General features: G+C 42.0%; 1 protein-coding gene and 2 long non-coding RNA genes across 3 annotated transcripts; 1 reads left to right on the top strand and 2 right to left on the bottom strand.

The window, feature by feature from the left end:
* Window positions 1-5003: 5003 nt before the first annotated feature.
* On the bottom strand, window positions 5004-7991 carry LOC138915865 (uncharacterized). The gene is made up of 2 exons (XR_011422249.1): window positions 7703-7991; window positions 5004-6177 (listed from the first exon to the last, which is right to left on the bottom strand). It is a non-coding gene; the product is annotated as an uncharacterized lncRNA (long non-coding RNA).
* Window positions 7992-14105: 6114 nt separating this feature from the next.
* Window positions 14106-17441, bottom strand: TCF21 (transcription factor 21). The gene is made up of 2 exons (XM_001504370.7): window positions 16399-17441; window positions 14106-14651 (listed from the first exon to the last, which is right to left on the bottom strand). The coding sequence occupies exons 1-2, from the start codon at window positions 16846-16848 to the stop codon at window positions 14562-14564; spliced, it is 540 nt and encodes a 179-aa protein (XP_001504420.1). The 5' UTR covers window positions 16849-17441; the 3' UTR covers window positions 14106-14561.
* Window positions 14549-50619, top strand: LOC138915864 (uncharacterized). The gene is made up of 4 exons (XR_011422248.1): window positions 14549-14677; window positions 36947-37051; window positions 49640-49843; window positions 50484-50619. It is a non-coding gene; the product is annotated as an uncharacterized lncRNA (long non-coding RNA).
* Window positions 50620-54841: the final 4222 nt, after the last annotated feature.

Below are 54841 nucleotides of genomic sequence, written 5' to 3'. Positions count from 1 at the left end.
ACCGGGCAGACTAGCTCTGCTGCTTCCCATCATTATCCCAGGGCACCCATCCCCCCACCCCCGCATCCTCCATCAATCATCCCCTCAGCGCTCCCTTACAGCTTCTAAACGGAAGACCTGGGGATAGTGGTAGGGTAGGGAAAAGTCTTTGGAGTCGGATGCTGTTGGCTCATGTGGAAGCTCTGACTATTCTCCGTTGGCTTCCCAAGGAAAAAAGAAGGGGAATGCTTATTCAACCTCCACCATCAGAGAAATAAGTTCTTGACTAAAGTAGAGGAAGAGATAAGCCAGACCCCCTTCTCTTCACTCCAACCCAAGTCAGTGACTTGGTAGAAGATCCAAAGAGCAAGCCCATCATGGGTCCTTGGAGCCATGGGCCACAGCTAGCGCGGGAGATGAGATTGACATTAGACATGAGATTCAAGTTTTAAACTGGATAACACTGAATTTGTCTTTTAATAACAATGTTGGAAATGCTGTGGTACCTGCCCAAGATATCGCTAGGGATCTGCTCCGCATTAGGAAAAGGAGATTTGACATAGCACAGTAGTGGTAGAAAAATGAAAATTGGTCTATGTTTCTATCCCTGTGAAGTTAAAACTGCTAACCAACATATGACATGCATATGTATGTATATATGTATGTCTATGTATATATTTGTTAGTCTGTATGTGTATATTTTCTCTAAGCAAAGAAAACTGTTCTGCAGGCTCTGCACTCCATTATTAACAGTGGTCACACACTGGCATATATAAAGATGAAATTTATAATAACCAATATATTTTTAATTTGAGAAATAAAAATTTTCCTTTATAAACAATGGGTGAACACCCTGTGAGTTCCAGCCAGATGAGAAAATGCCCGTAAGTTTCATAAAGATGAAAAAGATGTCACCACTGGATGAGAATAAATCTTTCATCTTTGTACCTCACACATCCCAGTGCTCTGACCACCACCCCCCATCTTGATTAGCAAGCAGTGCTCTTTTGCCTAACGAATCCCTAGGAGGATGACCATGTGTAGGTCATTTTCAAAGTCTGAATCTCTGGAGGACGGGTTGTGGGGGCAGGAGCTGGGCTGAAGTGCCAGGGCCATCCTCTCAAGGCCATCAGGGCCACGGTCTCTGGCCCCCCTTGAGCCAGGGTTAGCGTCCCCTCCTTCCTGTTCGGTTGACAGCTATCGCTCTTGTGCTTGAACCAAGGTCAGCTTCTTTGGAGAGCTGACTCCCTCTTCTCCCATGGGTTGCTGCCGCCTCCCCTGATGACCTTGAGATAGTTTCCTGGTGTTTTTTTCACACTAACTGTAGGACATTTCCTCTTTTTGGTGACTCGCTCTTAAAAAGGGGGCTCTCACAGCACAGTGATTTGATCTCCTGGGAGACGGTCATTCCAGCCGTCAGAGGCTGGTTCAGAGGATGATGGGGCCCAGTTTCTCATTCTCCCTGGAGCAAATGCTCTTTTCCACAGCCACACCGCGCTGCGCAGTTGGGCCCACTCCACTCCGCTCTTTTCACTCAAGGTGGTGTTTTTCTTTCGGCCTTCACTGTCCTCCCTCCACTGCAGATTAATTTGGGGACCTGCAGGTTACCAGGTCTGTATAGCTCTCAACTCCAATTGTAAACAGAGTTCAAGTTATTGCTCACAGGCCTTCTGAGCTCCATGCAAACCAAGATCATCTGTTCTACCCGTCCCTCGATATTTCATGAGAGTAAAGTTAATTATGAAGCAAACGTGACCAGACCATATGGGGACCTCGAAGGGCTGGTGGTGCCTGACTCCTGCTGACCACAACTCAGTAGTTACACAACCCAAATGCTGCAGAGGGAAATAACTTGTCTTCCAGAGCAATCCTTGAACACTTGCGGGAGCAGAATCTTCTCTCTCTCTCTCTCTAAGCTGTATAAGTAAATTAGTAAAGCTACCAAGACCTGGTTTGAAAGTGACCTGGAAAAATATCAATGAGACATCTTTGACAAAGATTTAGAAAATAATATTCAGTGCTCACAAGGGTTCATTGTAATGTGCTTTCCTATACACTGCTAGTGAGAGTTTGAATGGGCAGACTTTCTGTGAAGCAATTCTGCAATATTTTTAGATTCTTCTAGGAATCTATCCTAAGGAGTAATCTGAGAGGTAATTAAAGATGTATAGATGAATAAGGATGTTCAATGCAGTATTACTTATTACAGGAAAAACTGGTAACAAATGTCCAAAAATAATTTATGGTTTATGCATTAAATGGAATTTTGCCCAATCTTTAAAAACAGTATATCCCCCCTAACATTGTATACTGTGGCAAAAACTTATGTCATATTATTAAGAGACAAAAAGGATATAAACTGTATCTATGACATTAACATAATTTTGTTATATTTATCAATCTGTCTCTCTGGAAGCAAATCTTTTCTTTTCAAATGCTTTGAAATGGGGGGCCTCCCAGTGGCGGAGTGGTTAAGTTCGTGCACTCTGCTTTAGCAGCCCAGGGTTTCGCCGGTTCGGATCCTGGGCATGGACATGGCACAGCTCATCAGGCCATGCAGAGGTGGCATCCACACGCCACAACCAGAGGCACTCACAACTAGAGTATACAACTATGTACTGGGGCTTTGGGGAGAATAAGAAGAAAATAAAAAAGAAGATTGGCAAGAGATGTTAGCTCAGGTGCCAATCTTTACAGAAAACAAAGCAAAACTAATGCTTTGAAATAACCATAGATTATTTTTATTATCAGAAAAAAATAATAGAATCTGTTTTAATTTGGCAGCAATCTGTTTTGGGAGTTCCTGGTTTGGGAGTTAAATCTTTTCCTGAGAGGCATACAGGATGAAATTTTTTTTTAGGGATGGAATGGAAAGGCAAAAATTCAGAAACAAGTTCACTCCCACTGCCAATACCTGCACAATTACGACAGTTTTCATTTTCTCGTATTCTCCTTCAGCCCTTGCCCAGCTGACCCAAAAGGGGTGATGACGTAAGTGAGTGGAGAAGAGAGAAACTCATTCATCTCAACCCCTCATTCTCTTTATAGCTCAGTGGTTAGACTTCCCTATGTGGCCAAGAGAAAAAACAGTTAAATGGAAAATTCAGTCCAAGCAGGAAATTGCTGGTGGGGCGTAAAATGAGAAGCAATTTGGCAATATGTGTGAAGAGCCGAAAATGGGTCATGCTCATTGGCCCAGAATGACCTTCTACTTCTGGAAGATGCAGACAAAAATCCAAGATGGGCGTCATGGCCTGAAGTGAAATAGTACAGAGCTAAAGGCAATCTAAATATCTGCAAATCAGGGGATGGTTACCTAGATGGTGGAGAGAGAAAAAAAATGTGATAAAATATTAAATTTACTGAAGGTGACAGTCTTCCAAGAGTCCCATGCCCTTGGGCCATCATTCTTATCTTTTCAGCCCCATTTTGCTTGTCCACTTGGTGGAGATGAGCCCCAGACCAGGGTCAGAACAGTAACTAAATAGACGTGAACACATCATTTGTTTTTGAATTTTCTCTAACTATTATATAACGTGTGGAAAAAGAAATTGTTCTAATGAGAGAGTCTTAGAAGAAATCTCATGCTTTTCTTAGTTCTGACCGTCAGGGCCAGCAGAGGTCCCAAAATTGGTCATGGTACCAACAATGTCTGGGACTTCCTACAACATCCAGCTCAGACTGGTTGGGCATTTATCCTGCCAAACACCAGCAGTTTGGCTCAAAAACCACAGGATGTTTTTCTAGAGTCATGACTTTTTTGTTTAATGCTGAAAAGAACTTTAGAAATCTTCTTGCTGGTGAAGAAATCAAGGCACAGAGAGATTAAATGATTAGCTCCGGGTCAGAGCAACGAAGTGGCAGCGCCCCCAAAGCTCAGGCCTGGCTACGAGCTTCTGAAAATATCACTTTTAAAAATGCTTATTCTAATAAATTAGAGTGTACCTGATATGAAATATTGAGAAAGATAGTATAAATTACATATAATTTGTGAACTGATTTATAAGATTCAAAAGAAAAGAAAAAGCAAAAGACAGGTTCTGGAGACAAAATGCTTTGGCAAGTTTGTAAGTTGCTTGAGGGGAAGGCCCTGAGACGGAGCAGAAGGCTTGGCAGGCAGGGGAGGAATCACAGAGCTCACTCTTACAGGGCATGGCTGACTCGGACGATCCATCAGTCATAGTTTTGGCATTGATGTCCCAGTAGTGAAGGTAGTTTCTGCTCATGCACCTATCATATCCTGAAATTTGTTTGCTTAGGACCAAGAGTACGTTTGCAAAATGGCGGCCTAGATCAGTGTGGCAGAATGAAGGCCTGCCTTAGAGCGCCCATCTCCAAATGACCTGAGATCCAATTTTAGCCTCAGGAAAATAAAAGCCTCCGGGACCACCCCCTTGGATGTGGAACAGGACTTCTTGAAATCACTTCTCCAGATATTTGCCCATGGCTGGGAGACTGGTTAGTCTGGGGTAGAGGCAGCTGGGGAGTGCTCCATGTTGTGCTATCTGTGAATGACAGGCTGGTCTGTCCATAACCTGGTGGTTAGAAGGTGACTGGGCAGCCAGCATGTCCTGGTAGCCCACTCTTCAGGAAAACGTCACAGCTGGTGCTTTTCAGAACACACGCTGCCTTGCTCTTCCAGGCTGCTGCAGAGAAGAGACCCTGTAACTACTGGAAAGGAAACCCCAAGCTGGAGGTCAGGAAGGCGTCATCTTATCTATTTCCAGTGTGTGAGACAGGGTCCTGCATACAGTGGACACCCAGCGACGAGGCATGGAATGAGCTACCGCATGTCATCATTCTACATTTTCTCGTATCTAAAATTGTGATGCATCTTAACACTGGTCTCTTTGTTTGAATTATCTATATTGTTGGTATTATCCATGTTGGGTTTAATCGCCATAAAAATCTCTTTAAGCAGATTATACTCTGATTCAACATCAGAAAAATGTTATTTTGTTTTATAAATAATAAATATAAATATTTTGTTATACACAGAAAGGAATGGAAATAGAGAAGCAATGTGTAGGAACAAAAGTATTTATCACTGGAGAAATATCCATAACTCTGTATTTTCTTATAAAGCAACATCCAAGTGCTTTACAGATGTAAGAAAAGAAGTAAACCACAGGTAGACGACCCTGTTTCACGTTGTTACTGAGACACACGCAACAGATGGCCTATCACAGGCGGTATTAGGTTCCTGTATCTGCCATAATAAATGAGCACAAACCTGGGGCCTTAGCATGACAGAAACTTATTCTGTCTTAGCTGGCGGCCAGCAGTTCGACATCAGTTGGACTGGGTGGAAGTCAAGGCGTCAGCATGGCCCACCCTCTCTGGAGGTTCTAGGGCGAAATCCACTCCTTGTCTCTTCCAGCCTCTGGGGGCTGCATCACTCCCATCTCTGCCTCTGTCTTCACCTCACCTTTTCCTCTTCTGTTTTTCAAATCTGCCTCCCCCTTTCTCTTATCAAGACTCTCGCATGGCATTTAGGGCTCACGCACATAATCCAGGAGGATCTCTCCATCTCAGCACCTTTAACTGAATCACATCCGCAAAGACCCTTTTTCCAAATAAGGTGACGTTTACAGTCTTCAGAGGTTAAGATCTCATATCCTTTGGGCCACCATGCAGCCCACTACACATGCCAAGCAATGCAACCAGAGTCAGAAAAACCTCCAAATTTCTAAGAATAGGTAAAAGAAAGTTTGGTGTGACTAATTTATGTTGGTATTTTCTTTATGCTCCTTCTGACAAAATCAAGAAAGGGTCAGCATTGAAACTTGCAGAACACATATCAGTGGCTTGGAATAAAATCACAGGGACAACAGAGGAGAACTCTTCTGCGGAATGTGCTTAATAACCCTGAGGACCAAATTGGGGGGTTTCACTAGATACTGTATTCTAAGTGGGAAATGATTCAGAAGGGCTAGTCTCTGAATATGAAAAAGTTTTAGGAAGACATAATATAGCAGATTAATTATAAAAGTGGCCCAAATCTCCATCCTTGTCTGCATCCATGCTCTATGCAGCGTGACGTTGCAGCTTCTCCCATCAAAAGGTAGTGCTCTGTGACTGGCATTAGCCCATGGAATACAGTCAAAGTGATGCTATGACAGTTCTCATCCTAGATCCAAGAAGTCTTGTGAGCTTCTGTTGCCTCCCCAGTCGCCCTGGGAACAAGTACAAGCTGGCCTAGTGGATGAAGAGAGACATGCGGCTCATTAACTCTCATTACCCCAGCCAACAGCCAGCCAGCCACCCACATGTGAGTGAGGCTATCATTGACTGGTTAGCCCTCAGACAAATTGCCATCCAACCACATATATATGAGCAAGTCCAGAGAGAACAGCAGAGCTCCGCCCAGATCAGAACCGCACAACTGACTTGTGAGCAATAACAAATGCTTTTTGTTTTAAGCCACCAGGTTCTGAGGTAGTTTATTATGTGACACAAACTAACGGATACATAATAGGCGGAAAATCACCAGATTTTAATGACAGACTGAATAAATATTTCTAAATAATTTAGACTCTGAATATGAAACAGTTTTTGGAATATTTAACTAACTTATTTTGCTTATAATATCCTTTTATGTGTCCTTAATGGTGATAGAGTATAAAAACGTATACTTATAAATGAGTCTAAAAGAGATGTTTAATAAATATAGAATAAAAATTCTAACTGTAGGGGCCGGCTCTGTAACAGAGTGGTTAGGCTTGCGTGCTCTGCTTCTGTGGCCTGTGGTTGGCCGGTTTGGATCCTGGGCCCGGACCTATGAACCTCTCAGCAAGCCATGCTGTAGCAGCATCCCACATACAAGAACTAGAATGACTTACAACTAGGATATACAATCAGGTCCTGGGGCTTTGGGGAGAAAAAAAAAGAGGAAGATTGGCAACAGATGTTAGCTCAGGGTCAATCTTCCTCACCAAGAAAAAAAAATTCTAACTGTAAAAATCATTATGACATGTTTTTATTGGAAGTCTTTCTTTCTATTTTAGGGTTATAACTGTCCTTAATTTCTTTTATCTTGAGGACTCTCTTATGTTCAAGGCAGGAGGAACCAATTTCAGTTTCAATGAGATACAATAATTCTGTACTGAGCTTTCTGTCACTTATCCACTGTATAATTTTTGGTGATTTACTTCTCTTCTCTGAGTTTCAGTTGCCCTATATGAAAAATGGAGATGATAATACCTCCTGGTCAGGGTTGTTTTGAAGATGAAATATGAGAGTGCATATGAATGTGCTCTGTGTAATGCAAATGGATGAAGAAAATTAAGAAGGCTGAATCTATGCAAGTTAGCATGACTTCTAAATATGCCCAATGATAATATTTTATTGGCTAAAAAGTGATGGTGATCTTCTCAATGAAATGTTTCTATTCCATAAAGTAGATCATTTTAGGTTATATGAGTACGTTTTCTGGCTGTTATTATCCCTACCCCATACCCGCATCATAGACACAACAAGACCTGTGAACATAACCTTTCCCCAAACACATGTTGCTCACCATTGGTGCAGCAGAATAACACTAGGCGGCCCATATGCAGACACCCCAGCCCTGATCACATTAGATGACATCCTTTGCAAACAGATTTAGGATTCTTGTCTCACCCAGAGCCTCCATCTCAAAAAAACTGCCCCCACGAGCAGCCAACCTGTTCACCCGTCCCCAGCTAACCACAGCTAAGGAGACAAGATGCATGCGACTGACCTGAAGAATTTAATCAGAGCCCATTAGAACATGTCTATAGTAGTTCCGATCTTGAGAATTCAAATTAAGAGATGCTGAGACTGAAATTTGGATAGTGGAGGCTGCAGTTGGTTCTTGTAGAACTGAGGCCATAGTCGCCAACCTAACGAAGCAACCCCGTAAGAAACAGAAAGTTCAGGAGGAGTGGAAAGTGAGCCAGCACAGAAAATCACACTGCAGAGGAGGAAATGCAGAAGACGGGCAGAGAAAGAAGAGCTATGGGCCCCGAGAGCCCCAGAGAGAGAGAGAGGGAGAGAGAGAGAGAGAGGGAGTTTCATTCCTGACTTTCGGTTTCCCAATACATTTTCCCAGTGTTTATTTTCTGCCTGGAGATGTCAGCCAGATTCCTTGGCCTATCTTTACAATGCCTCATTCCCCTTTTTATTTGAGCCAGTTCGAAGGGATTTTTGTTCCTTGTAACCAAATGACCCCTGCTGGTTTGAAAAATTCCCTTGGGTTTAGAGATGACTTGGATTTTTTTTTTTTTTAGTCCTTAGAGGGGGGAGAGAAAAAAATGCTTGTTAAGAAAAAAAAAAATTGGTGGAGGAAGGAGCTATTGAGTAGGTGATGGGTGCCTGAAAGTCAGAGATTCCGGGCAGCAGAAGATGGTGGTAAGCATATAAAGTGCAAAGGAAGAAAAAGAATTCTAGATCAGGGGCATTAGTGAACGAGCCCAGGAACCAACAGAGAAGTTTAGAGATGACTGGTCCCCAGTAACGGTAAGAACGCTCAAGGGAGACGAACATTGTTGTGAAAGACACAGCACTGTATATGGGCCCTTTCTTGGGCTTTAGTGCTAAGGAAAGAATCCATGTGTGGTGAGGACCAATGTTTCAGGTTAATTTCCCTTCAACAGCACTGATGGTGATTTTTTCATTATACATTTATTTTTATTATGGAATAAGCGTCTCTTACCAAATTCTAAAATTAAAATTAGACAATATATTTGAGCAAACCTGTGGTCCTGGCAATGCGACATGAACTTACCTAGAAGACACAGGCATCTCTGAGGAGCTTCTTATGAAGTCTTCAAGGACTTACCATGCTCCTGTCACTGTGCTAGGGGCTGAGGAAACCTAGGTGAAATGGCCAGACACCTGCCCCACCCTGGTGGAGCCAGCGAAGATAGATACAAACTAAGTAAACACACAAAGAAATCATAGAAAATAACACCTCTTATTGATCAGATGATAAGGGCTGAAATACAGAATTAGGAACAGGATCCACTGCGGACAAAGCCGTGAGGTCTCACTAAAGAAAGAAGAGACCTAATGATAACCGGTTTTAATCATACTCAAGATGACTTGAAGCGATTGCATTATCACAAGAATTTAATAACTGCTTACTATTGGCTAGATAACTATTGAGGGGAAATGCACATCATTCTTTCAGGCGCTTTGTGAGATAATGACCAGAAGAAGGGGAGAAGGGGGAAAGACAACCAAAATTAATTAATGCCTATCATGTATCAGACATTCCCACTTACATTAGCTTACCAAAACGGTCATTGCTATACCCGTTTTACAGATGGAAGAAGCAAGGTCCTGAACAGCGGAGTATCTTGTCCAAGGACTCAGTCAAAAGCTCTTTCCACTCTACCATCCACCAGTAGTAGATCTAACCTGCGTCTGCTAAAGGCAACAAATTATCTCCCCACCACCAACTGGATTAATCTTAAAATAAGGTCTTGTGAACATTTTATTCTTATAAAGTGTCTCCAATTATTTCCACTATTCAAAGCACCTTTTAAGTTGATGATTCCTACCTAAGGGCCATATAAATTCAAAACTGATAATGTCTTCTTCTGTTTCATCTGAGCGTCAGGGGTGGCAGGTCAAACATCCCCCCCCTGCCCCCGTACCCCGCCCCAGCTGATGCCATCTACTTCTGGCAAGTCAGCTTGCTTTATTCTTTCCTCGAGTATGCGCCTGAACTTCAACGTAGGAGGTTCAGTTTCAACTGAAACTCCGGCAACAGCCCCACTGTCAATTTCTTTGCTCCGACGCCCTCCGTCTTATCCACTTTCTTCCCCGCAGCTGCAGAGGGTTAATGATTCACTCGTGATCCGGCCTTCATGGAGGTGCCAGGCATAGTCTGGGTGCAAAGGATGAAGTGACGTGTCTCTCGAGGAGTCTGGTCTCAACCGGGCGACATTCTAAACGGTGCTCCCTCAGCCCTGCCCACCCCTTTCTCCTCCCTCTGCCCTGGGAGGGGATCTTGAAGCCGGGTCCTGGGAGTGGTTAATCCTTCCGTGAGCAGGCCGGAGGGTGGACCGGCGGAGGCGGCCAGAACTAAAGATCAAAGGCGCGTCGAGCCAAGACTCCTGGAGGAAGCCAGAGGGCCCTCCAGGACGCCGCTGGCACCGCGCTTTTCCAGGGGCAGAGCCAGCACTGGGAGAGGAGGATGCAAAGCTAGGAAAGGAAGTTGGGCTCGCCAACCGCGCGGGGCCGGCAACCCCCCTCCCGGGCCGCGCGGGGTCCTAACCCTGGAACCTTCGGCTGGCGGCGCGTCCACGCAGGGCCGGTGGGCAGCGGCCCCCGCTCCCGGCGGTGTCGGAAGTACCAGAGTACTAGGGTCCCCGGGAGGCTGTGTAGACTGGGCTCAGAACTCGGAGCCTCCCTCCTCCTCCCCTAAACTCCTCTCGGGTCTGGAAAAGCAGAAAAGCCGCGGAGGGGACGTTCCCACCCGGCCTCTCGGCTCGGGCCTCCCCTCCCGCGGGCCTCACCCGGCGACCACCCCTCGCCGCTGCCCCCCAGCCCCAGGCCGACTGCCTAGGAGGCCGACTGCCTAGGAGCCCGATGCACCGGGCCCCAGACCAGCGCGGAACCTTCGCTGGCCTGGCCTGGACTGGGGGACCCTCTGCGCAACGAGGAGCCGCAGGGGGCGCCAGTCCCGGACGCCCAGATCTTTCTACCACTTAGGGGTCGCAAGAGAGCCAACAGCAGCTGGGCTCTAATCCCCCCAGATCTTTAACTCATTACCTGATGAAGTCTGTCTGAGGGCAGAAGCGTGCGTACACCAGGGTCACCCAAATCTCTTGTTTTCTGAGGACAGTGGTTTGACGTCCAGGACTGGTATTTAAGCATTAAGAATACACTGCATGCCGCGTGGAGTGAACAGAAAAGTGGATGAAACTGGAGGCCAGAACATGCAGCCTCTTAAAAAAAAAAAAAATCAAGTATTTTCTTTCCCTCTGCATTAACTTCTTTTGTTTCTCTAATGAGACATCCCAAAACAGCGATTCTCAAAAGTGTGGTCCCTGGACCACACCAGCCGAGTCAGCATCGCTCGAGAACTTGTTAGAAAGGCAAATTCCGGGTTCCCACTCAAGACCTTTTGAATCTGGAACTCGGGTGGGTGGAGCCCACAAGCCTTCCAGGTGATTCTGATACACACTGATGAACCACCAGCTCAAAAGCCCCCTTGGGCAGTGTTTCCTACTTATTGCTGCATATAACCAGCGGCTACCAGACTCGGTTTACCACTGCTCTGTTTAGAAAGTGTCTCAGGTGTGATAGTGGGAAAACCTGCTAGAAACACAATGAATTGCTTGAAAATCATACAAGCAATCAGTGAGAGAGAGAGAGTGGGTGAGAGAGAGAGAGAAAGAGAGAGAGAGAGAGAGAGAGAGAGACGTTCCCAGCTACAGTCCAGTTTCAAGATCCATCTGCTCCTCCTGAGAACTCGCAGACACGCTTATTTGCAACACTTCATTCTCTTTCCAGGTTTCTACGACCTGCTTCCGTTGTTCTCCCGATTCTTCTTTTTTTCCCCCTGGTTCTTTCTGAAACATTTTCTAAGACAGTTTTCATAACCAAGAGGTCACAGACAGGACACTCCCCACCCCTCACCCCTATCTGGCTTGTGGCAAAGGGGGTCCTCCAGTCCTTCTGAGCCACTAGCCTCCTATTCAAATCGAGACACACCAAGGACCTGGCAAGCTGGTGGTGGCGCCCTGCTGGGGCAGACCGGGGGAGAGCAGCAGACACAGGGCAGTGGACCTGGCGGGCACGGGGTCCTGGTCTGGAGTAGGAGAAGGGCCCAGGGGGAAAGCGAGATGTTTAGACTGTGGATGTGCGTGTGGAGGAGTGGGGGCAGTCATGCTGTCACTTTCCTGGGGCTGGAGGTAGCCACAACCCAGTTATTCAGTGCTGTCTGTGAACAACCTTGGGGTGCAGCGTGTGGAGGCCCCAGGCTGAGGCCCCGGCAGGCGGGGCTTCCAGACACCCTGATACCAGCATAGCCCTTCATGGTGCTGGTCCCAGGCCCTGTCTTTGCTCTCTGAATGTTTCTGGATTCTAGATTTCCAGAAAATAGGCATGTTGGCAGAAAGCTCTGGACGAATTTGGAGAACATTGGGGAGGTGTAAAGGTGAGAAAAAGAGAGAGAGAAATTGTAATGTTCAACATTGCATTATGGAAGAGAGGTGTTTTGCTTCGTGCAATGAAAAGGCCAGCACCTGTACCTTACAAATATATACCCTTTTGAGCTTCCTGCATAGACTCTTCCCGTTTGGGTCTAGGCGGCTCACCAGCCGCCACTTAGTAAAAGTAACCGATCTTTGCACGGATCTTTTCCTTTACAAAGTGCGCAAATACCATCTCAGTTGAGCCCCACTAAAGCTTTGAGAGGCGAAAGAGGAAAAGCACGAGTTATGAGTGTTATATTATCATTATCACATTTATCCCCATTTTCGAAGATGAGAAAACTGAGGATCCAGGCCCTTTCAGGAAAAAGCTAGGCGTGGAACTAGGGCTTAAAGCCACACGAACCGTATTCATAGCCTCATGCTTAATTTAAGCAAAGGCTTCAAATTTTAAGTAGGAGGTGTGAGGAGTTTTAAAAAATCCTTTTGCAGTTTAGGGTCATCAGAATGAGCAAGCAGAAGTTTTTTTCTCTACGGGGCCTCCTGCGTCGAGTGCTCAGAATTCTGAGCATTTGGTCTGTAAAAACTTGAGTGGGAGCTCGAAAACTTGCTTAGCTTGAAATGCAGACGACTGAGTGGCGCTGGGATTCATCCCCGGCTTGAACTCAGCATGGGGGAGGCGAGGGCCCCGTTCCTCCAGTAGACGGAACGAACACGCGAATTTGGGGAAAGTGGAGGTGGCCAGAGCTTGAAATGCGCTCTTGAAGGTCAAATGTGGGGTGGGGGGTGGGGGTGTAGACTAATACCTTAAGAAGTTCCACGACGTGCGAATGAGAGGCACGTGGATGAGGAGTCACCGACGTTCCCAGCCCTTGGAGAGTGGAGAATCGCTCTTAGTACCCTGGTGACTATCACTGGCAGAGAACATCCCCGGGGCCACAGTGGTTCCCTCCTCGGGGCTAGCACCGCCGGCTCCTTCCCTGACAGCCAGGCGGAGGGCTCCACCCGCTAAGCCGCGTTCTGGTCGGAGGTAAGGGCGGGAGGGGGAGCGGGGAAGCTCTTACTCCAGGTACCAAACTGAGCCGAGAAAAAGAAAAAAAAAAAGTCGAAAGCAAGAGCAAAAGAAGCGGAAGTTTCAAGGCCCTCTGCGAGGAATAACAGTATAAATAACCGAAGACGTCTTGTAAACACTGCGGTCATAACCCCGAACATTAAACAGCCGCGGTGGCATCTGGCGCATCGGCCGCCGCGGGCTGCGCTGGGGCAGCGAGGGAACCCGGTCCCAGGCTCCTCGGCCTCGTCTCTCTGTTTATCTCAACTTAATCTTCCCCAACGAGTTGTTCCGTAGCCTGGAAGATGTTTAAATTAAAACCCAGTCCGCCGGAAGTCGTGGCGGGGAGCTGGGCTCACTGGCTGACGGTCGCTGAAAAGCAGGCGTGCGCGGTGTTAGAAGTAATTCATTAATTACTGATAAGAAATGTGTGATGCATGTCGCAGCACTTGGAAAATGGTAAAACGCATCGTAAAGGTTATGGAATTTACGTTTTTACAGCTCCCAGCATTTCTTCACTGATTTGCAATTTTGCGTTGTTTGGGTTCAGGTCCGCGCCTGGAAAATTCTAAAACATGGAGTTGACCTTCTTGCTCGTGTCAGCAATTATACTGTGCAATACATGAAAATCGGATTTTTCGTTTCTGGTGTGTTTTTCCCTTGAACTGTGTAACTGTTGATAACTTTGATCCTGCCCTTTCTTTGTTCACAGTCACCTTATTTCTGTCTTAAAAGTGACCTGTGAATCTGAGAGACTAGAGTTTCTTTTGGAGGTTTCAGCCCAAAATATGATCTGCACCCGCACATGAAAATCGCACTGAATCCTTTTCTATCTCTAGAAGTTTAGATTGCGGTTCAAAAGAACCACTTTTATTATCAAACTTCCCCATAGTTCCCCACTTTTCTACTCCAAATAAATTTTTTAAAAATCACACCAATGTCAGGGCTTTTAGTAATATAAAGAAAGATTTATTTTCGAAAGTAGCAAAACTTGTTTGAAAAAAATATATCTTTAAGTGAATTACTTTATAAATGTGACTGTCAAAGTCAGCTATTCTATGACCTACATTTTACAACATATTGTACAAAAGATACACATTGATAGGCTCTTATTATCTATTTATATATTTATAATTACATATTGCACTTGGACCAGCAAGGCTCGCAGAGTCATTCACGGTAGAAGTTAATAAAGTTAAATAGGTGGGAATCTGTAAGGACAGTTGATCTCCTCTGGTTTGGAAACGAATCTCCTCGTCGCAGTAAAGTGTTCTCGCGGGGTGGGACAGGGAGAGGAGCGTTGCGAGGGAGAAGCAGAGACAGAGAGCAGGGAGGGCAGCGCTCGCCTTCCCGAGGCCCGCTCCCCCCGGGAGCGCGCCTTTCCCAGACTCGCACCTCCAAGGTCAGGACGCCGTGGTTCCGCATAAGCGGCTCGCGGTCACCACTTCTTTCAGGTCGTTCTCGGGTTTCCCGGCCACCATAAAGGGCCACGTCTGCAGGAGAGAAGAGGGTGGAGGAGGTAAGCGGCCGCGGAGGAGGGGTGGGATGGGCTGGGAGCCTGAGACGGAAGGAGAGGGCGCAGTGGGGGCAGGCAGTGAGGCGCAGAGACCCGTTATCTCTGCAATTTCCTCGGCGTGCTGGCGCGCCCCGTGGCTGGATAAAGCAAACAGCAGCGTTGGCGCCAAATCACAGCTCCTCGGGGTGGTACAGCAAAGAGGGGGGCTCATACTGGGTTCGAAGTGAAACGCAAGAGAGGAGGCCTTTGGGAAGCCCAAAGTGGCTCGTGCTGTGGCACAGCCGGGAGGCAGATGTCACTGTGAGCAGGGCCAGGGAAGCCCAGATGGACCTCGCGCCTACTGGGCACCAGGTTCGAGGCGAAGCGTTCCCCTGGCCCCTATTCCGAGGTCGTGCTCAGGTTTCCTGGCCCTCTGGCTTTCATCCTCATCGATTTCCCTACCGCCAACTTTCATTTCCTCCATCACAAACGCGAGCCTGGACCACATTTTCTAAATTAACGACTGGCTCTTAAGAAAACAAAAATACTGCTAATAAAAGAATATACAGGCACATTTTATTTAGGAGCATCTTCCTACTGGACTGAGCAACCACAGATTTCTCTTCCCATCTCTGTGAGCTCACTTAAGTTTCTTGCTCAAAGATGAAGGCAGCAGCAATTGTAGATGAAGGCACTATTTTCATTTTAGTTCCAGATTTTAAAACGCTATTTACTTATCTCATTCGAAAAATAAACTTTTAATTGGAGGGAAAAATATTTTTTCAGGGCAAAATGTGGTTTCGCATTCTCTCTCCCCAGTTCCTGAAACTAACTCAGTGAGAAGACAGTTCAGCTCTTCAGACCTCTCACTAGTGTTGGGCGATAAGATGACTTTTAAGAGGAAAACCTCTCCTTCTTATCATACATAAACAGAGGTGCTAGTAAGTTGTCCTTGTTGTTTTTCTTTGGAGTCTGGAAGTTTTAAAATGTATTAAATGAAATTAATCAAATAAAAAGGAATTAGAATATATTCCTTAAACAGTACAGCGCATTTGAGAAAATATAGACTCAGTGAGCATTACTTCTTAAGACAAAAAGTAACATGTTAAATCTTGGATGAGAGTGATCTATTTTAATATAATTTATTACACTAATACTAGTGAGAATTTACTGAGTATGCTGACATTTGCTGGAACTTCTGGGGTTTAAAAATATTGATCCACCTATAGGAGAAGAGCAGTAGTTGGAGACATACATGACTGTTATGAGGAGCATGAATGTGTCCATATCCAATGGTCCTAAATACACTTTGGGAAGAAACAGAGTTGGGTGTTCTTATTCGTAAGATTTAGAAGGGAAATTTATTTTCTACTCTTCACCTAAAAGAGGAATAAAGGGATTAATAAAATGCCTTCTGGGCGCGCAGCATCTTGTCAGTGCTCCCTGTCAGCACCAGCCCCTCCACGCCGGCCCTGATGGCGCGGTGCGCGGACCCTCCTCTTGGCCCGCTCGATGCACTTGGAAACTCCTAATTGGGCTGCCACGTCAAACACTCGAATAAATCACCCTGCTCTGGGCCTGCAGGGCCGAGAGTGGGGGCCGTGTGGGGATCTCCTGCGAAGGTCCCCGGAGGCGCTGGCTGGCGGTGGCCGAGACGCGTGGGTCCCGGGGCCGGCGCGCACACTGGCACCGGGCGGGCGGGACCCGGGGCGCGGGGTGGGCGGGGGCCGCGCGGGGGAGCTTACCAGGTTGACCGGGTGAATGTACCCGTTCTCATACTTGTCGTTAGCCAGGATCTGCCTCAAGTGGGCGATGTAGCTAGACGCCAGCCTGAGCGTGTCCAGCTTGGAGAGCTTGGTGTCCGGGGGCACCCAGGGCAGGGTGGTCTTGAGCCTGGAGAAGGCCTTGCTCAGCACCCGCATCCGCGCCCGCTCGCGAGCGTTGGCCGCGTTGCGCTGGACCTGCTTGCCCTCCTGGCTGACCCCGCTCAAGGGGCTCTTCTTGGTGGGCGCCTTCCTCCTCTTGCCCAGGCCGCCGCGGCCCTTCTGCGGAGACCCGGTCTCGCAGTTGGAGCTCTCCTCGGTGCTCTCGTTGGAGGTCACAAACTCCTTGTTCGAGTCCATTTTCAGCCCGTCGCAGTCCAGCATCTCCACCTCTTGAAGGTCCTCCACGTCGCTGAGGGAGCCGGTGGACATTTTGGGGGAGAGGATGAGAGAGAGAGGAAAGGGGGGGAGGAGAAAGAGAAGAGAGAGAGAGACCCCAACGCCAATGGGCCCCCAAGTGTGGAGTGTGGAGCAGCCACCTCGCGTTGGGAGCTGAAGCCGGGGGTCTGGTTGGGTCGCACACCCCTTCCCCTTCGCAGCGTTGTGAGAAGGAACCGCGAGGGCGTCTGCGGGAGGGAAGGAACCCGGCGCTCTGTTTCCCCACCCCCGGAGTCGTGGCCGTAGAGGAGTGTGAGAGAGCGCTGAGGAATTCGGTGGACACTAGGAATTTATCTGGGGAATAGAGAGGCGGATCCTTGCAGCCCAGGGGAGGGGCCTGCCGGGCCCCAGCAGCGCTCTTAGACCCCTTTCACAGCGGAGGGAAACTCACGCACAGACCCTGATTTCCAACTTATAATGTAAATCAACTCATCGGCAACATTTGGAGACCCGTCACTTTCTTCTGCTTGGGCAAGGCCCCAGCCCCCCTGCCGGCCCATCTTCTACAGCCTACTTTCCCTCTTAAGAGATCATAGCTGGGCGTTGCTGAGAACTTTAGGAAAACGACCGGATTCTTTGCTCTTTCTGGGCCTTCCACCCACAAACCTCACAAGCCTCTCCCTGGCTCCCCACCCTCCCCAGAAAACACCAATTAAAGTCCAGGCAGGGATCTACTGTGCCTGCCAGCACCGTGAAAGACTCTATGGCTTTACCAAGACATCCTCACGCCTTAACCGGGGTCAGTTAAGAAAACTAGTGCTTATGCATCTTTAGGCTGATGGCAGAGAAAGTACCAAAAAACCCGTCTGCATCTGGTCACTTTAAAGATATCAAGGAACAGCCTGCGTGTACACAGACATGCTTGACCATTGCACACCACACGCACCCACACAGTTTAGTGCAAGTGGGGGGAATGAGAGAGTCACAGGTGTGTGTGGAAAGTATTTCCTTAGTTGATAATCTTTTCTTAATGAATTTAAAACTTTCTCCTAACTTTCTTTCTAGAAATGCACCTATTATTATCTTAAGAACCTGAGTTGCTCTCAGACTTCACCTTGCCTGGGGCTTCCTTGGCCTTCTACTTACATCCCCTGTGCTACAAGGGTTCCACAGGCCAAGCTGACATTACAGAGCACTGATCAGGATTATCCCTTTGGGGAACGTTCCTTTGCATCCCTAAGCCCAGCCTGGTCCATGTTTCCTGGAGAATAAGAAAATCTGGGGAGTGAGTGGAAGAGCAAAGAGAACCAGAGACCCAGGGGTTGACGGAATTGATGCCATGAAATTGGAGAGACTGAGTGCATGAATCTTTCTTACTCTTTCTTCTCCAGGTTGTTTTTCCTTGCAGTTAGGCAGTGAACACGAGGGGCTGGAGCAAAATGTAAGAGCGGCTTCTGAGCTTCTGGCTCGGCGTCTGCACCCCTCTCCTACATTAAGATATCATATCTCTAATCCTGGCTCAGCTGGGAATTCGCTAACCTCCAACGTTTTGTTTTGTTAGCAGGGTCCTGTTTGCTTTCTCCTATGCTGTAAACTAAACAGATTGTCAGCAAATCAGTCTTTATTAATGAATTAGTGAGACGCCCCCCACCATAATATCTTTGCCCAGGATCCAAAATTTGTTACTCACCAGTGCAGAGATTTATGAGCTCCTTCATTTCTGTTGTTTGCGCAGGTGGAGGTTTAAATGACCATATCCACCACCAAGATTTATTGCGAGAGTGATTGATGTTATAAACCAGGAAAAGGACTCTTCCCACAGCAGGGATGACAGAAATATCAAGTTGAAGTTGCCTTTGTCCTCGTGCACAAATGACCCAGTACTACAACACGGAAAGTATAATAATTTAATCTGAGATCTAAGACAGCGTTAAGAGAACACCCAGCAGGCCTGTTAAACGTTTCCCCAGTGATTCCCAAACTGGATTTCTGTGATTTGCCCTCCCTTTTCTCAGTCTTGGTAAGACATGAAAGTTAAAGTTATTTTTAGACTAAAAGAGCTATGTGAAAATGGCATTGGCCAATACTTTGTGAAACATGTGTGTGTATGTGTGTGTGTGTGTCTACTGAGATATCTGCCAGATAACTACAAATAACATTTATTTGGGCTCTGCAATGAGATAATAATTAAGAATCAGAGCTATGGCCTTACCACATACCAGGCCATTAAGCTGTAAAGATTTTGCTTCTTGGAGCCACCCTTTTTGAGGGGAGTGTGGGTCTGGCTCTCCGCTACACCTTAGTTGGTGGGCTGCTCAGGCTGTTTGGGGACAGTAACAATCATAGTAATATGTACCACTGAATAGATTTCTGCCATCTGTCTACTTTTTCAAGGTCTGAAAATTTAAAAATAGAAATTTCTGGAAGGGAGCAAAACTAGTTTTTGTGCCTACAAATTACTTTATTTCAGATAAGCCAGAATTCAGTCCACTTATCCTGCAGTGATACATTTAGGCTGGGAAGGGCTGGTGGGTTGATAACGAACTTTGGGGTCTTCATAAAAACTCTACAAGGTGAGAGAAGCTACCTGTTTGGGAGCAAGATATGAAGAAGGCTGTTATTCAGGTATCTGGATGTGAAGTCTTGAAGAAAGTAGATTAGTATAATCATACTGTTTTTCTCTTGACATTTTGTGTCTCTCCCTGCTCATAAATGCTAGGTACACATGGGTGGGGAAGTGACTTACTGTCGGATTCCACCGAAAAATCAGTGAAGCTGTAACTTAGACTGTGCCAAATTCTCCCAAAATATAAACTGTATTCTCTGAGAAAAGAAGCATTTTTGAGAAGCTGTGTTAACTCTTTCGATAACAAGAGAAGTAGTTTAAACCTTACTGTTTTGAAGAACTAAATGAAAACTGGTGGTTTGAAAGCATGAGTTAGTTACTAAAAGTTCTTACCTTACTTTTAAGAGAGAGTTTGTGCCCCAGAGACATCTGGTCAATTTGCCGCACACTTCTAACAATTTGTTTTGCAAGAAAGGCTATCTTTGAAAGATTTCAGTGCTAAGGAAAATTTATCTCCAAAAGTTGTAAAATGAAGATTAGGCGTGGAATGTGTCCTTGAACTTAAATCCCGGTTTATCAACTGATAAATTTTCAGGAAGTTCAAATTTGATTCAACTGCACTTGGATGGAATAATTTGCTTCCTTTTTTATGAGAAGGAAAACATCACAGGCTTCTTTTGAACTGACTTCATATGCCATCACATTCTCTTTCCCATAAACATAAAAATACGCCTTTCAATCCAAGTTTTAATCCTTGTCTGTACCCCCCACTATTTGGCAGAAGGCACACAGGCTGGCAACTTGGTGAAACAGCCAATTCTCTCTTTTTTCCTTTGCTCCTAATTAGCCCCTGCAGGTGTGTTATTGTCTTTGTTTGATGGCAGCTACCACCTCTTCAACAATGTGACCTTCTATGCAAATCGGTGCCTCTTTCTCCATTCGACACTCTCACGGTACCATTTGTTGGTGGTTGATTGCTTTCCATCTTCTGCTCATAAGCCCACTGAAACCTGACTCTGTTTTACTACATTTTAACTTATTTTGTAAAGCAAGCATCGTCTCCCCTTTCTTGTTCCAAACTGTAATGGCGCTGGCCTGTTGCGTTTTGGCAGCCGCAGTGACGATAGCACCAGTCAGTGAGACTGGCCATGTGGGTGTTGCTGGTCTCTGTACCTGTGTCATTTATGACCAGTAATCAGACGGCCCCTGCCAACCCCCAACTTCTCACATTTAATTCAATGAATTGTAGATCAGATGCCAGAACTCTAAGATGTAAAGCTGGCAAATAACAACAATTAAGTCCAAAGAAAGACTCATCATGGTTCTGTTGAGCCAAGAGGCAATCTCCCACCCCACGTGCTTGTGATGTAACTTTGAAGGCAGCCAAGGCTGTGCACACGAAGGACAGCTTTTACCTCGTGGACCAGAGGGCTGAAGGCAACTCAGGCAGATGGTGAGCGGCAAAAGCCTTACAAACCCAGTTTAATGTCCTCTTAAGTCTTCTAACGTGAGAATAATGTTATTAGACCTGCTCAATATTAGGAAAGAAGTGGCGGAAAACTGAGCAACTCTCCAGTCAGGCACCAGGTCAGAGTCTTTGCCTCCATCCTCCCGTTTTATACAGAGTCTCTCCTTTCTGTTGTCACTACTGAAGGAAGAGCTGCTGTATGAAATGAAAATCTTATCAGAAATGTGTGCCAGAGACTTTCTGCCCATAACGATGAAGTTTTAGAGAAACTTGCTTGAGTGAAGACTTTTCTGTATCTTAATGTAAAGACTGAGAGCAAAGCCCCCCAAATTTTCCTAAAAAGAATAAATCTTGTGGATTCTATGAAAGATACTTGTAAAGCACTTATATGTTAAATAATGGTTTACTGATGGCTATAAAACAGATGTGGGCCATCCTGCTGTCAGCCTCCTTGCTGTCAGGCTGGGAGAAGATGGCACCAGAATCCTTCTGGTGATCATCTCCTTGGGATATGTCCTCATGGCAGGTGCTCTCGGCCTTGAGGAGCCAAGAGTCGTGGAGTTTAGATCCTGGGACCAGCAGGAAAGTACTGAGAGTGTGAATCCTGACCTCGGGAACATGAAATATTTCCCGGTGATGTAGTATTTTGAATAGAGCCCCAAAGTCACACACTGTCAGAATTGGAAGGGGCTGAGAACCGAGGAGTCTCTAAACAGTCAAGAATTCTGTACAGGTCCACGCTGGTTGTCAGTGACAGTATTCCCACTTGAACCTGTGTCCTGATTTGCCGTGTAAAACTCCTTCCACTAAGCCAGATTGCTTGGAGTTGTTTTTTCTATGTGAATAGTAGGGAATGTGTGAGAAAATTTATACTCTGTTATCCCCTATTTAGTAAAAAGAATTTGTAACAATTGAACCTCGAATTATATAAAATGACACATTTGAGCCATCCTGGGGGATAGCGGCTGGAACCTGTCCAAGGGTGTTTAAGTAAGATAAGTTCCAGAGTGACTTTGTTAAACTGAGATCTAATCTCCACCATGGGGGCTTGATGGGCAGCCCAAGGGCCACTCATTTGATGAAGCCCTTCTTTCCATCTCCTCTGCTAAACTCTGGTTCAAGTCATCAAAATCTTTTACTCAGATGACTACAGAAGTCTCCTGCAGGATCTTTTTGTTTACATTCTTGCCCTTCTAAAATCCATTTCCAACAGAGTGGTCTTAGTCGTTCCTCTGCTTAAAATCCCTCAAGCTTCCCGCTGTGTTTAATATAAAATCTGAATTCCTTATCCTGGCTTGTATGCCTCTTTACTCTGCTTACCACCCTCCAACCACTCTGGCCATGCTGTGTCTCTCAAAGACACTGTATCATTGCTGACCCCAGGACCCTTGTCCTTGCTCTTCTCCCTGTTTGGATGGCCTTCTCTGGCTCTCTCTCTGTATGGTTGGTTCTTCATTTTTCAGGTCTAAGCTCAAGTGTTACCTTCCACATAAGAACTTCCCTGAGCATCCACTTAAAGATACCTCTGTCCCATAATCCTATTTATTTGTTAATAATAAATACTAGTAGCTAACGTATAGTAAGTGTTTACCACAAACCAGGCACTTTGGGGACTAAGTCCTTTAGTTCTCCTAACAATCTAATGAGGTAGGAACCTTACGGATGAGATAACTGAGACACAGAGAGATTAAAAGCCTTGTTTAATTCACAAAGTTCGTATCCGGTTGTCTACTGCTGTGGAATAGCCTACATTAGTGACATTATTTTTTCTCTTGGTTCTGTGGGTGGACTGCCCTCAGCCAGGTGGTTCTCACTCGGGTCTCTCATCTTGTTGCACCCAGAAGGCATCTGGAGCTGAAGTCACCTGAAGATTTGGTTAGGCTGTCTTCATTCACACACCCAGGGGCTCAGCTGGGATAGGTGGAACAGCTCGGGTCTGGTGGGGCATCTTTCTTCACATGGCCTCTCCAGGCGGCTTCCTCCGCCTGGCAGTCTCAGGTGGTTGGGCCTCTTCCGTGGGAGCTGGCCTCCTGCTGAGCGACCATTCTACGAGACCCAGGTGGAGCTGAAGGTCTTCTTGGGACTTAGCCTTGGGAGTCACGCAACATCACTGATCGAAAGTCAGTCATGGGGCCCGCCCCAATTCAACGGGAGGGACCTAGACAAGCGCGTGAATACCAGGAAGTATGGTTCAGAGTGGGAGCGCCATGCTTGGGGACAGGTTACTACAGTGGATAAATGGCAGGGTCAAGATTTGAATGTAGACAATCTGACTCTAGAGCCCTGACTTGAAACTACCAATATGTTCTGAAAGTATTTTGTTTAATTTGTTATCGTCCCTTGGCTCGCCCTCCTCCACCCTCACTGTAACGAGAGCTTCCAGGGCGCAGGCTCTTCGAGTGCTTTGCTCACTGTGCTGAGAGCCTAGAGCAGGGCTGACGTACACTACGCACTTAATAGACAATTGGCGAAGAACGAATGGATGTTCTAGACCACAGCCTGTGGAAGGTGCGCTGTGAACTGCAAGAGGTGCACATTGTTTAGAGTACTAACACAACACCGCACTAACACAACTAACGAACACAACTCCAAAATACAGTGGCTCAGACAAGCCCCAAGCCTGCTTCTCCCTCTTAGTTCTCTGCAGACCTGGGCAGGTGGTCCAGCTGATGGGTGTCTGCTGCGCAAACACTTGCAGAAACCCGGGTTCCTTCTGTCTTGTTGCTCTGCCATCCTCGGGGTAGGGGTGCCTTCGCGTGCAGAAGTGCAGTCCGCCTGCCCTCACCAGCTTTTAGGAACGGGAGAAGAGGGTTGAGGGCAAGCAGATTCCTTAAAATAACGGGACCTGAAGTTATACATATCACTTCCACTCCCATGCTATTGGCCTCTTTATCTGCCAGGAAAGTTTGGAAATGTTGTCTCTAAATATGCTGTGCCGAAACTTAGAGTTGAGGAATCCCTTAGTAAAAAGAAGGATAGCCAATTCCGTTTCTGCCAGTGTATTTGCAGCATAAAGGATAAAATTAGCCATGTACGGAGTAGAATATTTTGTTTGGTAGAAAGTTCAGGGGCTGGCTCCGTGGCATAGTGGTTAAGTTCATGCGCTCTGCGGCGGCGGCCCAGGGTTCGGATCCTGGGCACGGACGTGGCACCGCTCGTCAGGCCACGTTGAGGCAGGGTCCCACATCCCACAACTAGAAGGATGTGCAACCAAGATATACAGCTGTGTACGGGGGGATTTGGGGAGATAAAGCAGAAAAAAAAATTGGCAACAGTTGTTAGCCCAGGTGCCAATCTTTAAAAAAAAAAAAAACTTGAAAGTATGGATTTAGCATTAAAAAAAAAAAAGAAAATTCACTTTGTGTATAAACTAGCTTCATCACTTATATGCAGATCACAAGTTTGCTATGAAGTTTATACTTAGTTCAAATCAAATACCAGTGGGCTTCATTTCTTTTTTTTGGTGAGGAAGATTGACCCTAAGCTAACATCTGTTGCCAATCCTCCTCTTTTTCTTGAGGAAGATTGTCACTGAGCTAATATCTGTGCCAATCTTCCTCTATTTTATATGTGAGATGCTGCCACAGCATGGCTTGAGTGATATGCAGGTCTACCCCTGGGGATCCAAAACCTCAAACCCTAGGCTGCCAAAGCTGAGTCTGTCAGCTTAACCACTATGCCACTGGGCCAGCCAGGCTTCAGTTCTCATTTGGAGCTCAGAATTAGTTGAAACATATTTAACAACCTACCTCTGACTACATGTCTGAGAACACACACCTGTGTGAGCCATTCCAACTAAGGTTGTCACTAACTTAACACTCAGTAAAGTGGCTTTATGAAGTTACCGTTTTTGAGGATGGACCAGTAAAAATGTGCAGGTTGTTAAAGCTATTTATATTAGCAACTATTGGCCCTCCCTAAAGCCCTCGAGGCTGCTTGTTTAATTTCTATTGCTCTGATCATGCAACAGGTGTAAAGGGTTGGGAGTGAGTGGCAAGCTTCTTCCCCCCCCCCCCCCATTTTTTATTTTTTTTGACTTATTTTCAAGATTTGATAGTAGTTTACTGTCTGGGTCAGCTTGTGCTGCCACAGCAAAATATCATAGGCTGGGTAGCTTGAACAACAGACATTTATTTTCTTACAGTCTTGGAGGCTGGAAATCAAGATCAGGGTACCAGCACAGTTGCTTTCTGTGAGGACTCTCTTCCTGGCTTACAGATGGCCACCTTCTCACCGTGTCCTCACATGGCCTTCCCTCTGAGTATGTGGGGGTGGGGGGAGATCTCTTTTTCTCCTAAGTCCACCAATCCCATTGAACCCCACTCTTGTGACCTCATTTAACCTTAGTTACCTCCTAAAAGTTTTATCTGCAAATGGAGTCCCACTGGGGATTAGGGCTTCAGCATATGAATTTGGGGGAAGACAAAATCAGTCCATAGCATTTATCTTCAGAAATTATAACTGGAGAATGGTTTTTCTTATTTATTATTATTTCTAACTTTCCATGTACTCAGGATTAAGAGGAGATATGCCTAGGACTCTTCTGTCATTGGAGAGTGTACTGTATACCAATGTCATTATACCAATAACAATGACAACAACAAGTAGAACAAATCTTGGGTTCTGTTTGTCTTGGTTTCTTTTTTGAGGAATCATTAGGGTGAAGAGCTTTAAATTCAGATTCATGGTCTATGACGAGGAGGGTCATCTGATACTCATTCCTAAAATTCGCAGAGGGCAATCCTCCCAAAGAGAGGAAGACCATTCTTTAGTTAGAAGCTCTAAATCAACTCTAAGGAACCCATTAGTAGAAGAATTTAGGAATTCTTCGTCCAGTGCATTGGAGTGTTTCACTCAGCTCCCACACAGAAATAGACATGGGTTAGACCAATTCAGCAATAAAATTTGCCAAACATTTCTTGGGGGGTTACTCTATAGACAAAACAAACATTGATTGACTGCACTGGGCTCTTTCTAACTGGTCACTCTGACATATTTTAGATAAAGCCAGTATTATTTTCAGCGAGAATGTTCGGCAGATATTAAACTTCCTCTCACATGGATAAGTAAGCTCTTTTTTCTTTTAACCCAACTGCAAAACTGACCACAATGAGATAATCTTCCCAGGAAGGGTAGAGTATAACATTTCTCAAATGAATTTGGGCAGAAGGGTGAACTAAATATTGGATGAAAAATGTGATGCTCATAGCCGATTAAATGATAAAACATGAATGTTCTTCATAGAATTATGGTTTTTGTTCTTAAGCTTTTCTCTGAAGTTATTGTGACATAGTAGAACACTCTTGGGCTGTGAACCAAGGGACTGGGTCTGACTTTTGCTTATATAGCTGATTAGTTGTGTGGACTTGGACTAGTCCGTTATCTTCGCTGGGTCTCGGTGTCCTGTTTAACACGGTGACAGCAGGGATGGGTTCCTTAGTGTTTGGGGTGCGTTAACTGAGATGATATTTGTGGAGTGATCTAGTTGAGTGCTTAACCTGGAGTAAACACTTATAAATATCGGTTGTTGTGATGGTGGTTGTTGCTATGATTACTATCTCTAGGGCGCTTTTTGACAGTCGCCTTCTATTTTTTTTTCCATTTTCACTTTGGGCTGGGAGTGTGATTATGAAGACTATAAGACTTTCAACAACATCAAAGAAACACCTTCTCTAAAAACTAAGCCTTAAAAATGTGTGTGGGGGAGAGAGAGGAACAGTTTCAATAAAATCTAGAATTCTATTATTTTGGATGAAAAGCAGCTCATGGTCTCAGTCACAAAATTAGAAATCTGTTCAGCTTTGAGCTATAACTACTTTGGTCTTTCCCTTCACTGTCTGGGGATTTAACTGTTCGTTTCATTAGCAATCATTCTTTTTTTCCCCCAAATTAAATTTATGAAGTTCAGGTCATAGTGGAATAAAGATATCGCATGTTTTGCAAGAGCCTCCCAGTAGATCACTGATATCACCAAGCTTATTTGACCGTGGGGTAAAAATCACAACTTTCTTTACTGTGCAAGTAACCACACTTTTTAAAAGAGCTATCAACAAAGATTAAAATGCAGATACAACTTTTTTTTTTTTTTGAGTTGCTTATTTTAAAATTGATGCTAGGTTAACATCTCTTTTGAATTTTTTGTGATTTTAAAAAGTGATGGAACTCTATTAGTACATGATTTTTGCTTTTGCCTACGTGAGCCCATTCTGTTTGGCTCTATTCTATTCTGTTCTATTTGCCTGCGAGCCTATTCTAGATAATTGCTTGAGTTTCTTAGGAAGGAAAATTAACTGTTGAAATGAAGGTGACCTGTAGCCCATTCTCCGGTTTTGCATTACCAACTTTTAGAATTAGATCTCAGTAAAAAGCTTGTTCTAGCCAAGAGCCAAAATGGTCACATCCTAGAATTCTGGCCTCTGATTTCATTCTTATAAAAAAGAAAGGCCAGTACCTTGAACAACACTTGTCTTTCGTATCTGTGACTGACGAATGAATGTAAAGATCTGAAGGCACAAGATTGCATTAGTTTCCCAGGGCTGCTGCAACAAACGACCATAACTAGGGGTCTTAAAACTACAGAAATTTATTCTCTCACAGTTTTGGAAGCCAGATGTTCAAAACCAAGGTGTTCACAGCCCCTCTGAAGGCTCTAGGGAAGTCTCCTTCCTGCCCCTTCCAGCTTCGGGTGGCCCAGGTGTTCCTTGGCTTGTGGCTGCATCACTTCGACCTCCATCTTCATCTTCACAGGCCCTTCTCTCTGTGTCTCTCTCTGTGCCCTTTCCTGTCATTTATAAGCACACACTCATTAGATTTAGGGCACACTCTAATCCAGTATGATCTCATCTTGATCCTTGCCTTAATTACATTGGCAAAGATCCTATATCCAGACAAGGTCACATTCTGAGGTTCTGGGTGGACATGAATTTGGAAGGGACGCTATTCAACCCCCATAGGTCTCCATTTTGCTTTGTAATTTACACCACAGATGACCATGAGCACGGGTCTCAAGTTGGGTCTCCATGGAGTGAGAGAATCCAAGTAGGTGAAGAAATATATTTAGTCATTGGTTTTCATCATGAAGAAATTTAGACTTACATTGGATATTTATACACGTGGAAAATGGGGCCAACCTTTACTTCTGGTGATAGGGGGAAAACCACCAATTAACAAACCAACCAAACACACAGGAATGCTTTTTAAAATGACCCTGTTAAATAAAAGATTTTAAACTTTTTGAACAGAAGGAAAAATAATCATGCCTCTCTAATAATATATTTACATATGATTTCCCATTAAATGGACACAAGTTATAGAATCTTGGAGCCTCTATTTCAGTGTTACTCAAATACATAATTTTTTATTTTAATTTTCATACATATATTCGTATTCATATACATTTCATGTCTTACAAAAGATCAAGTCTTAACAAATCATCTAAAAACTGAACCAATTATTGTATGTATTGTTCATCATTTTGCCTTTAAGGAGAAATTTAAAAATTATAGTGTCTTGTTACATCACGAAAAGTATGAAAGGCTTAAGGATTTTACCTTCAAGTTTTTCAAGTAACTCCACTTGATTGCAATCATTTTGCATTCTTAGCTCCCCCGTTAATTGCCTTTCTTTGAAAAGTGTCCGAAGTCAATATCTTATACAGGATAATCTAAGAATGAATGTGGTGCCCTGCCCCATCCCTTGTGGATTTTTATCCAAGGGCTCAGGAGCCTTGTAGGCTTCCTAAACAATAAATAGATAGCCTTAGAAACATTACATCAATTATGCAAATTAGGTGGTATTTCTTTTCTTGTAAATTTATGATAATTTTTCTCATTGCGGAAGAAAGAAATTCCTGGTTAAACAGATGTGTTTTTATTTCTCTGCGCTCTTTCAATTTGTGTTATTACTTCTACACATACTCTCCTTTTTAGATTAAAAAAATTCTTTAATTTAAAGGATGACATGAATATGATACAACCAATGAAAATTTACTCTGAGCAAGGGTCCATATGATTTGGTGGTTTGGTGGCAGCTGGAGCGGCTGAAGACCTGGTTGCCCTCCAGGCGGCTGCTCTGCGTGCTGCAGAGCTGGTTTGTTCTCACCTCTGCTCGCACAACCAGGTCATCACCCAGCCAGCGGGGGACCGCTCACTCTTCTTTGTCTTGATGTAGCAAACCTTTGGAGTACTCAACATTTTCTTTTTAACTCTGACAAATACAAATTCAGAAGAGAATGAATATCTGTTCTTTATAAACAGCCACTAATTGTAAAATTGAAAATAAGCAAATCAAATAGTTACACAGTAACAAATGAAAGAAAGGTGCATTTGAATCAAGGATTCCACTGTTACAATAAAAGTTTGCCAAACATTAATTTAAAGGTCTTCTGAAAGTAAGAGACCCCTATTTATTCTGGCATTTACCTTTAATTATGACGCTTATGATAATCTGTTAAAATTATTATTTAGTGCAATGATTTGGTCACATTCTAGTCTCCGTAAACTTTGGGACTGATTCTAAAGCTTTAATTCGGAACCAAAAGCGTATTTCTGTTCTTCCCTTGCAGAGGTATTGTCAGGACAAGGGTCTGTGTGTGTATCACAGGTTCACAAGAATTACAGAATGCCTTAAGAGGTCTAGAGAAAGCATCGGGCCGTCACACAGTGAGCTGTCTGGCCTCTTTGGATTTATATTTTAATGCTTTGCACTCTTCTAGAAAATATAATTTCAGCACATGGCCTTGGTGGGTTGAAGATAGAGTAGGATGGCAAGCACACCCTCCTCTTGTTCAGTTCTCTTTTTCTTATAGGGTCTTCGGTGAGATGTGAAAACTGACTTCGATCTTCAACAGCAACTTATACCAACAGAGAAATCCACTGAGTCTATGGGAGAAATGCTAAAAAGTGACCTTCCTGAGAAATTCTGTAGTGCGCTATCATCACTAGTGATGCTTGGTTCAGATGTGCTCTTTTTTAAAAATAAAACACTGACATAAAAATGACTTGCATTGCATTAGATTTCCATCTTTAATGCTAGAAGTATTATTGACACATACCATGTGAAACTAGTTATGTTAACTAGTTATGTTAGATTAATATTATCTTAAAGTCTCTGTAGATATGTTTTTATTCTCCATCTATGAAAAATGGCATGTAGGAATGAAACATTCTTTCTCACATCCTAGGATTCTGATGAATTTTTAAATCATGTGACTGATGTCTATTTTTTTTTAGTAATCAGAGTGCCATAGAAAGTCAGACCTGTTGACAAACCAAATATCTGGAACAAGATTCTTTTTTTCGTAACATAAAAGAAAAATGCAGTGCAGACTAGGCTGGTGGCTGTTTGTAAGATGGCAGGCTCTGTCATCTTACAATTTTCTCTATAGGGAAAACTTTGAGAACGATAATGACTTTTTTGACTGCTTGTTTCTGGAACGTTAAACTCCATACGACCACACTTCACTTACATTTTTACTATATGTGCAAAACCATTAGAGGAATTTTCACCATTAGGATAATCCATGCCAATTTTCTTCTCCTAAAGTATAAAGATAACTGACAAAAGTGGTATTTGGAGAAAGAGCTTAAATTATCTAAACAATTGCCTTCCTTCTCTGCTCCGCAAACATAATTATAAATTTAAAAAATATGGGCCGGCCTGGTGGCACAGTGGTTAAGTGCGCACGTTCACTTCGGTGGCCCAGGGTTTGCTGGGTCGGATCCCGGGTGTGGACATGGCACTGCTTGCCAAAAGCCATGCTGTGTTAGGCGTCCCACATATAAAGTAGAGGAAGATGGGCACAGATGTTAGCTCAGGGCCAGTCTTCCTCAGCAAAAAGAGGAGGATTGGCAGCAGTTAGCTCAGGGCTAATCTTCCTCAAAAAAAAACTTTTTTAAAAATATTTTTTAATATTTTACCTTTCTTTTCTCATATTTTAGCTTTAGGTCTGGTCCATATTGAGGTAAAAATGCTGTTTCATTTAGAATTGTATCCAAAAGAGTGGGATTGACTTGGCCGAACCATCCTTTTATTCCTGGCTTTTTATAGTTGGTTTCCTTTGAAGGCCTGTTTGGTGTTCCACTTCAATTAACAGCTACCAGCTCACAAGCCAAACTCAACAGAGAGTTGCAAACTTGTGGAAACAAAAATCTTAAATGCCTCTGACAAAAGGGAAGAGGGCTTCACAAAGAGCAGGCGAGGCGTAAGTTACGACGAGGCCTGTGGGTAACTCTATAGTGTGAGTAGCTGCTGACCTGCCCGCTGAGTCACTGAAGCCTCTCCCGGAGCTCCAGGAAGGAAAATAAAGTGCTAGTGGCAGTTTCCTGTAATCCTTTCTCTTCGTGACACAGGATCCCTTGGGTAATCTGCTGCTGTTTTAGGATTTTGCTACTTCTCTGTGGAGCGGTGGTGATCTTTCCATGTCGTATTGGCAGCCCCTCCTTGCTCAGCAGCGTCTTCACGAGCAGCGTCTTCTCAAGCTGCCCTACGGCTCCCTTCCAGTTTTACTTTAAAATGGGCACATTAAGCAAACCACGTAAACGTTAAAATTTAGCAGACTGAAGCTGCTTCTTCAAAAGCCCGAGCAACTTCTAGATTGCAATAATTAAGCGAAACTATCAAGAAAGTATCAGATTTAGTATTTTAGAGACATTATGACAGCCCTTCAATTTTTAGCAGTTTTATTGAAGTATAATTTACATCCCACAAAATTCACCCTTACAAACTCCATGATTTTAGTTAATTTAGAGTTGTGCGTCCATCACTACAATCCAACTTTAGACCAGTTCCATCCCTCCCAAAATTTCCCTCTTGTTCATCGGCAGTTAGTTCTCACTCCTGCCCCAGCCCCAGACAATCATTTTACTGGTTTTGGTGTCTATAAATGTCCCTTTGCTAGACGTATTTTATGAATTATAAATTACATAAATCATAGAATATTTGATCTTTTGCATTTTCTTTCTTTCACTTAGCATAATGTTTGTGAAGTTCATCTATATTATAGCACAACTTACTATTTTGTGCCTTTTAATTGGTGAACGATATCCTTGCATTTTAATTTTTGACGAGGTATTTGTCATAGTGTGGAAACACAGCCCAATGAAAGGACAGAACTTCTTAATATTAACAACTACATGCTAAGTGTTTTCGAGAGGAACAAAAAGACAAGTACTTTCTTTTCACTTCTGAAAACCATAATGGAGTGTGAAGATTAGAACAGTTAGAGACATTTTCCTTACAGTTTTGGGGGAATTTTCCCCATGGTCCCTCATAGTTTCTACTTAGGTTTTTTATGAAGACAACACTGCAATTTGTTCTGGGAAGGCTGTAATAGATGAGTTAGCAAGTTTTTCTTTAAGTCAATAACTCCTGAAAGAGAAACTGTCTTCCTACCGTGATCTTTCTATACAGACAGTGACTGGGATGGATTGTTTCTACCCCTAGGCCCCCAGGTTACATTAGGTATGAAGAAAGAGGAAGAAAATGAATAACCATACAAGATGGCAACCAAAGGCTTAATGTTATACAGCAGGGAAAATTACATGAACTAGAGCTGTACTCAACATTATGCATGAGTCATGGGAACATAACATTGAATGAAACATCAAGCCATAGAAGACTATCTATAGTGTGATTGTTTAGGGATACATATATATGGGATGAAACAACACAGAAGCATAAGGAACGCTGAACACAAAATCCAGAGTGGCGATTTTATCCAGGGGCAGTAGGGGACGTGACTTGGGGAGCACACAAAATAGCGTCACTGGTGTTGGCAATGTTCCACTTTTTATATTGAATGGTGGTTCTAGGTGTTGGTCTTAGTCCATTGGGGCTGTTGTAACAGAATATTGTAGACTTGAGTGGCTTATAAATAACAGACATTCATTTCTCACAGTCTAGGGGCTAGGAAGTCCAAGATCAAGGCACTGGCAGATTCCATGTCTGGTGAGGGCCTCTTCCTCATTCCTAGATGGTGGTCTTCTCACTGTGTCCTCACACGGCAGAAGAGGTGAGAGGGCTCTCTGTGGTCTCTTTTATAAGGGCATTAATCCCAATCATGAGGGCTCTGCCCTCAGGACGTAATCACCTCCCAAAGGCCCTACCTCCTAATACCATCCCACTGAGGATTAGCTTTTAACACATGAATTTGGGCCGGGTGCATTCAGTCTATCGCAGTGTTTTTTATTACTATGTTTCATAATATATATATGTGTTGCCTAATTTCTTTTGTGTGGATCAAATATTATATAATTGTACTTTCTGATATCAAACCATGAAACAAGCCTGAAACGACCTCCTAGGTTTTAAGAAGTCATTCACTTATGATTTCCTCTCAAATACTGTGGAAACAGATTTATATTTCTAATAAGCCCATTCCTCAATAGTACTGAATATTTCAAATGTTAACATTCAAAAAAAAAATCTCCTATCCACCCTTTAGCAGCATGTCAGGAAGAGCTGCCTGTTGAAAATGAACACTTCAGTGAGGCCAAACAAGGGTTTACTGACTTGACTAAATAGCTTTGGGGTTCACTGCTTTAGCCTTTGGGGTTGATTATCCAGTTGTCTTCTCGTTCACCTTTTGGCACTTTTCACTACTCATTAAGCACCTCCATTAGAGAGGAGGGAAAGGAAAGGAGAGGCGGTGAAATTCAAAACGCCCAATGTTATTTCTGTGTTGGTTAGCAAGCTGTGCTGGTTGAGAACGATGGGACAGACACTGAAATTAATGGCCATACTAAATTTTTTTGGCTGTCTGTGAAATTCACTTTAGGATGTTCTTTCTTGTGTTATTTAGGTAGAGTCCCAAATAAAAATAGGCCTTTTGGGTGGGTTCTGCAACAAGTGACAGAAAACCCAGCATGATTTAACCAAAGAAGGGGAATTTATTGGCTCTTACAGGTGAAAAGTCCAAGGATATAGTTGGTTCAGCACATTGAGGTTTAGCCCTGAAATTCATCACTAGAACTCAACTCATGTTCCTCCTCTGCCGTCTGCTGGGTTGGCGTCTGTAGCGGGCTCCAGATGGAACAGAATCACTGCCTGAAGGTCCAGCCATCCCCTCCTCCCATACAGAAGAGGGAGTATTCTCCCGCAGCTCCAGCCAAAGGCCTCATGGCAACTCAGTGGCTCTGACAGGCTCACCGGATACTCCACAGACTTAACCCTGAAAAAGTCACCTGTGGCTACCTGTTCTGTATAGTCTTTCCCAAAGGCATAGATAAGGATCTTGAGTCAGACATACCTGTGACTGCCACTTTCGCTTATTCTCACCCTTGTAATCAGGACTCGTTCCTTACCAGTGTTCTGAACTTGCTCTTTTAAGGCCTCCATCCAATTTCTAGTGATAAAAACAGTGGCCTTCCGCTTGGTTTTCATCCCCTTTGGTTTCTTCCTACAGCATTGGTTGCTGGCTTATTATTGGTTTATTATAAAAAATTATACATAGTTTATTACCATTGTATCCAAGTACTGTATAAGTATAGTTTCATTGTAAGGCCTCAAACAAAGCAAAAGTACCTTAATCAAAATACACAAGTCCCATGTCTCTCTTTCCCGAAGCCCTCTTCTCCAGAGTGGTGGTCAACCTGAAAGTCCACCAAATACTCTATTCTATCTATATTTCTCTATCGATTGCTTGATCAATTGATGGATCTAGATATACAGAAATGTGCCTGAATATATATCTTACATATGTATTATACAACGCTTTTTATTTTCCTTTTGCATATTTGGAATTACTCTCTCTCTCTCTCTCTCTCTCTCTATATCTGTGATTTACTTGGAAATTTAACAATATGACTTGGAAATCTTTCCATGGTAGCAAGCATAGGTCTACCTTACTCCAATGGTTGTGTAACAGTCTATGGTATTACAGAATCGTAATCTAATCACTTGATGATTGATGGGCATTTAGGTTATTAACATTTTGTTCTTGTTATTATACACAATGATATCACTTTCCTCTGTATATATTTTTTAAAATTTTGTCTTTGCTTGGATTCTGTGACATACGTACCTTATGTTGTCTTCACATTATCTTTGATCATTTGTTTTGTTTTCACTGTCTTCTTACACAAATCACCTCAATATGGGCATTTCTCAAGGTTCTGTTGCTAGTTTTCTCATTTCTTCCTTTTGCATCTAATGATCCCAATCAGTTCCAAGTCTTCATTGGCATTTCTATACGCCTGGTTCTCCAGTTATGTCTTTACTCCGGATTCAATTCCTGAAAGCTTGGGATGAATTTTCATATGATTCCTGGTCATTTCCATATGAATGTGTCTCACAGGCAGCGTGTACAAGACTAAGTTCTTTCCTTTCTCCTGCAAACTAACTTCTCCGTGTCAACACTGATTGTTGATGAGAAGGAAGAATTGGGATTACAGAGAACCAGACTTTTCAGAGGCTTCCAGCTTGATCAAACCAGTCCAGGCCCAAGTTATGCAAGAGGATGAAAATAAGGTTTTATAATGATAATAAAGCAAAACCTTAAAAAAAAAACTTAAAAAGCAAGCAACAAATAGAGAAAATAACTAAGCTTGTAAGATAGGGAAAATTATCTGTCAGTGGGGCTGGCCTGGTGGCAGAGCGGTTAAGTTTGCACATTCTGCTTTGGTAGTCCGGGATTCACTGGTTTGGATCCCAGATGAGGACCTATGCACCACTTGTCCAGCCATGCTGTGGTAGGTGTCCCACATATAAAGTAGAGGAAGATGGGCACAGATGTTAGCTCAGGGCCAATCTTCTTCAGCAAAAAGAGGAGGATTGGCTGCTAATCTTCCTCAAAACCCCAAAATTACCTATCAGAGCCTCATATTCTTTGCAAGTTTATGGTAGCCAAAATCCAACCATCAAAAGGGGCCAATCAGATAACCTTTGGTTAGGGTTCAAGTCGTCTTGGATGGTGTGAATACACACTGTCTCTGTACAGTTGGTCACTTGGCTAATAACCCAGGTTAACCTTGGCTGGTCTGAAAAAATAGCCTTTCTTCTCTGAGTGTTGTAGTCTTATCATAAGAAAGGCTGGTACTCAGCTGGTAAGTACAGCGATGGCTATACCAGTGGTTAACATTGAAATACTTCCCTTCAGGTCAATAAATACCCCAACCTCCTCCATCCTCCCTTGCACTTCCACAGATCTCCCCTGATTTAGCTCCTAAGAGGCTATGCCTGGGATGACTGACTGACAGGGCAGGAGGTGGGGAGCTCGGGAGCGTCAGTACCACAGGCGTGCAGGTCTGCATCGTCAGCAGTGCTGGTTGTTAAATAGTTTCACTACTGTCTGCCTAGAGCCTGGAAAATAATTTTAAAAATGAGAATAAGTATAGGGATGATGAAGGAGCAAATTTAAATTCAAGGTATTAATACATTTTAATCCGTTTCAGTATAGGAAGAAGTTTTATAATTATTGTGTAAGCTGTTTGAGGTGTTTAAATATACCTACCGTGTTAGATTTGTGATTTCAATTAAATGTGAGAATTTTGATTAAGTAAATTTGAAATCATTGCTGAAATGGTTGAAGACTTTTTTCTTAAATTGTAGGTTTTGATTTCTTAGTCACGTAATAGTATTTTCTTTTAATAAAACTGTAAAAACAATAAACTGATCAATGTATAGAGTACAAACAACGGGGATTATTCCTGTCCAAGCAGGCCACTCCCGAAATGTATAAAATGATGCCATCGACACTTGTAACAACCCGCGCCTCGTCAGTCCTTCAGGATCCTTTTTTCATTCAGCAAACGTTTGTTAGAGCCTTCTGTGAGTCGAGTAACATACAAGGCCCTGTGCACTTTATCACTCACCTGACTCCCGCTCATCTTCATCTCCACCTTATTCGTCAGGTTGGAAAGCAAGGTGCTTAGCTGGCCACAGCACGCTGTTTAGGGCTGTGGGCTGTGCTTGCAAAGCGCCAATCAGCAGATGCAATGTAGGATGGGCTTTTTTTTTTCTCCTTTCATTTCACACATGTTTTGAACTCAGGCGTATCTCTGAGAGAATCTATTTAAAAGATTTAAATTTGTGCTCCAGATAAAAGAATTGAGTTTGTTTGACTGCAAAACAGACAGCTCTGAAGCAGACCTTAGTTTATTGTGACTCTTGTCTTCTTTCAGTGAACTGGCTGCTGCGGAGAGATGGGGACCTATGAGAGGTGGGAGAACGCCATTAGGTTTGGAGCCAGGGGAAGGGTCATCGCGGTTCTTTTTCTCTCTGGCTGTGTAAGTTTGAACACTATTAACCTCTTTAAGCTTCATAGGATTGTTGTGAGGATGAAGTGAGATCTCACACGCACACACGCACATACACACACACAAACTAGCACATCCTAAGTGCTCGATAAGTATTAACTCTTACTGTTACACACTCTATCTTGTGTTTCTAGTAAGTTCTGGATTATGGTTCTTTTTCTTCTCTTTTCTCTAAGTAAAATATATTATTTCTCTGATCGTTTAGATTATATCTGAACCTAAGGTTTCTAGAGAAATTAATCATTATAGTCTGTGCAACGTGACCTTTTAGGGAATTGTAGGCTATCAGTCCAATGCTATGAGTTTGAGCAAACCCACTTACCGTGAAAGTCTCAATATAATGAAATGACTACAAAGCCATGGCATTAATTTATGGATTTTAATAGACAATAACGAAAACATCAATTTCAAGGCAACTAAAATATTTGAGCAGTTCTTAAGATTATTATAACAGAATTAGACATGTATTTTTATAATTTTTATGGACCTGCTAAGCTCTGTTATGCAACTCTAGGAATGCCTTTCTACCATACGATATTTAAAGAAATTCAAAGCAAAGGAATATATTAGAAAAATACCTGTGTCCTATGCCTTTTAAAAGACCGCATTTCTCTGTGACCAAATCACACTTTATGTTTCTTCAATGCACTTGGTAATTTTATAAAAATACAGGTTTGTATACTCCTTTGTAGTAATTCTTTCTGCATTAGATATTAAGAATTTATAAGATTACAAACTCATTTCATCAATATTAGCCTCCAAGAGTGTTATTTTTTTTAAAAGGCAGTAAGTAATTTGCACCAAGGTGTGAAGGACTGGCTGACTTACTCTCAGGAGTTACTTGTTTATTAAAAGCAAATGTGGTCATTTGAAAAACTTCTGATTTGAAGGGAAAGAACTACTGTGTACCAGGTGGATTGACTGCTTGACATGTGTCATCACACTTAATCCTCACAATAAGGTTTATAGGTAGATGTTATTGTCTTCCTTTACAGACATAAAACTAATACTTGGCAAGATTATCTGCCCAAGTTCACTCATTCAGAAGCAGGGAGAAGTTGCTGGAATCCAGGTTTTTCTGATTGATATTTCTCCATTGTCTCCCACTGCTTCCTAATTACCCTCTTCTGGTAGAAATATTTCTTAGGGGAGAAATTCTGAATGCCTTTCTTTATCAGATGAAATGGTGTTCTCTCAGAGATGGATTCTTGGGGAATCCATCTTTTTATAATTACTCAAATTATTTCAGGGACATGGTTTGGTATCATTGTAATGTATATATACTTATAATAATTATATCAATATGTATATTAACTTATTAATTATGTTCCTATTTTCATGAGTCTCAAAGTTGAGGTAATCCTGTTCCTAAGGGTATCTTTGATCCCAGGCCGTGGACACAGAGCAAGCCAGCCTCATCCTCTGCAGCGGCAGCAGCTGCAGAAGCCAGAAACAGAGGACTGATTCTTGACACTTCTTTCTCTCTCACCTTCCATATAGGATAATCCATCACCAAATTCATTTGATTCTACCTCCTCAAAAGCCGTGAAATCATCCACCTCTTCCACCTTCCCAGCCAACATTAGTGTCAAGCTAGCCCTTCCCTCACCTTGATAACTTCAACTGGATTGCTCAGGTGGTCTCCCCCCATCCCTTCCTGCTCACCTCTAACCATTCTTCATGATGCTGCCGGAGTGATCTTTGGAAAAACGAATCTAATCAATTCACTTCTCTGCTTAAAACCCTTTGATTTTATTGCTTTTAAGAATAAAGACCAATACTAGTTTTTGGTGGGAGATAGTTGAGCATGGCACATACGCTGATGTGGTATTTCAAATATTTACAAAGGAGTAGTGTGTTCCATGCCTTTTCTCATGGCCTGATATTATGAAAACTTACTGTGATCTGCTATGGAGACAAGAATTGTTTCTCTAGAGAATTTTCTAAACCACATGCTAGCGCTTGTGTATTTTGAGCTCACTTGTATGGCTAACATGCAAAAATCCTAACCAAAATATAAATAAGTAGAATTAAGTAGTATATGGACAGACTAATAGGATACACATAAATGTACTCACACTTTTATATGTACAAATACAGTGATGTTTAATATTAGGAACTCTACTAATATATTCATTATGTTAATAAGTCATATAAAAAAACCACAGACATGTCTATATGAGCTAAAGTCATTTGACAAAATTGAACATCCACTCATTTAAAAAATCTTATTATGATATAGTTAAACAAAATTCTGTAATGTGATAAAATACATGATGAAGCACTGGACACATTCTTACTGAAGTCAAGGGCAAAAATTTTGTGTTATCTCTACTATTATTCATTCTGGTTCTAGAAGTCTTAGCCAAGGCAATTAAACAAGAGGAAGAACAGTAAAACTGCATAGGAGAAGGACAATTTATAGTTGTTTTCAGATGATAAAATGACATACCTGGGTGATTGAAGAGAACCAAATGAAAAGCTATAGAAAGAATAAGAGACCTAATGAATGCAATTTGTAAATTGACATGCAAAATTAACAGTTTTCTTAATAGGACTAACAACCTGTTAGAAAATTAAAAAAGAAGAAAAGATTCCATTTACAGTAACAACTGCAAAAGATTAAATACTTAGGAAAAACTTGAAAAAGCTACGTACAACATCTTGTAATAGGAAATACTTATTGAGTGCTTGCTACTGCCAGAGGCTGTTTTAAGTTCTTTGAATGAAACTGCTCATTCAATCCTTATTACAACTCTCTGAGGCAGGTGCAATTATTGTTTCTGTTTTACACGCAGGAAAATGGAGATACAAAGTGTTTATGTAACTTGCTTAAGGTCTGATAAGCTTGAGAGCCTATACTCTTAGCCAGTAGAATATAATTCCTCCTGAGCACTATATAACTTTCCGAGGAATATTTAAAGAAATTAGAAATAAAAATCCCCCATAAAAACATATGTTGTTCTTGATCTGAAGACTCAATATTTTGAAGACATCATTTCTCCCTATTTAATTAATAAATTTTATGCTATATCAATAAAAATATACAGAAAGTACAGGAGCTTATAGTGTTGGGAACATTCCAAAAAAAGAATAAGGAATAAAGTTATAAGGGAGGAGTAGTAGCCTATATTAAAATATATTATAAATTTATATTAATTTAAATAATTGTGTGTTGACACCTGAGTACACAGACACACTACTGGAATAATATAAAGAGTCCAGAAATCCAAGTGTAAATGAAAATTTAATTTCTGAAAAAGGTGATATTCTAGATCAAGGAAAAAATATATTCCTTAATAAATTGTGTTAGGACAAAGAGGCTGTATCTCTACTTCTTTAACTCAAATAAATTCTAAATGGACCAGAGACAGTTCAAAATGAAAACTATAAAGCTACTAGAAGAAAAGTGAGAAGCTTTTAAAAAATGTAGTGTGTGTGTGCGTGTAGGTGAGGGGGCGCCCCAAACAAATATAGACCCTGAGAGCAATGAAAGATGGATCAATGTGCTTCCATACGTGCTTTAAACATAAACAAAATTGAACGACAGATTTCAAATAGGGAAAATATTTGGAAATATATGACAGAAAGAGGACTCATTTCCTTAATCTATTAAGAATTATACAAACCAGTATGAAAGAAGACAACAACTCAAATAGCAACATGGATAAGAGAAATGAAAGGGAAGACTTACTTTTCATTGCACAATGTTTTTTTATTTTAAAATTATATATATGTAAATATATATAATATAAAGCTTTTGAACAAAACAGTAGAATACCACACCCCTATGATAAACCGCCTTCATATATATCTTCCCAAATCTTTTCTATGAATAAATTTTTTTCACAAAGAATTGAATTATATTTTATAGTAGTCCAGTTTCTCTTACATGCTGTAAATATCTCTGTATGTCATTAAATGTTCTCCTATGACATAACTGAATGGCAAAATCATTTTTCATGTATATATCTGTTTCCAGCTTTTTGTTATTACGAATATCCCTTAAGTAAAATCTTTGTGCATCTTAATTCAAATCTTAATTCTTTCCATAGCACACATTCCTGAAATAGAATTACTAGATTAAAGGGTATATATATTTCAAAGTCGCTTAAAGAACACTTTTGGACATTTTTAGGTTGTTCTAATTTATACATTCTCAAGCAGTTTTTGTGGGAGTAGCTGTTCCATTGGACTCGTCGAAATTGGCTATTACCATTTTAAGAAATCCTGACTAATTAGACCATTGGAAAAGGTTTCCTATTATTGTCCTAGTATTATATAAATGATTACAATTGAGATTGAATTTTATTATATGTGCATACTGACTTTTTTTCTGTTGTGATTTTAGAGATGTATTTAGAGGAAATAAATGCTGCATCTATTTGGCTAAAATAGCTGTCTGGACTGGACACAGACGATGCAATCATTTTAATTCCCATAATCACAAGAGTAGGTATTCCTGCAATCAGTTTGGGAATAAGCTCCCCTTGGTCAGGGTTACCTATGCAGATTCTCCAAGCAGTCAGACAAGAAGGAAAACCTTATGAGTCATCACAGAATTTGGATGCCTCTCCACTGCTCTTGCTGAGGGTAGAGTTTTTATAAGCACTTCCTATACTTTTTCCTTATGATTTCTTTACAGAATAAACCCGGTAATTTAGAACTCTGCCTTCACCGGGGTTGGTTTCATTTCCAACAGTCAAGGGAAGACACAAACAGCTCGGTGCTACATTGTCAATTAAACCAAGGTGGAAGAGGGGGAGGGCGGCTCCAGTGATAAATGAGCAGTCATTTCAATGTTTTCTTTCCAGCAGAAATCAGAGCCAGATTACACTTTATCTCGCCCTGACTTTTAGCAAGATAGATAGCCACGCAAAATTTTCAGGTTCAAATAGTCTCCATCAAAAGGGCTAAAACCCTCATCTTCTGGCCACACTCAACTTTCATCTTTTTAACTGGTGGGATCCGATTTCGATTTCTTTTACTGAATAAGAAAGAATTTATTCAAATTACTCTCTCAGTCTTAGGTTTTTAACCAAATAAAGGCGAACAATGAAAGAAATTAACGTCACTGCTTGATGCAGAGCTTTTTCGAGATTGTCCAAAAAGTGCTATTTCCGATCCTGAAAGCAAAGTGATTGTTTACTTGTTATCAAGAGTCTGAGTTCCTGTTCAGAATTCCGTATTTAGGGATCTAGCCTTACATCTTCGGGCTACCAAGATAACGCAGCCTTGGCAAAACTGAATTACATTAAAAGCAATGTGCTGTTGGAAAAATAGTTCCTCCTGATTGCATTTCAAGTTAGAAATTCACCCATTTATCTTTGTTGGTCGATATTTAGTACAAATGTCTTTGTTTCTAAAGGACTTTAATACGCAAAGCACTTTACATATTAACGACAGAAATACATTCTAAGAAATACGTTCAGTTCAGGAATATAGAAAGAGTGAATTTGGCAGTGGTTTGCTCTTTTCTTGTCGTCAGGCTATGCACTGCAAAGGCAAGAGTCGTCGGCTTTTGATCAGATCTTCTGGAGAATCAGGGACACCAGGCGCTGAGTTATCTTCAGTTAAGAACCAGTAAGCACATTATGAGTGCATTTCATATTACGTGGAATTAAATTTCAGGCTCAAATCATTTGTCAGTTCTCTCAAAAAACTCGAAAAGACTTTTAAACGACCTCTCTGATATATGACCCGGATGCTGCCAGACCGAATGATTTTTACCAAGGTGGATCCTCCAGTGTGAACTCAGGACTGGGTCACCTCCAGGGCAACCCGGCCAGGTCGCAGATTTGGTGACCTTCCGGGAACCTGGGGAGAAGGTGCCGCCGGAGAGGGGGCCGGCCCTTCCGCGGAAAGGCCGGCGTCTAAGCCGAGCCCCTCCAGCCGGGAGAGGGCCCCTGGCCGCAGGTGGAGACGCGCCTGTCGCCGCGATGCGCCCAGGGGGTCGGGAGCAGGTGGGAGGGCCCTGCCTTCCGCCCCAGCGCGGCCCCGGGTCAGAGGGACTGTCCTCTCTCGCACTGTCCAGTCCATTTGTCAAGGTCCCGCATCGGATAAATAGCTGTCTCCCCAGCCCTTTAGAGTGACTAGTGCAAATAAATCCAGCCCCTTTTCCCCAGCGCCTCGCGGGCCGTGGTCGTTCCCGGCGCGGCCTAGCAGACCCCAGGGGGCGACAGCCCGAGCCTCGGTCTCCCCTGCCGCCACGCGGGGCCCCTGGCAGCGGGGGACGCCCAGCCCAGAGAGCTGGCACGAGCTGCGGCCGGGCTAAAAAGCCAGGAGAGAGCTTCTCCTCTTCCTTGCGGGTTTGTCTGGAATTTTACCTCCTTGGCCTGGGGAAGGTCTCTCTACCCTGGGATCCTGTTCACTCCCTGCCTCTCCTCCCCCGCCCCTGCCTCTCTAAGCCTCAGAAATTCCAAATATCTTCCGTATCCCACTTGCAGCCTTTGAGCCAATCAATCCGGATCTCACCGATTTCCTCCGAGATCGTGAAAGCTTTGATGCCCACACTTAGAGCTGCCTCTCCCTCACTCCCATCCTTCCCCTCGGGGATCCCTCTGGAGGCCTGCTCAAAATACCTGCTGGCGCCAGAGGAAATTCACTTGTAACAGATACCCAGCGGGTGTAAAACCAACACTCTGCTTCCAGGGTCATTTTCCTCCCCACCTTCTTCTGCCCCGTCAACTTGTCGCTCGCTGAGCGAGCGCTAACACCGGGAATTACGGTGAATCCTGAGCGCTGGGCGGGACGATGTGGAACCACTTTATCGACCCGATGATTGCTATCTCTTGCATGTTGCTTCCCCGCCTCTGCTCCACGCAGCCCTGATTCCCAAAGTCTGCGGAATTAGTGTGAGGCCCAGGACTGGTCCACAGGCAGCTTTTGTACAGGGGTCCAGCAGGTCTTCAAACAAACTTCAGAAGATCTAAAGTAAAACAGAATTATTCCATTTCCTTCTAAAACCGTTATTGAAGCAAAAAACAAAACAAAACCAAATCTGAAGAAAGCAGGAAATCTCACTCATTTTATTTTGATGATAATCAAATAAACTACTAGAAAGATTCCAGGTAACATAATTTTGCAATGGACTTATTTCCAGATATCATTTACATTTCATGAGTAAAGTAAGTCGTTCAAGAAGATGACCCCGTTATATGCGTGTAGACGGCAGGGATGCTGAGAGAAATGATAAATATAAGGGGAGATGGACTTTCTTTTCCTAAACATTTGCAAGAGTCTCAGGTGGGTTTTATTTGAACAAATAAAAACAGTATTATGACATTTCTCTTCACAAAAGCAAAACCTAATAGTTTAATAATAACATATTTTTAGCTGTTATTGGATTTTCTTGTTCAATTTTCTTACCTAAGATTCTTTTCAAATTTTACTCTTTGCAAATCATTTGGCCTGCATATGATTATTATGCAAAACTCTTTATAAAAGGCTGAAAATGAAGAATATGCTGGGCTTATATTTCTAAACATTTAAATTCGTTGGAAAGATAGTGGATACTTTTAGGTGATTATGTTTGAAAATTGCTGTCTTTTGAAGGGGAAGATAAGGCTCGCGGGGGCAGGGGGGAGTGCTCTCCTCGGCCCTGCCTTTGTGCCCCTGAGCAGAGCTCCAGGTTCTCATAACTGCTCCTGGCACTCGTTTGGGTTGATAGCTCCAGAGGGGAGTCGGCGGAGGCCTCGCTCCAGCTCCAGCGTCCCTGTCACCTGGACAGCGTGAGGTTGGCTCAGCCGGCGTGGGGCGCAATCTTCAATCAAGACCCGTGATGCTTCACGTCTTCCTTCCTACTGCGGCTTCACTCTCACGGATGAACTTCTGGAACTCTGCTGAGCATAGAGTTTCCCTGTTTTATGAATCAGTTTTGGAGAACTCGCCTGATTTGTTAGTCAGAAATGGAGTTTAAACCGTGGATACAGAGACGGTACAGACATACGCCGGGAGTTATTAAGACCTTCCTGTGGGAAAAGATCTGCCACATTTCAGAGATTTGGAGCTCTCTGTGGAGCCAATGGCGACATACAATTTTTGTTACTTGAGGTAGTTCCTGTTTATGTTTCCCAGTTTGTGTCTCTGCCAAAAAGACATGGCAGAAAACACAGGCATAGGAAAATTGCAGCTTAAAGACAGCATCTTCGAGCTTCAAAAGCTAGGATGATTTTAAGGAGAAGACCAAGGAGCACATATGGGTCTTCTGCAAGTTAGAGCCAGCTGTCGATGCTGTGATTGCTGTTTCCTGAACCTTTTAGAAGGTGCGGGGGAGGGACCAGGAGCCGGTGGGAGTTTCTCGGGATTACGGAGTTACAGTTCCGAGTTGTCCATTATGGAATTCATTTGACACTGACATTGTGCAAGGACAGTCGACCAACTGAGTGTTCTTTTTTACTCCAGAGTATTTTGGTGGGTGACAGAGCATAACAGTTTTGTTTTAGATTTTATTAACTTATCCTGAAAAGAAATCATTTTTGGACAACCCCCAAGGTAAATGATTAGCTTCAGGGTAATGCTGACGAGCATGAAAGCAAAGCTTCCTTTTGGTACGGTTGAGGCCACTTATTACAGCACTGGAACAGAACAAGAGCAACAGCGAGGGAATGGGGAAGAAAAGTTTAAGATAATTTCATGCCAATTGTGATGATGGTATCACTTTTGGTTATCCTACTTTGACATAATTTATTTAAAATGTCTGTCACATTTTGTAACTTTTTCAGATTTTTTTCAAAGGGAGATTTAAAAAAGTTTAAAAATAGTTTTGAAATACAGGAATCACGTTATCCAAAAAAAAAAAAGAGCTGAAGGTAATTTTCTAGCCAATTTGATTTGTGTAGAAAAGTAATTAAATAATTGTGCTTTCAAATAACAGATCTAAGCCCAGATAATTCTTCAAACCTTCCTTCTGCTTCTTGAAAAACAACTTTATTGAGATATAATTCACATACCACACATTTCACTCATTTAGAGTATACAATTCAAGGTCTTTTGGTATATGCATGGGGTTGTGCAAATATCACTACAATCTAGTTTAAAATATTTTCATCCTCCCTCCACTGCAGAGAAACCCTCTGCCCATTAACAGTCACTGCTTCCCATCCCAGCTCTAGGCAACCACTAAAGGACTTCGTCTTTATAGATTTGCCTATTCTGGACATTTCATATAAATGGAATCACATAACATTTACTCTTTCGTGACTAGCCTCTTTGACTTAGCATAATGTCTTTGAAGTTCCTCCAGGTTGTAGCTTGCGTCAGTCCTTCATGCCTTTTTATGGTTGAATACTCTGCCACTGTATGGATAGACCACGTTTTATTTATCTGTTCATCAGTTGATGGGCATTGAGTTAGTTCCATTTTTGGACTACTAGGAATAATGCTGTGAACAAGTGTACAAACGGTTGTGTTCCACTTTGCTCATGTAGGTAGTGACAAGCACAGCTTGACCTGTATGTCCACGTGACACTATGAAAATTTGCTCTCCACCCTGAAAAAAACAAAATTCTAACCCTGTTTTTCTGCCTGTTTCCCAGGCTGTGAATTGTTAGGAAGCACCGTAGGAGTTAAAGTTATTTGTCTATTTATTTGAACCAGTTAGAAGAAAGAGACCTGGAAAACAGAAAAAGTTATTTTTGTTTGCAGATAGGCAAATTAATAAAGTTAACCAAATTAAGCTATATTCAAGTATTAGAAACTAGCTCTTGCTTATGGGCTTTCCATCTAGTGCATTGGATGATGTTTTTTCTTTTGTTGACGGCTAACCTTAAATTCTTGAATGCTTGCTTGCTGTTGTAATTCCTATATTCCTATGGAATATCCACTTTACGCTTTAGACAGTATTCTCCTCCATTTGGTAGGCAGAGCTTCTTCAGCCTATTTTGATTTGGTGCTACCAGTGCATTTGATTTCTATGACTGCAGGCTTATTTGCATTCTTAAGCACGTAGGTAGAATGCTTCTGGTGTTCTGCCTTGCAAGTGTGATGCATCTGGCTCCAACATGTATTTTAAAACATTTATTGTTTCCAAAGTTGAACTCCAAGGAGAGCAGATGGTACGATACTAGACAGAATGACAGCTGTTAGCACTTGTACATGTTCTCTGTAAAAAAGGGTCAGACGTTCATTCATGCAGCAGATATTTATTGATTGCCTGTCAACACAGTGCTGATCTTGTTGACGTTGATGAGCTTCTTCTACTTGTTTTTTATTTAACTAAGGATTTATATTCTCCTCATTAAAATAGATAAAATACTGCTCAAGCCTGAGCCACTCTTGTATCATGGCGTCATTTGAGAGAGGTTAAGTGCGTATAATATATTTAAATATAGCTTCCAAACATAAGTATTAAAATCTTTTTGCTTTAGGATATTATTTGTTACAGGGATTTATTACATAGATTCAGCTAGCACCTCTTAGAATACCTGAGACCTTTTGGGAACTCAAAAATTACATGGAGCATAATCCGTAGCTCACAACAGTTTCCTATCATTGAAATGCAGTTGGTTCTGTTGAGAAACTATAGAACTGACTTAATTCCAACCTAATTAAAGTTTCCATTGTGCAAAGTGAGTTATCGAGCTGGTGGTGGTTATTATATAGTTAATGATTGTAGATAATTCGGACAGAGAAAATCCACTTTGGTAGTATCAGCAACACTTTTGTAAAAATCTCAATGTATATGATGTTTCAGAGGAAATAAAGCAGGTCTCATTCCACTTGCAAGAGGGAATTTTAAAGAGAGAGATTCTAGATATTCAGGCTCAGCTATGGAAGTAGGGTTAAAATCATAATCCTGGAAAAAATGCCATTGACTCTCTCTAACCTCGGCAGTCCAGATCCGGGATTACGTTTCATTCGAAAGAAAACACGGGCTGTCCTGAGCTACGTGAGGTTCAGAGTCAATGCAATGAAATCCAACAGATCTTCAGGGCTTTCCAGTTCCCCTTCTCTCCTGTGTCATTTTGACTAAACGCATCTATGTTTTAGACATTCCACTCAGTCGATCTTTAATTGGCCAAGGCTTGTGACCCTCTTTTCCTCTCTAGCACTTCAAAAGGGACCCTGCACAGCAAGGATTGGGCTTTGGAGAGCTTGGTTCCAAGTGTGCTCTTGCACAGGACAAAACATCGTGGGGTGCTAAATACCAGAGGAAGGTGCCTCGGTGCAATGAAGAGCGTTAAAACTATTTGATGTGCTTGGGTTTCCTAGGCATAGGACTCTTCAAGGCAGAATGGTTCTCTGGTAATTTCCTTTGCAAGAAAAGAAATGAGACCTGACTTCCTTACATGGATATGCATAAACTTAGTCCTTCTTGTAGCTGTACGTGCTTATCGTCTTAGTTATATAGAGATTTATAATTCCATGTTATTTACATATCGAAGGACACTTGCCACCTGACAAGCTCTCCTCAGAATAGGATACAGTAATTAATCTCATTATAGTTATATTGACATTAGTAGCACACGCATCACTCTCTAAAACCATTATATGGAGGTCTACTGGTTTTCAATTAAAAAACACAAGGATAAGTGAATAAATGAAAGAATGAATGATGCAATGGATACACCATAAAATCTAGAACATCTGTTGTCTATATAAGAAGGCAGGAGAAATTTAGCATAGTCTTTGGCGACCTAGTTATATAATTTGCATTTTATTCTAACGATACTTATCACCCTTTCTCTTGTCTCCTTGCATTATAAGAATATTAGTTACTATTATTATCTGGACAGTTAAAACAGCTTGGGCTACTTTACTACACAGGTCGTCAAGGCTCATGCTCTGGGGAATAGGGAATGAGTAACAGGAAAATAAGCATGTATCTCATAGGGAACTTAAAAATGTTTATATAAGTCTTTTGGAGATTCTCTATTGATGGATGGGGGCTGGATCTTGAAGAAAATACAGAGAACAACAAAGCCACTGGGGTCAACACTGATCTTCCCCCCGTAGGAACCTGGGGTCTGAGTGTATGAACTAGAAAAAGTATTCTTTTTGTAACCTTATGAGTTGAAGAATTACAGATAGAGAGTCATTGCCTAACTAACGCCATGACTGTCCAGGAAGTGTCAATGACGGCTTGATTGAAAATTACCATGTGCCCTGATACACAACTCTGTGCTGGGAGTCTGTGTGTGTGTGTTTGTGTGTGTGTGTGGTGTGTGAGAGAGAGAGTCAAATAGGAGCTAAAAAAGAATTGCAACTTACTGCTCTCTGGTAACTAACAAAAGTAGGCACACAAGTGCTCAAAAGAAAGATTCTTGTTTAGGATTATTAGTATGAAATAAAAAAGAAAATTAAAGTGTTAATTTTGTAATAGGAGACAGACGAAGTTTTCACTATCAGTTTCAATACCAGTTTTCACTATAAGTACAGTATTATTTTAGCAGCAGTCATTACAAAACGTCTTGTGAAGGGAGGACAAAATTTTGGTTTTTATTTCTATTGATGTCTCTGTATGTTTTGAGAGCTGGACTAGGAAATTCGTGGTGTTTAATCTGCCAGAACTCCTTGGGACTTTAGAAACCATGATTCGAATTTTCTTCTTTCTTCTAGGTGCATTTCATCCATTTTGAAAAAATTTGAAAATGCAGAAAGAACAAGGCAAAGAATAATTACAGCCATGATTTAATTCTGAATAAATCTCGCAATAAGATTATTTTTTTATTGATGCCCCTTCAGCGTCCTGCTAAGCGTTTACCACTTTCTGTAAATTGTATGGGAAGATGGGAAGATTACAGATCTCATTGGGCAAAATAGGTATGTAAATGAATGCCTCTGAAAGCTTCTGCGATTCTGCATGGATAAATAGAGTGGGCATTAGAATAAAAATAGACAAACATTTGCTTCTTTTCGTCTCCAATTTCAAAACTGAGGGGACTACATCCAGTCAGTGATGAGAGCTTTGCGTTGTTTTATTTTAGAAGAAAAGAATCTTTAAAGAACAATCTGTGTTCCTCTTGGTTATAAAAACTTCAAAATATGTACTAAAACAAGAAAAAATAACTCACTGCTCCTTATAGTTCTTTCTTACTAGTGGAAAGAAGAGCGGAAAGCTGACGAATTATTTATTTGATCCAACTGAAGCTTTCTTGTGAAATAAAAAATACTGTCCTCAAAAATTGTGGTTTCAAATAACCCAAACTTTCCACGGTAAACCCCATTTACATTATCACCTAAAGCTTAGGGAAGAAAACATACACTATGACTTTTAGTTTAAAATAAAGACTCACCATTGTGCATGCTTTTATAAATTATTCAAATCAGAATTTAAAAAACATCACCATGAATATTAACTGAGCAGTTCAGATTAGCATGGTTCTTACAGTTAATATTTGCACAAACTTCTAATAATTATCAAGATGGCCTTTATTTGTTTTTTCTTGCCACTGACCCATAGGATATACTAAAAGAAAACAGATTAACCTCTTTCCTGATAAGAAGAGAAACCGAGAGGACCATCTGTGAGACCCAGGTTGTGAGGAATTTCTTTTTTTAACATGCATCAAAATATATTAATATACATTGCCTTTGGCAGATGAAATGTGTTATTTCTTTAAACAAGTTCAAAGATGTTTATGTAAAAACAGTGAACATAGGCACTAGTTTCTTTATCTTTTGAAAAGAAAAGAACTAATAAAAATGGAAATTCCACAAATGTCTGTATCTTAGAATGAGATCAGTCAAAATTTTTCCAGTGCCTAAGAAAACACTTTAAAAAATTTTTAAGCATTAAACTTAACATGCCGTGTCTTAGAAGATACATGACAGCAACCTGGATTTAGGGGTTTAGATGAAGTCTTTGAAGTGTCTTAAATCTCCTTGAGACCTAAAAGACTGTTTATAACCAACAGTTGCTTTGTAAAAACAATGCTGACGAAATGTTTTAAAATTTTCTTGTTAAATTTTTATAAGAATATGTGGGTTGGGAAAAGGAAGCATCTGTATTGCAAGATGGTTTCATAAAGTTGATTTATTTAATCTCAGAAATGGGGGACAGGATGCTTAGCGGGGACGAGAAGAATCAGTGGTTTGCATACCTGAAGCAAATGAAAACATGGAAAGCTCTATCAACTTCAGATGGGCCGAATAATGTCTGAATATTAGTATGAGACTAGTGACACGGCATCTTTAATAGATTTTTTTGTGGGTCTTTTTTGTTAGACTGATGGGACCCAATATTGGTGCACACAACTTTGAGGGGAAACCATGAAATTCTATTGAACAGATCAAATCCAGTAATACATGTTTTTCTGCAAAACAGAAAAACTTTTAAAGCAATCAGATTTTATTTAAAACAGATCTAAGAAGGAAACGTGTTTGCAAATAAAGTCTATATTAGTACTTGGAGCTGCTGAAAGGGAGAGAATTTTTTTCTAAGAAAAACATTTCACTGTCTTGCTGCATTGTCTAAGAGTTTTTTCACGGTAGCTTTGTGACTCGTCTGCTCTTGGCTTTGTGTTTTTGTAACGCAGTCAGTTTTTGTCAAGAGAAGGCCAAAGAATGGAGATATAGCAAAGATAACCTTCCAAAGTGTTGCTTTCTTATTTCTCAGCTATGAATTAGTCTATTGGTCATTTATTTCACTAATTAGCACCTTCTAGGAAAATGTGAACAGAAATTTGTACCACTGCTGAATCCCAAATTAATAAGAAAATGTTGTTAGTTTCAATCAGTAAGAGATTTAGTAAAGAAGAGAGTTCAAAATACTTGGCATTTTGCTTATATTATTAACATATGCTTTATTATATTAATATATAATACATAAATATATTTATTACATATTACTATATATGATTTATATTTATTTTTTCTTGTTCCAGTCACATATGCACTAAAGAATTTTCAAAGTTGGTGGCAATGACTTTCCTGTCTCTCCCTCCTCCCCCTGCCCCCGCCTCGGTTCATTATTCAGACTCACAACTTACATTCTCCAGTATTTTGTTTTTACATCTAAATCATGTCCCTCATGTTATGATGAACATATTTTGATCTATTTTTGCTTTAGATATCTAAGGCTTTATTAGTATAGGGTAATAATCCTAGATTTCTCAACATTTTGAAAATTCTATCATCAAATTAGTGGACGATTGGAGGGAAGCTGTTTTTTGGGGGCAAAGGTTCCTTTGTATCTTGTTTTGTTTTGTTTTTTTTTGATCCTCTCGACAAATTGGACATATTCGTCCTTACGTTGAACATAGTGAATTGAAATTAATCTTATCATAAGACTTGCATTTATATTCCTTTAAAAAAGTCAGTATTTCTTGAATAATAATTAAGTAAAAAAGTCAGGCCACTGGGGCCGGCCCCGTGACTGAGTGGTTACAGTTCCATTGCTCCGCTTCCGCAGCCTGGGTTTGTGGGTTCAGATCCCAGGCATGGACCACACTACGTGTCAAGCCGTGCTGTGGCAGTGACCCACATACAAAATAGAGGAAGACTGGCACAGATGTTAGCTCAGGGACAATCTTCCTCAAGTAAAAGAAGAGGAAGATTGGCAAGAGATGTTAGTTCAGGATTAATCTTCCTCAAAAAAAAAAAAAATACATGTAGAAAGAGACTTAAAAGGATCTATATCAAGGTACTTGGTGGGAATATAAATGTTTTAAAGAGATTTCCTATTGTTTCTCTGTATTTACTAATATTTCTACAGTGAATCTTAATTGATTTTCTAATGAGAAGTGCCAAGTTTTTTTACATTAAATTAGTAAAAGTCAGTGCTGTGGAATTGAATTGTCTGGGTCTTGACAGAGTGAGGTACACATGATCCTTTGTTCAGTGGTGAGGGCAGAAGCCACGTCCTTGTCCGAGAGCTGGTACTGATCTGATGTGGGGAGGATGATTATACCTCAGATGTGATGAATGCCCACCTTACAAAGGACCCCAGAGGCTGCTGCTAGGGCGACGTTCTCACCCATCCTACAGATGACGTCACTTGTCCAGGTACGTGGCAGCATGGCCAAAGCCAGTTTCAAGAGATCTTTTTCTAGAGGTTACAGACTCGTGAAATATTAGGCCTACACAATAGTTAAGAAATTTGGAATTAGTATCTGTATTTAGCAATCAGGACTATTAATACAAAAATTCAGATATCTAGTTTGTCTTGAAAATAACCTTGAAAAGCCACACTTAGTGTTCTTTTCATAAGGTGATAGGTGAATACGGATAGTGGTTGTTCGTCTACCAAGGGCCCCACACCTCTGCTCTCTGTTGACCTCACGAGACCCACTTGGCCCTGAAGGCCTTTGGGTTTGCAGGTTCTGTGCTCTGGTCCAAGACAGCGGAAGGCTGAGGAAGTCACTCCCCACTGACAACAATTAGGACTGCCGAACACCATCTCTCAGAATGCCTCCAGCTCCTCCTCGCACTTCTGTGTCATTTGGGAATCTCCACTGCGGAATGAAAAAAAGCAAATGGACCTAAACCACAGCTCAAAGTACTTAGAGTCAGACGAAGTTATGAAACACGGCTTAAGAATGTGGCAATTCTATGACAGATGGACAGTCAGGGAAGAGAAGTCCTCCGAGGTGATGACACTGTCTGTTGGACTTTCCTGAGACCAATTTTAGACAGCAGGCAAGGTGACACTGCCTTCCCAGTGTCTTTTTCCCTGGACTCATAAATCTTCCACTTATATTCATTTATATAGTTATTAATAAATTGATTATGCCTCTGATGGAACCCTGAAGCAAAGCACACAATGTGAAAAATGCATTGCTAATCTCGACTTTTGGGTTCAAAGAGGATGTTTTAGTTGTGATGTCATTTCCAGACTTTCCCCTTCTGAAAGCAAATTATCAAGACTTGTTAGTGGTACCTACCCATGTTCGTCTTACTAAATCTTTCTAAGATGGAAGTGGATTCCAAGATAGATGTTAGCATCATGATTAAGGGTGAGTGGCATGTCAACACTTTACTCAGAGATAGTGGAGAGCTATATATATTTAAACGGTGTGTCAAATAAGATATGTATTATTTCCATGATCTATAATGCTGACACATATACGTTGAAGACACTGAAATTTGGATTTGTTTTGGGGTTTCATTATCCACTGTCATACAGGTTAAAACTTTTATACATGCTGTAGTTAGAGATTCCAAAGTGTTTCTGCTCATTTACCATTTTTCTATAATAACTGTCATCTCTTGGCTCTGAATGACTAAATACCTTGCTTACTGTAGCTTCATCTTTATAGCTGCATTATTTGACCTGAACTAGATGATAACCAGTTTTATTTGCAGGAAAACATTAATCTAAGCAGAAGCATTCAGACATGTGTGTAGAATCATTTCTCCTACTACACAGCTATTTCATTAATTTTATTTCTCAATGTGTCACCAAGCTGCCTCTAGCACCATTTTCTTGTTAATCTAAATGGAAGCGTCTTCTCAGTCTTGCATGGCTGTTTACATAGGCCGTGGATGAATTTTGTTTGGATTTTTAAAAGTTGTCATGACTATTAAACTGAAAGGCAATACTTAAAGCACATCCCTTTTGACATATTTTTTTTCCTGGTTTTATTCCTAATTTAATAATTAGGAAACAAAGAACTGATTCCTAAATAGCTTTTGGCTTAAAAACATACAGTGTTTTTTAACACAATGCTTAGCTGTGGCTTTGGGCCAACGTTTATGGCTTGCATGTCATTTGTGAATGCTTTCAAATAAAAAATGTGCAGAGTTGCATTTATTTTTTGGCCTCCTAGACAGCATAAAAGCTGTTTCCATGCTTATTCTAAGCCAGTTCTGTAAAGAGAT

Source organism: Equus caballus, chromosome 10, assembly GCF_041296265.1.
Source record: "Equus caballus isolate H_3958 breed thoroughbred chromosome 10, TB-T2T, whole genome shotgun sequence".
In the NCBI taxonomy this organism is placed as follows: domain Eukaryota; kingdom Metazoa; phylum Chordata; class Mammalia; order Perissodactyla; family Equidae; genus Equus; species Equus caballus.
This window is presented reverse-complemented; position numbering and strand designations above follow the sequence as displayed.

What these genes read in the sequence shown, in the direction of transcription:
- TCF21 (XM_001504370.7), bottom strand. Translation starts at nt 16,848, where the DNA reads ATGTCCACCGGCTCCCTCAGCGACGTGGAGGACCTTCAAGAGGTGGAG. An exon ending in ACATTCACCCGGTCAACCTG is followed by an intron (nt 14,652 to 16,398) that starts GTAAGCTCCCCC and finishes TCTCTCCTGCAG; the next exon opens with ACGTGGCCCTTTATGGTGGC.